The following is a 60,948-nucleotide window of genomic DNA, read 5'->3' on the forward strand; positions in this document are numbered from 1 at the left end:
TTCGGACATTTAAATGACGCGTGTCATAACTCCTTGTGACACGTTAAAAATCGTGAGACAATGAGTCAAACGAACAATAACACAAGTGAGTTAGATCATTACATATATACTTAAAAAATTATATAATTTTTTTTTCAAATTTATTGGATATTTTAACGACTTATTTTATCTAAAATATTTTGAGAATTTAATTTGAAAAACAAAGTGTAAGTACTTATAAATATGATAGATATGAATTAATTGTGGCGATGAAAATAAAAACCAGCAGACCAGCAGCACTCTTTAAGAAAAAAGTAGACAAAAAGAAAATCAGAAGCTACTGGTCTAGTAAAACAAAAGCAGTAGAAAGGATAGAAAAACAGAATCAGTAGAAGATGTTACCTAACGTGACTACTTTAAATGTTACCGTTAAAGTTATCAAGTACTAGTATTAACTGCAACATTAAATACTATACGGAGTCATTTAATTCACTTTACCGAGTTTAGTATAAAACAGGACTGATTGTTTTATAGCTTTTCTGCAGGAACCTTTTTTTGGTAATAAAGCTGACTCTATCAGAAATCTGAAGACATCTTCTGATCATAAACGTTGAACTCAGTCGCTTATATATACATGGAACAAATCCTTACAGAAAGAGAACTCTACGCATAATATCTTTTCAAGGATCAACGCTATTTCACTCAACGAGACAACCTCGAAATTCCTTGATAACTTTGAGTTCAACACAAAGAAAAGTAGCACACGCTTCATAGCAAATATCTGATCTTTTGAAGATCATCTTGTGCTACTGATTCTTACATTCTTCACAATCTTTTACAACACTTATACTTTATCAGGAAGAGCTTGTAATCTGAAAAGAGTCTTTTCAGAACCTTTTGTATCACGTTCTTTTTGAGTCGAGTAACTAAGAGTTTCAGTAGGCAAAGGTGTAAATCCTTATGAAGTGGGTGTGTACAAGAGTTGTACTGTAATATCCAAAGTCTTTTAGTTATACCTTCTGGAAACAGGAGAAGGGGAGACGTAGAAGATTTCATCTTCGAACTTCCATAAACAACTACTGCCTACTGTTATTATTGTCTTTCACTTACTTCATCAGAATGTTTCTGCACCTATAATTGTAATCTAGGTGAAGGTATACGCAACAAGATAAACTACTATCTCTAACATGATTTTAGTACCTCATCAAAAGAAAGAAAAAACGAGTAGAGTTTATTCACCCCCCCTCTAAACTCAACTTCGATCCTCAACAATTGGTATCAAAGCAGGTTATTCTTGTTCGTGAAAAACTACAACAGATGGCACACTTTAGCAAGATCCCTATGTTCTCTAAGGAAGATTTTGATGATTGGAAGATTGGAATGCAAGCTCATCTTGCAGCACAAGATGATGACATGTGGTATGTCATCAGAGATGGTCCATTGAAAATATTAAAGCCTAACACAGCTGTTGCTGTTACTGAGGGTGCACCGCAGATGGTTGAAAAATCAAGAAGTGAATGGACCAGCGAAGATAAGAAGAAGGCCAACCTTGATAATGTTGCAAAGGATATATTATATAAAACTCTCGACAAGAATACCTTTAGCAAGATTAAAATGTGTTCTACTGCAAAAGATATTTGGAAAAAGCTCATCCAGATATGTGAGGGAAATGAGCAAACGAAAGAAAACACACTGTCTATAGCAATGCAGAAGTTCGAAAATCTAAAATGAAAGCTGGTGAAACTCTAAATGAGTTCGATGAAAGATTCAGTAGCTTGGTAAATGAGCTAACAGCTCTGGGTAAAGAGCATAGCAACAGAGAAATAGCTCTCAAGGTGATGAGAGCCTTACCCAGAGAATGGGATGTAAAAACAATGGCTATGAGAGTGTCCAAAGATCTAAACAAGTTGGAACTGCACGACTTGTTTGCAGACCTGAAAGCATACGAGTTCGAACTGGAGGTAAGAAGTGGAGAAGAGCCCTCAAGTCTACCTACCAAGGCTCTTGCTGCTACTGCTACTGCTGCTGCTGCTGCAGCTGTACCTCAAGCATTACCTACTGTGATCATTGACAGTACATTGGAGAAGACTGCTGAACAAATCAGTAGTGATGCTATGTCCTTGTTTGTAAAGAAATTCTTCAGGTTCATGAAAAAGAACCATCGAACTTATCAGGGTCCCAATCGCAACTTCAAGAAAGATTCACCATCTGGTGATACGGGATGTTTTAACTGCGGAAAAATAGGTCACTTCATTGCTGATTGTCCTAAACCAAAGAAGGATGACCAGAAGAGAAATGATCACAAGAGGAATGACAAAAAGTCCAGAAGAGATCGAAAAGAAATGATTGCTGAGAAAGCAAATCCAAATGGGCGGACTCCAGTTCTGAGTCATCTGATTCAGAAAGTCATTCCAGTGACAGTGATGCAGAAGAAGTTAAATGTCTCATGGCAAACACTGATTCAACCTCGACATCTGGAGAGGAACAGCAGAAGAAAACAGAAATCAGTAACTCTACATGGTATCTGGACAGTGGATGTTCCAGACACATGACTGGATAGAAAAACCTACTCTCCGAGATAATGAGTTGCACTGGACCAAAGATAACTTTTGGAGACAACTCAAAAGGTAAAACCGTGGGTAAAGGTAAGATTATCCATGGTAACATAACCATTAATGATGTGTTATTAGTTGACAACCTTTGTTACAATCTAATTAGCATTAGTCAACTATGTGATAATGGTTATTCTGTAGCTTTTCAGAAGCACTCATGTGTAGTTAGAGATTCTGCTGAAACTACTGTATTAACTGGAAAGAGAGAAGGCAACACCTACAGAGTCTCTTGGAACTCAAATCATGTCAACACTCCTACATGCTTAGTTGCCTCGCTTAGTAATAAACACTGGTTATGGCACAAGAAATTGAATCATCTGAATTTCAAGTCAATCAATCATCTCAAAAAGCAGAATATAGTTGATGGCTTACCTGATATTAATTTTGTTAAAAATCATGTTTGTTCTGCTTGTCAGCTTGGGAAACAGATAAGATCTAGTTTCAAGAACAAAGATAGCAAGTCAACTTCAAGATGTCTGGAATTACTGCATATGGATCTATTTGGTCCAATCCCTATCATGAGCTTAGGGGGAATGAAATATACTCTTGTTGTTATTGATAATTTTTCTAGATTCACTTGGGTAATATTTCTCGCAGGAAAAGATCAAACAAGTAGCCTCCTGATCAAGCTTCTGAAATGGATTCAAAATGAAAAATCTTCTTCCATCATTAAAATCAGAAGTGATTGGGGTACTGAGTTCACTAACAAAAATCTTGAGTTATATTTGGATGAACAGGGGATTTATCATGAATATTCAGCTGCCAGAACACCTCACAAAACGGAGTAGCTGAGAGGAGAAATAGAACTCTAAAAGAAGTAGCTAGAACAATGCTAGCAGATGCAGACATCTCTCAGCGCTTCTGGGCTGAAGCAATTAACAATGCTTGTTACACGCAAAACAGAACTATGGTCAACAAAAGACACAATCAAACTCCGTATGAAATATGGAAAGGGAATAAACCCAACGTATCTTATTTTCATGTGTTTGGTTGCAAATGTTTTGTACTAAATAATGGCAAAAATCACTTAACTGCATTTGACTCAAAATCAGATGCTGGACTATTTCTTGGTTACTCTGCTGTAAGCAAAGCCTTTAGAATTTTCAACAATAGAACTCTTAATGTTGAAGAGTCGATTCATGTTGTCTTCGATGAAGACAGCAGTGCTCCTGAAATATCTAACACGTCAGATTTAAGTAACATGTTAGACAGGATCCACTTGGAACTGGACATTGAAGATGATGTAGAAGCAAACATCAAGGATCTTCAAAATCCAGAACCAGACATTCCGATAGTGGAACCAGAAGTACAGACATTAGATCTGCCAATACCAGCAGAAGACACTCAAGAACCTACTACTGGTTCCGTCGAGAACAATCTCAACATATCAAATCAGGAAGATATCCTTTTAAATCCTTTTATTTGGAGAAAATCTCATCCTCCATCATTGGTTATTGGTAATCCAGCAGCGCCTTTGAGAACCAGAAGGCAAATGATAAATGAATACATACATGCTGCGTTTATTTCTCAAGATGAACCAAAGAAGATTGAAGAAGCTCTTTTGGATCCCAGTTGGATAGAAGCTATGCAAGAAGAGCTGAGTCAATTTGACAGGAATAAAGTTTGGTTTCTAGTACATAGACCTTCTCACCAAGCTGTCATTGGAACTCGGTGGGTATTCAGAAACAAACTAAATGAGGAAGGAACAGTTGTAAGAAACAAAGCAAGACTGGTGGCACAAGGATTTAGACAAGAAGAAGGAATAGACTATGATGAAACCTTTGCACCAGTAGCTAGGCTCGAAGCTATCAGAATATTCTTAGCCTTTTCTGCTTTCAAAAACTTCAAAGTATATCAAATGGACGTAAAGAGTGCGTTTCTTAATGGTCAACTACAAGAGGAAGTCTATGTTGAACAGCCTCCAGGTTTTTCTAATCATTTGTTACCAAATCATGTTTTGAAATTATATAAAGCATTGTATGGTCTGAAACAAGCACCTAGGGCTTGGTACGATACACTTTCACAATTTCTCATTAATCATGGTTTCATCGTTGGTACTGTAGATAAAACCTTGTTTACCTTAGCCAAAAACAAACACATATTATTAGTTCAGATTTATGTTGATGATATCATATTTGGGTCAACTAACCCCAAATTATGTGCAAAGTTTGCTAAGTTAATGCAGGACCAGTTCGAGATGAGCATGATGGGAGAATTAACATTCTTCTTAGGATTACAGATTAAACAACTTGATACTGGAATTTTTATAAATCAAGCCAAGTACACCAAGGAGCTTCTGAAAAAGTTCGGTATGGAAGCATGCTCTGCTGCTTCTACTCCAATGAGCTCATCTATTAAACTTGATAAAGATGAAAGTGGAATTCCAGTAGAGGTAACTCAGTATCGCGGTCTTATTGGTTCATTGTTATATCTGACTGCCAGTAGACCAGATATCATGTTTGCTGTTTGCATTTGTGCTAGATTTCAATCAAACCCTAAACAATCACATTACATTGCTGGTAAAAGGATTTTAAAATATCTTAAGGGTACTCAAAATGTAGGCCTCTGGTATCCCAAGGATTCGTCGTTTAATCTTATTGGATACTCAGATGCTGATTATGCAGGATGTAAACTGGATAGGAAAAGCAAAAGTGGTTTTTGTCAATTTCTTGGTGACAGGCTGATATTCTGGTTTAGTAAAAAGCAGACCTCCGTAGCCACATCTACTGCAGAAGCAGAATATCTGGCTGCTGGAAGCTGCTGCTCTCAAATATTATGGATTCAGCAACAGTTAAAAGACTATGGAATTCAAGCCTCCGAATCACCTATTTTCTGTGACAATACCAGTGCCGTTGCAATCACACAAAATCCAGTACTTCATTCCAGAACGAAGCACATAGACATCAGACATCAGACATCATTTCATCAGAGATCATGTGCAGAAGAAGAACATTCGTCTGGAATACATTCCTACTGATCAGCAAGCAGCAGACATCTTTACAAAACCTCTCCCTGAAATTAAGTTTTCTTACTTTCGAAATACACTTGGATTGATAGATTTAACTTAATTATTTATCATTATCTGATATTTTGGCTTAACTTTTCCTCTGTGATTATTCAGCTTCTAATTTTGCAGAAGGTAAAAGTTGAACGATGGAGACAATCAGTAGACATAATATTTCATTTTAGATTATGAATGTTTAACTTCGTTTAAGTTGTGCAGGTATTTATAGTAATCTTTGGAAGACACAAAGACTTGCGACTGTTCATTTTCAACGGTTCAGATTGAAAGATTGCCAAAAGTCGTTTGGTGTTTAATATCCACTTATTAGTTGCATTTACCGAGGGGGAACAATATCTTAGTCAGACTAAGATTTTTATACATTTTTCAGAAAACAGATAGAGTATTTGTCTTTTCGATAAAACAACAAGTCTGCTGGTTTTGTCACAGTGCTCAAATATTTCAGCACTCTGAAACTTCCAGCAGACGTTATCATAAAACGACAAATCTTCTTCTGATTATTTTTAGTAACCGTCTGGACAGCCCGCCTATTTCAAATTTTTAAATCATTCGCGTCTCTGACAAACTTTGCAAGTCTTTTCAAACATTCAACCATAAACATACTGACACGTGTCCTTATGTTTACTTGACGGCTGTACATTCATTTTAAAATATCACCTTCTCATTTTTCACTTTTACCGTTTCAAAACTGTTGCTACTCAGCTACTGCTTTCTCTTAATCATCTTCTATCTACTGCAAATTTTATCTGATCCTTTCATCGTAGAGAAATGGCCGGAGCATACACTCTTAATGCATATCAAGCCTACTTTGCTTCAGTTCTCAATGTCAAAGATAAGAATCTTATTAAAATGTTTCAAGACCTTGAGAAATCAGGACTTCAAAATCTTGGAAGCACCAGCTGTGATATACAAAAATGCTCTTCTGGATTTCTACGCTAAGGCAACTGTGCATGAAGGAGAAGATCGTCCACTCTCAAGGAGATGCATCCATCTCCATTGATGCCGCACTATTGGGCGCAACTTTTCTCCTCCCACTTTCAGGTACTTCTGAACTATCTGATATTTCCAAGCTAGAAATGTCTATTGCTCTTAGCACTTTCTCAGCCACTGGAGAAGAATTGTCTCCTTCTTGCCACAAAAAGTTACTCAAAATGGAATATCAAATTCTGGCTGATATTGTGGCGAAGGCTATATTAGTCAAAGTTGGCACGTTCGACAAGTTAACAAAGGAGAAAGTTCAAGTTATGGCTGCCATCACTAAGGGAACTAAAGTGGATTGGAGTCATTTCATATTCAGAATCATGAAAGACATGGTCATCAAGAAAAGTTCTGGATTTGCTGTTCAGATCAGCACAATGCTCAAGGATGCTGGTTTCGCTTTTACAAGTGAACAGGATGTTGTTTCGGTAACAATGATTGATGCTGAGAATGTACTCGCTTTAAGGCCCAAGCCAACCGTGGCTGAATTTGTTGCCTTGAAAAAGGAGATTGGAGAGACTCTTTCTGAGACTCAGAAACCTCAACGAAAGATTAAAAGGAAAAGAGTGATCGTCTCTACTGATTCTGATAAAACAGTATCAGAAGAGTCTGCTGCTGATGTTCAACCATCCCTACCAACTCCAATAAAAAAGAAAGCACGGACTGTTCTTAAAATCAAGAAGACAGCAGCAATTTCTGAAATTGAGAAAGTGCCAATCAGACAGGTGTTTCCAGAAGTGGTTCCATCTGCACGATCTAATGCTCCTACTTCAGTGCAAGCTGCTGCATCTGTTCCAGCAACACCTACTGCTTCTACTTTCAGACCAATGTCTGGAATAGTGATTAGAGAACCAACAAGGGGGTCTTCTGCATTTCGACCCATTTTGCCTATTTCATCAACCGACAAAGGCAAAGGAAAGATGATTGAAGAACCACAACTTTTTGGACTCAGAACAACTGTGACCACAGGTGTTGATCTTCATTTGGCAGAAATAGAAAGCTCGGCCAATGATGACATGAATTTCTTTGACGAGTGGCACAAGGTCCGAATTTTTCATTCTTTTGCTTACTTCAAGAAGAAAGGATCATATGGGAAAATAATTAACGCTGAGAATAGGGTCTTTCAGCTTGCCAAAACAGAAAATGTAATCTAGGCCTTGCGTAGAAGAAGCTACATCCTCGAACAGCTGAAATGTCAGAAGTTGGAATCGGTTCTGAAAATTCTTAAATCAAATTTTGATCCTACAATTCATATTGCTGTTCAGGATCAAAACGTCATTCTGATTCTAACTGACAAATTGAAACAGATGAGTGAGCAACTTCTTGATCAAGAAAAGTGCTTTGGCGAGCCAATTGAATATCAAGTCGGCCTTGTTCCAGACTTTCCACAGATCCAGACAGTTGAGGAACGAACTACAGCTTCACCAAAAGCTTCTGTTCTCAGTACTCCTGCATCACCAACAAGGCCTCTTCAGTCATCATCTCTTTTGTCTATGCATGAACTGGCTTCCGTTGAAGAAGTCATTGAGTCAATTGTTCCCACGTCCCCTACTACTCAGGAAGCAGTTCCAGCTACTTCATTGCCACAATCACCCTCTCCAACCGCAGAACAACATATGGCAGAATCAGATGCTGTATCTCTTTTGCCAAATCTAGAGAAATTTTCTGCTGCTCATCAAGCTGAAATAAAAGTTCTTCTGATCCAGCAATCTGAACCCATAACTGCAGAACAATCAGCTTCACCTACTGTCGTTGCTCCAACAGAAGAGAACTTGGTCTCCAACTTGGTTGCTCCTGATGAAGAGATTGTTCCTACCATAATTGCTGCCGAACCAAATGTCTCTGCTATTCTAGATGAAACCTCTGCTGACCCTGGTCCTTCTACTGCTGTGATGGACACCACTGATTGTCACTGATCCTGTTCAAACTCTCACGAACACTCGCGCTGCTGAAATGAGGCAACGCATGCTTGCGCGAACCCCCTCACCTGAATCAGAATCATTCAATTTGGAGTTTCAGATTGACGTTCTTCAAAGGGAACTCAATAACCTGTCTGATTTAGTCAAGCGGTTGTCCTGTGAGAGCATATCAGAATTTGATGGTGCTCAGTCCTTCAGAGAACGAATGAGCAAACACATATATAACACGGCGGAAACCATGGAGAAAATGTATGCTGAAACCATTGTTTTCAGACAAGCTGTAACGAGAAATCATAGTCACATCGTGCTTGCTCAAACTGATATACTCAATCGACTCACCGAGCATGATGATCTCATTCGATCATTTTCCACCTCCTTGGAAGTAATGGATGCCAAGATTGATTCTCAAACTCAATCTCTCACTACTCTCAATGATCGTATCTCTACTCAAGCTCCGTATCTGGAGATGTTAACCAATGGCATTCAAAACTTGTCTGGAAGAGTGAATGATCTTATGGCCCATGTGATTGCCGCTGATGCCAAAAAGGGGGAAGAAAAACGAAGAGATCCATCTGAAGCAGAACTAAGGCAATCAGAAGCTGAACCTTCAGATAGAAGATTTTAGGATCCTCAAGATGAAGAAGTCATTTACAGGGATATTGGAACTGATTGATAATTTACTGTGTTAATTTCATTGATATTATTCTTTTGCTAACTGATTATCTGTTATTTAACGCTTTCCTACTGTTTAGGTTTTGGCATCACCACAAAGGGGGAAATTGATAGATATGAAATAATTGTGGCGATGAAAATAAAAACCAGCAGACCAGCAGCACTCTTTAAGAAAACAGTAGACAAAAAGAAAATCAGAAGCTACTGGTCTAGTAAAACAAAAGCAGTAGAAATGATAGAAAAACAGAATCAGTAGAAGATGTTGCCTAACGTGACTACTTTAAATGTTACCGTTAAAGTTACCAAGTACTAGTATTAATTGCAGCATTAAATACTAAACGGAGTCATTTAATTCACTTTACCGAGTGTAGTATAAAACAGGACTGATTGTTTTATAGCTTTTCTGCATGAACCTTTTTTTGGTAATAAAGCTGACTTTATCAGAAATCTGAAGACATCTTCTGATCATAAACGTTGAACTCAGTCGCTTATATATACATGGAACAAATCCTTACAGAAAGAGAACTCTACGCATAATATCTTTTCAAGGATCAACGCTATTTCACTCAACGAGACAACCTCGAAATTCCTTGATAACTTTGAGTTCAACACAAAGAAAAGTAGCACACGTTTCATAGCAAATATCTGATCTTTTGAAGATCATCTTGTGCTACTGATTCTTACACTCTTCACAATCTTTTACAACACTTATACTTTATCAGGAAGAGCTTGTAATCTGAAAAGAGTCTTTTCATAACCTTTTGTATCACGTTCTTTTTGAGTCGAGTAACTAAGAGTTTCAGTAGGCAAAGGTGTAAGTCTTTCTGAAGTGGGTGTGTACAAGAGTTGTACTGTAATATCCAAAGTCTTTTAATTATACCTTCTGGAAATAGGAGAAGGGGAGACGTAGAATATTTCATCTTCGAACTTCCATAAACAACTACTGCATACTGTTATTATTGTCTTTCACTTACTTCATCAGATTGTTTCCGCAGCTATAATTGTAATCTAGGTGAAGGTATACGCAACAAGATAAACTACTATCTCTAACAGGATTTTAGTACCTCACCAAAAGAAAGAAAAAACGAGTAGAGTTTATTCACCCCCCCTCTAAACTCAACTTCGATCCTCAACAAAATAAAATATTTTTAAAGCTCTGAAAAATATATAATTATATTTAAGATATACTTAGGGAAAACCAACCTTAAGTACAAAATAATTTATAAGTTGTGTTTTTTGATGATGATAGATCCTGCAAATCAAGACTCATAAATAAAAAAAAAAAAGCATTAATAGAAGAAATTAAATTCATAATAACTATTCAAGTGCTAGTCTATCTCCGATGATCTTTTTCCATTAATAAATTCTAAATTTCCTTCAAGTTGGGCCTGATTGTTATTATGGGATCATACCTCGACGATTTGTGGGTCTGGCCCATTTAGCTCTGGATTCCATAAAATCCACCTATGGTAACAATTTCAGGTAGTTTACTGCTTTCTCGTGCCATTATTAAAGGGTTAAATTGAAGTGTTCAGTATGTGATATTCAATCTGTTGGCCTGTAAAGTGGAGTTTGAGTTGCTATAAATTTTTAGTATTACTATAAATTAGATTGTTAGAACTTTTTGCGCTACATATGCTTGGTCCTACTACCCAATATTGAAGTCGAGAATATTCACTACAAGAAAAACGTAAAACGACAACGGATTAGTGACGGTTTATGATATAGTTTTCGTCGCTAATTAGTGACGGTTTTGTATACATCGTCGCTAAAATTAGAGACGGTTTTTGATTAAATCGTCGCTAATTAGCGACGGTTTTTGATTAAATTCGTCGCGATTTTTTTACGTAAAATTAAAAAAAAAACTACTTTTATAATTTAATAAATCTGCAAAAAAAAAAATTTCAATCTGACTAAACTAATAATAGTCATGATCTTAACTAACATTTGGAAATTTACCAAGATTTGAAGCGGGTCTAAGAGAGAAAAATTTATGATGTGAAGAAAATGGATCGAAGGTGCTGGTATTTATAGACAATTTGCAACGATTTTTTCCAAAAGTCGTCGCTAAAAGACAATGGTTTTTAGAAATCGTTGTCTTTTGCTTAAAAAAACGCTATACGACAACGATTTTCAATAAAATCGTTCTTAAAAAGTATACGACAACGTCTTCAGTGCGTAAGTGCGTTGTTGAACGGTTTTTTCTTGTAGTGATTGTATTATTTGGCTGCGCGGCAGCCATTTAAACACTAACATGATATAGATATTTGAGCTGCACTACACTATAAGATTTAAGATTCATATGACAAGTCCTCTGTCCTTTCCCAGGAGCTATCAAAAGCTTAATGATGCGTTAATTTTGTAACCGGAAGAACTTGTAATATGACATGTGGTCTATGTTTTGATTTGGGTCTCACATGAATATGTAGTGAGTTGTTTCATTCTCACGGGAGATTCCTGGATTATGTTGCTAGGAACTAGAGCTAAAGAAATAAGCCGACTTTGAAGCTAAAGCAAAAGAAATGGAGCTTAAGGCTGCCGAAGAAAAGGAGGCAGCAGCAGCAGCAGCAGCAGCAGCTGATCCAAGGCTCTTGGAGGTAAAAGAGAGACTAGCTAGGCTAGAAGAGAGAGTGAAGGAAATTGCAGCGGGATCAAAGAGACAATCCAGTGATCCAGTAAAAGAAGGCCAGGGAGACCTTAATGAGCAAACGCGAACTGTATAGATCAAACCAGACAACATCCAACATGGTTCGGAAGGCAAGATTTCGAAAGAAAGCGCAACACCCTCAAGTAAAAAGAAAACAAATGGGATCGCACCAGTTACTCTAAACCCCGGTTTCTGCAATCTTGTCTGCCCCATACATTACTTTTTCACACCATTTTGAATGGTACTTGCATTTCTAAAGAATTCGTTAGATCCAAACGGCACTGAGATTCAATATCCCTAGTTTTGCCTGCAATAATGGCTTTTACGGCTTTTAGAGTTCAGAGGAGCTCCGCATTTTAAACGGGCTCTACATTTTCAAATAGAGTTGAATGTGGGCTTTTTTCTTTAAATAATATAAAAAGAAAAAATATATATGAAAATATAGTAATTTGATGTCATTTACAAAGCTATAACAATCTGGTACAATCAGTATCATAAGAATCCATGTCAGATTCATCGGATTCAACAGTTTTTTAATTAAAATGTAAATATAATTTTTATTTTTAAAAATAAAAAAATCTTTTGAATCTAGTGTAATATGAATATGTGGCGGTCCATCTTGAATTCATCTTTTATGTGTGTTATAAATTGCGGAACTTAATTTGAAATAATTCACAATTTTGTATATTTAAATAATATAATTATTTTTAAATAATAATATTGAAAAAAAATTAAAAATCACAAACTTCTGTTTATTATCAGTTGTCTAATTATTATTACTATTATTGTTGTTATATCATGATTATTATTAAATATATAATATTTAACAGAATTATAATTATTAGTATAATGCAAGCCAAAAACATTATAATTATATTAATACATGAAACTATTATTTATATAACAATTACTATTATTATACCAATTACAAATAATAAAATTACGAAAAATTAATTACTGAAATTATCTTTTCAAAATTGATATGAAATTTGTGATAAAATAAATGAACAATATTAAAACCTAAAATAAATGAAAATTGTTATAAGAAATATTACAAAAACAAAATAATTTCAATTGGTTGTGTATTTATTGATTTTTTTATAAAAGTGATTAAATATTTTAATTTTTCATATGTATTAATTACGCTAATATTAATTCATCTGTCATATTAAATACAATTTTGTATATTTAAATAATATAATTATTTTTAAATAAAAATATTGAAAAAAAATTTAAAAATCACAAACTTTTGCTTATTATTAGTTGTCTAATTATTATTACTATTATTATTGTTATATCGTGATTATTATTAAATATATAATATTTAACAAAATTATAATTATTAGTATAATAGAAGCCAACAACATTATAATTATATTAACACATGCAACTATTATTTATATAACAATTACTATTGTTACATCGTAATTACAAATAATACAATTACTAAAAATTTATTACTGAAATTATCTTTTCAAAATTGGTATGAAATTTGTGATAAAATTAATGAACAATATTAAAACCTGAAATAAATGAAAATTGTTATAAGAAATAGTACAAAAACAAAATAATTTCAATATTAAAAAAATATAACAAATACCTTACACATATATTAAAAAAACAAACTAAGAAAGAAAAAAAATGTTGAAACCGTGAGAATTTAGAAGATGTTTGTTGTTTAAAGAAATGTTAAAACAATTTTCTCCGTATTTCTAGATTACATGTCAAAATATTAAAAAAAACAAAACAAAACAAATATTTTAAAATAAATTATTCTAATAATAAGAAAAATATATAATTGCTTGCATGCACATAAATTAGAGCAACAAAAAACCAACGATGCTTCCTCAATGTAACGAATTAAGCTCTCCAACACTGTTTCTTCAAAAGAGCAACATGAATTATTTCAAATTAAGTTCCGCAATTTACAACACACACAAAAAGTGAATTCGGCACTGATCATTACAGATTTATGTTGCACCAGATTCAAAAGATTCTTTTTATTTTTCAAAATAAAAATTATATTTAAATTTGAATTAAAAAATTGTTGAATCCGGTACAATATATATATATATATATATTTTTCTTTTTATATTATTTAAAGAAAAAAGCCGTGAGTTGTAGGGTGATTTAATATGCCATGACAAAATGTTAAGAAAATATATTTTGCGGAATGTGAAATGATTGTTATTTTGTAAAAATAATTCACCTTTTTTAAATAAACTTTTATTTTATAGAAATCTCAACGCTTATAATTGCTCGAGTTCTTTAAAAAAATTGCGTAAACTTGCAAGTGGAATCAAGTTATGAATGTGTAGTGTTTAGGTGTGGTACATCGTATCGTATCGAAAAATACATACAATATACTATAGCGAAAATTAAGGTATTAAAAATATTTATATCGATATCATATCACTGAAATATTATGGTATACCAATATTTTGATACGGTATCGATATATACCGAAAAAATATATTAGATTATTTAAAATTTGTAATTTTATTATTTAAAATTATTATATATTATTTCGGTAATTTTGTTTAATTTTCAAATTTTTGCACCAAAAATTTCTCAATCGATAACATATCGTACTAAAAATTTCGATATCGATATTTTTTAATATACTGAAAATTCGATATTTTTTTCCACTTCTATTTATGTCCCACATTATCTATCATATTATATTTTGACCAACCTGCGTGGGATCATAAAAACACACATTTGAACACATTTTCCAAGCCTCCCTATAATTAGTGTGGCTTGCTCCCATGATATCAACCCCACGTATCACCAATTCCCAACCATTTTTAGTCTCAAAAATGTAAAAGTTCCAAAAAATGCATACCATTACATACACGGAGGTACTCCCTAGTCTACACGTAAAACTATAAACACTTGATCTAATACATGGGAAATGTTCCATAAATTAAAACTAAGTCCTTTTGTTATCCTACATAGTTATATGTGTCAAGTTTTCCGCCTTCCGTTTCGTTGGTGTTTTCAGAGTTCGGGTTGATGATTGTTGAAAGTATGGCATGAGGAGGCAATATTTTGTTGAATTTTTTTAATGTCTTTTTCTACTTTAATTTTATCTATTCATAAATTATTTCATCCTAGTTTGACATAACATATAGATTTGTATAATATGTTATGTAATTAATTCATTAAAAGCAACATATATACACTTAAAATTTTAAAATAATACATTTGAATAAAATGAGTTTCCGACTCAATGTAATAGGCCACCGATTGATTCAGACCTCTCCGTAGATGGTCTATTTCTGGAAGTGCAAGTGGGGTCGTAAAATGAGTCATAATGGGCAATTTTCAAGAACATCTTATTACATTGTGTACATATGCATTGAATGATAAATTCTTTAATATTAAATCGGACGAATTGGTGGATGACTTTAAACTAAATCCAAAACATCATAAGATTCTAATATCTGTCTGAAAACAAATTTATCATAAAAAGTAAGTGGAGAGCTAGGGTCCATTTCATGTTTGGAATTGTTTTTGGACTTGACAGCTATTTAAAATTCACCAAGTGCCAAAATCATATACTATTCACCATGAAATCATCATATTAATTAAACATCACCATGATTTTATAATTTATAGAATTGATCATGTGAGATCTAGTCAAGTGTACATTCAATAAAATTATGTTGTTTAAGAATAAATTAATCATAAATTACAACAAGAAAAAGTTTATGTAAAAGAAGAGTAATTCTCTTGTGAGACCGTCTCACACACGAGTTTTTATCTGTGAGACGGATCAATTCTACCGATCTTAACAATAAAAAGTAATACTCTTAGCATAAAAAGTAATTTTTTTTCATGGATGACCAGAATAAGATATTTGTCTCATAAAATACGACCCGTGAGACCGTCTCACACAAATTTTTACCGTAAAAGAAATAATTGTCATCTTCTTATTGGGTTATTTTGACCTTATCTATGGGTAGTATGATTCCAAATGTTGATTCAATGGCTGCAAAGCACACTAGATTGATCTTTTTTCTATGTGATGTAATATATATGACTCTTTTATATATCATTAGATCAATCATTAGATTAAATTTCTCTTAAATTTCTCTATTTACTTTTTATTAAATGAAAAAATGTAAAATTTATGTAGAGTTTGTTTTACAATTTTATAAGTCATAGAAATCCATCGATTTTTCATTTTACAGAACTACATATAATTTTTTTGTTTATGATGTATGACAAATAGTGAATTACTCGTAAACTAAAATTGACGAAGCAAAGTTAATTCGGAGTTAATATGGAATTTGCTAATCTAGACAAAAATAATTTTCCTCAAATATAATGATCAAAATGAAAATTTCTGATGTAGTTGCACAAACTTTTCTAATTTTATTTTAAAAGAAATGAATATAAAATATTACTCGAAGAGAAATAAAAAATTGTACCGAGCAAATATGAAATTGGGTAGAAAAAAAAGACAAAAACTTGTGTGTGATGATCTCATGAGTCGTATTTTGTGAGACATATATCTTATTTAAGGTATCCATGAAAAATTATTATTTTTTATGCTAATAGTATTACTTTTATTATAAATATCGATAAGATTGACCTGTTTCACATATAAAGATTGTGAGATAGTCTCACAAAAATACCTATAAAAAAAAATAACTTCAGAGTTTAAGAGATAAGTCCAAAATTTTCATGTCTTCTTGATCACCACGACTTTTCAGCTGAGAATTACCATCGTCGCTTCTGAATCCTCCAGTTGCATCCACCGACACCGGATAAAATCTCCGATCACCGTCAAACATCGCCGCCCCACCCCCGGACGACTGCCTCATTTGATGATTCTCCCCCGCCAGCCGCCCTATCGACGGGTGCTGATCCAGCGGCTTCCTAAACCAGCCCTGGTTGAACGGGGACGAGGGTAAAGCACTCGGTTTATGTATCATCGAATGAGCCTGGATCCCAAGAGACCTGTTGAATGATCCATGCAGAGGGAGAGAAGCCAAGCTCGGGTACCGGAGCTCCGCCATGTCACGGTGGTGGAAGTATGCGCCGCCGCAGTAGCGCTGCTCCCTCTTCGCTATCGTTCTCTCGCGTTTGTGGGCGTTCTGGTGGCCCCCAAGAGCCTGCGAGCTGTAGAACTTCCTGCTGCAGTAGTTGCATGAGAACACTCTGGGCTCCGATTCATGCAACATCGAATCGTGAGGTTGAGTACTTGTTCGGAAAAGGGCGAGTTCTGGATTCGAAGTTTGATCCGAGGTGGAGATATTCAGATCAAATTCAAGATCAGGATTCTCGTTCTCTTTCTGTTCTTGAATTTGTTCCTCCATTTTTCTTGTTTCTTTTCAAGTTCCAATGGGGTGCGAGCTGAGTCGTAGTAGTGTATTTGGAGACTTGAATCTTGGTGCCTCCATTTTGTTTGAAGTTTGTCCTTTAGGTCTTCTGTTTTTTCGATTTGGAGGATGAGGAAATATTTTTTATTTTTGCTTCGAGTCATATTTTCCAAACGTGGATCCCGCTCTGATAGCTTCGAATAAATTAAATACGTATATTAAGATACGAAGCGTTGATTGAATATATTTCTCAAAATAACTTAATCTTTTTTTTATAAGAACCGCGTAAAAATATGTCACTCATCAAATTATTATATAATTGTTTTGAAAAAGTAAAAATTTATGGTAAAAAGTAAAAATCTCAAACTCTCAAAATTTACCAAACTACACACTTTATAATATTTTTCTCTCTACTCAATTGTGATTTTCTTCACAAATGAGAGATCTATTTATAGGAAATCTTTACAAATAATCCAAAAATAAAATACATCATTCCCTAAATCATCACACACTAATTTTCAATATTTACAACTCTTATTTTCAACATTCAAATATTCAACATTCAAATATTTAATACACACATTTTAAATATATTTTTCAACACTCCCCCTTGTGATGATGATCATGATACGATGATGTCTTCATTACGTGTTTTTATACTGCCTCGTTAAAAACCTTACTAGGAAAAACCCAGTGGGATAAAAACCATAGCAAGGGAAAAAGAATGCAGTCACGTAAACTCCCCCTCATGTTGACACGAACAATTCTTCACAAATTTCGTAGATTGCGCATCCCAATATTATATATATGTTTTTTGAATATTGACGTAGGAAGCGCCTTTGTGAAGAGATCTGATGAATTTTCACTTGATTGAATGTGACGAACATCAATACATTTATTCTTCTCAAGCTCCTTGGTGAATGCGAAGAACTTAGGAGGAATATGTTTAGTTCTGTCGCTTTTTATGTATCCTTCTTTCATTTGAGCAACACATGCAGCATTATCTTCATATAGTATCTCATTTTCTTTCGTTGCAGTGGTGCAATAGGCACATACACCATACATCCAAAAATTCTCAGATGAGAAATGTCTGGTTCTTTATCAAATGCAAGCTGCAATGGGGAGTATTTATGATATGCACTTGGTCTGATGCGAATTAATGAAGCAGCGTGTAAAATTGCATGTCCCCATATAGAAATAGAGAGCTTTGTTTTCATAATCATTGGTCTAGCAATCATTTGCAGACGTTTAATCAATGATTCAGCCAATTCATTCTGTGTATGTACATGAGCAACATGATGCTCAACAATGATTCCCATAGACATACAATAATAATTGAAAGTTTGGGAAGTAAATTCACCAGCATTATCAAGTCTAATTTTCTTGATTGTATAATCGGGAAATTGATTCCTCAATTTTATTATTTGAGCAAGTAATCTTGCAAATGCAACATTTCGAGTTGACAATAAACATACATGTGACCATCTGCTGGAGGCATCAATCAATACCATAAAGTATCTGAATGGTCCACATGGTAGATGGATTGGTGCACAAATATCACCCTGAATACGTTCAAGAAACATTGGTGATTCAGTTTGGATTTTGGCTGGTGATGGTCTTATAATAAGTTTTCCAAGAGAACATGCTTTACATTGAAACTTATTATTCTGAAAGATCTTCTGGTCTTTCAGCGGATGACCATGTGTATTTTCTATAATTCTTCGCATCATTGTTGAACCAGGATGTCCCAATCGATCATGTCAATTGGTTAATATTGAAGAATTATCAACTACCATGTTTGATTCAATCGGACTTATATGTGTATAATGCAATCCAGTAGGGAGCATTGATAGTTTTTCAATCACATATTTCTTTCCTGATTTATATGTGATAAGACACATATATTTCTTATTCCCTTCATTCATTGTTTGAGTATCATACCCATGGGAATATATATCATTAAAGCTCAACAAATTTCTTTTCAATTGTGGTGAATATAAAGCATCATTGATCAAAAATTTTGTACCATTAGATAACAAAAATTGTGTTTTACCACATCCTTTAATCAAGTCTACAGGACCTGATATTGTATTCACCGTTGTTTTTGTTGGTTTTAGTTCCAAGAAATATCTTTTATCTCGGAGGATAGTGTGTGTTGTACCACTATCGGGTATGCAAACTTCAACTTTGCTCATAGCATTTTCCATTTTTTGAACTTCAAAAAAATATGCAATGAAATAAAATTACTGGCAATATATATTTAAATATAACACATATCATAATTATACAATAAAACATTATATGGATACATGAAAAATAAATTATTGTACATTTATATTCTACCACTATATTGTTCATTTTCAGAGAAATCATTGAGAAAATCTGCAGCATCAATATCATTTCTATCCCACCAACATATTGATCATTTCCAGAGAAATCATTCATAAAATCACCAGCATCAAAATGAGTTGAATCACTCAAATGGTCACTGCGTTCAGTGAAGTTGGTCTCCTTTTCTTTCCCCTTTAATGATTCTTTATAAAGTTTACAAAGATGTTCAGGGGCTCGACAAATTTTGGACCAATGTCCTGGAGTACCACATCTGAAACAAGAACTTTCATATCTTTTTGAGTGATTCTCGTTAACACTTGTATTCTCATGATGCCTTTTCTGTGGATGGTTTGGGACGCTCTTTTGAGATGAATTATAAAAATAACTATCTCTATTGTTTTCAAAACCACAGCCTCGACCACGACCACGGCCAATTCCACGTCCACGTCCACGTCCACGTCCACGACCTCGACCTCGACCAATACCTTGTCTTTGAATTTGATTTTGGTTTCCAGGTTTAAATTCATTTTTACTTACAGCATTTACTTCTGGAAATGCTGTTGATCCAGTGGGTCGGGACTGATGATTTCTCATTAATAGCTCGTTGTTTTTTTCCGCCACAAGAAGACAGACGATGAGTTCAGAATATCTCGCAAATCCACGTACTCTATATTGTTGCTGTAGAGTAATATTTGATGCATGAAACGTGGAAAATGTTTTTTCAAGCATTTCCGATTCTGTGACCTCATGTCCACAAAATTTTAGCTGCGAGATTATTCGATACATCGCTGAATTATAATCGCTGACTTTCTTAAAATCTTGGAATCTTAACATATTCCATTCATCACGGGCGGTCGGAAATATAACTTCCCTTATATGTTCAAATCTTTCTTTCAATCCTTTCCACAAAGCCGTGAGATCTTTTTCAATTAAATATTCACATTTCAATCCCTCATCGAGATGTCGACGCAAAAATATAATGGCTTTTGCCTTTTCTTGTGATGTCGATATGCCATTTTCTTTTATTGTCTCACTTAGACCCAATGACTCAAGATGCATTTCTACATCGAGAGTCCATGGCATATAATTTTTTCCCGTGATGTCGAGCGCAACAAATTCGAGCTTTGTCAAATTTGACATGGTGATACTAAAAAAAATTACGATGCATTTTATTAGTTAATGAATATTGCAATACAAAGTAATGGATAAACAACAAGTACAAGCATTTGTAAAAATAAAGAAAACACACGAGGAGGATATTCTCCGATAAATAAAAGACTCGTGAGTATGATAACCAAAATAATTAAAAATAACCTTGAGAAAGCTATCTTCTTTTTTCTTCGAAAATTTAGTGAAGAATAATTTTTAGAGAAGAAGAGAAAGTTGGAGTGATTGAATGTGTTTATGAGATCATATTTATAGGGCAAAAACTAGCCGTTTTGTTACCGTTTATGACCGTTGGTGTATAAAAAAATAAAGGTATGTATTTGTATAATTTTATGGTAATAATATGGTGTATATAATATTAGACATATTTAAATAATTATGTATATCATATCATATTATTATAATGATGTGTCATAAGATATTTTATTTAAAAATCTTATAGGCTTTTATACTTGTCGTATCCCTTACCGGGAGTGTGGGATGTCGTCTTAACATCCTCCCAGGATTTATAACAAGTTTTTGAAAATTTTATTTTTATTATTAATAATAACATTATATTATATATTAAATATATACACAATAAATAAATAACAGTAAAATAAATATTATTACTTTTGTTACCTTTTTCTTCTGTTTGGAGCTTGGAAAAGGATGGAGGACTTTTAGAGTTTCGTGCTGATAACGTGTTGTGAAAAAGTAAAAATTTATGGTAAAAAGTAAAAATCTCAAACTCTCAAAATTTACCAAACTACACACTTTATAATATTTTTCTCTCTACTCAATTGTGATTTTCTTCACAAATGAGAGATCTATTTATAGGAAATCTTTACAAATAATCCAAAAATAAAATACATCATTACTTACATCATCACACACTAATTTTCAATATTTACAACTCTTATTTTCAACATTCAAATATTCAATATATTTTAAATATATTTTTCAACAATAATTAATTAAACCATGTTTTTTTTTTTTTTTGAAATTTTGATCCTAATTTGGCTGAAAAGCAACTACTCGCCAAATTTTGATTATTTGACGTCGTAACTTCTTATATGACATAAAATTGAGGATCTTTCAAATTGTGATTAAGAACGATTGCTTGAAGGATACCCAGGATACCCAATTTTTATGACATACATGCATGTACCAACGCCATAAATCGATCATCGAACTTCAACGAGCGGGGTTTTGCCAAAAATTAAGCATATATGACTAAAATTCAATTTGTCTATATAAGAGATTAAAATTGCAAGATGACAAATATAACGAACTAAAAAAAATAGTTTTTCAATAAAATATTTTTCCAATTATGAGCTAGATTAGTATTCAAATATTTTGTGAGACAGTCTCACGGATCCTTATTGATGAGACGCGTCGTCAATCATGCTCATATTATAGTAAAAAATATACAAAAAAATAATACTTTTTCATTGGTGACCCAAATAGAATATTCGTCTCACAAAATTGACCCGTGAGACCGTCTCACATAAGTTTTTGGATTCTTACAATAACTACTAGTATCTCTTAATTAGAACATAATCCATAGATCCATATAAACTTTTATTATTATTATTATTAAAATAAATTTATATCAACAAATTAGCTATTCAATGACTAATCAATACAAAAATAGTCCATGCATACTTTTATGCAGTACATGAATCATATTATAATTTGTTTTAAATAGCAAAAACATAACTTTACTTTATAAAACTACCTTAGGTCTAAAAATAAGTAAAATCACGTGAAATTATTGAGCCGGTGGTACTCCAAGGGAGAGAAATGCATATGTTACTCGGATATATATATATATATATATATATATATATATATATATATATTAGTTTTGATATGTTGATCTTCCATTGTTTTTATTGTGTGTTCACCAATGAGATGACACTCATGTATTCAATGTGATTAAGCACATCCAAATTATACGTCAAATAGATGAATGTCACTTCATTGGTGGACATCGTGGGTAGACAACTTATTAAAATTATATATTAGTTTTGATATGCAGCTCACCCTCTGTGCCCACCAATGATTTTATATATGTGTGTGTGTGTGGCGATGAACCCCATTTATTAAGCATGTTTTTCTCTAGTGCATGATTTTTTATTTTGTCACGCTTAATTTGATTAAAATTTCATAAAATATCAATTTGGCCCAAAATTTTTTTAAAAACATAAAATTGCCCCGAAGCCCGGGAAAAAAACCCCTTGGGCAGGGCTGATAGAGACCATCTCGGGTATCCTGCCTATGCCTCTTCAGCACTGCCCAAACAGTTCAGGCAGCACAATGCGAGCAAACCTGCTCACAACCCTGCCGCCACAATTTTTGGGGTAGCATTGCCCATAACTATTTCGGGCAGTGAAAATAAAATTTTTTTATACTTAAAAAAAATTTGGAGGCTTCAATTTTCTTGAATTTCAAATGCGCTTAGAAATAAATTGAAACGACCTCGACTTTTTTTTTTCATAGACTCAAAAATACTAATTTGAAATACTTAACATTTTCATAAATTATAATAATTTAACATTAAAATCTCGAGTACATAAAAATATCTCTAAATTATCAATTAACCAAAAATCATACGTCGATCTTTAAAAAGATCAACTAACATAAAATTAAAGCATAAAAATATCTCTAATAAATTCCTTAATATAAATCTTTCAAATCTTTTATCTATCAAGCTAGTGCGAAAATATAAAGGTCCCTCGGGATTGTACTGCTGCACTTCGATCCACTCAATCATCATAGCCTCCCATAAAATCATAAAATCTCGCATCATACAAACCTAGTGAGTCTAATGACTCAGCACATTCTAAATATGAGTAGCAAATAATACATATACAATCACATGCGTTAAAAATCATACTTTTATTTAAAATATCTTTTGAACAATAATAAACCATTTAAAATCATTAAAAATCATTTAAGCATCAATAAATTATTTAAATTTAAGCGTATATCATATATCGTAAATCATTTCAATCGTAAAGCTTTCAAACATTTAACATTTTGGATGAAGTTTGATCCTTGAAAGTGACTAGCTTTTATCCTTTGGTCGACTGCAGTCTTAGCTCCACTTGGTCCATGGGGGTGAACACTAGGCTCCACCATAGAAATACGATCGTCGTGATCCCTCTTGGGCCTTTTTCCATAGACGGGGTCCCTCTGGGGCCTTGGTCCGAATATGGGCTCCCTCTGGGGCCTTGACCCTCACGTCATCTCCACAAGATCATATATCATTTGTCACATTCAATTCACATCTCTCAAAATATTTTTCTTTTTCTATTTAAAATCATAAAATAACATAACTTCCAAAAATAACATTTTAAACAGTATATATTACACAGCTTTACCATAAATCATAAAATAACATATTATCATCAAAATCATAATTTTAAATCATAAAATATCATTTAACAAGCATTATGATCCTTCGGTACATTTCCAATCTTTTACGTATTTTCAAGTATAAAATTACATTTTTACCCCTAGACGAAAAAATTCTCGATTTTATCTTTTTATCACTTTTAATGACATGGAATTATCCCAAATAATTATTTAAGCTTTAATATAATTTTTCATAATTTTATTCGGCTTAATTCGAGGCTTTTCAATTAATTCTTTAATTAATCATTCGTGAGGCGATTAAATCCCGAACAAATTCAAAACTCATTATTTTCTTCCCAAATTTTAAACATAATATTTTAATTACCTATTCTACCCTTGTGAGCCATGAACCACACCCGTGGACCCATGGTTCTAATTTTATTCTTTTAAATCTCGTTTTTGACCCTTATATGACAACACCGAGCCATCTTCCAAAATAATCGAGCCATGGTAGAGCCACCTCAAGCCAAACCCGAGCCAACCCACCTAGGCACCCTCCCGACCAAGCCCAGCCCAAATAACCAGAACCTAGCTCGCTCAATCACTCCAGGATAGTGCTACAAAATTCTGTGCGCGACTCTTCCCTAACCCAAGACTCCTAGTTAACTTAGGACTCCTACAGCCCTCTAACCACTGATCACCCACGACCCTTACTGGCCCTAGACCATGCCCAAACCCAACCAAGCCCAGCCTAGACCCCTGGACCCATGCCCGAAGCGCTGCAAGCCTGCTGCAAGAAGATGCAACGTTGCGCGCGGTGCTTCCCTCACGCTTGCTCGAGCTAGCAGCGAACCCAGCCGCTCCAGCCCCTGCCCCAAACCTAGACCAACTTCCTTAGACTCTAAAGGACCCCACATGAGCCTCCCTTCCCTAGCTGCAAGCCCCCTTCACTGCTGCCAACCCCACAAGCTCGCGCGACACACACATGGGAAAAGTCCTACTTCGCGAGGACCCTTCACCAGTTGATGCCCATGACTCCTAGCCCACTAGGGCTCTACCAGGCCCACACCCATGACCGTCATCGAGCCTCAGCCAGCCCTGGCCGATCCCACATGCCCCATGCAAGGCAACCGCACCATTGGACCTACAACATGCACACAAACCCTCGTTCCTACTCCTTGATTGATCCCACGGTTCCATCTTGTTTTCTCTTCAATATTTATCATGTTTTTGTTCCTATTTCATTAATATTTTATCATGTATTGGCAGCGCACTCGTTGGGAATAATAACGATTTTCATATAAGCGTAAAAACATCGTGTTTTTGAAAATATACGATCTATAATAAAAAATAATATCACAATCATATTTTTCATGCATAAACAATTAAATCATATATATTATGATTTGTATGATGTTTAAAAAGGTTTAGAAAATGTTCCTCTACGTTTATAACGCTCGAATAGCCGACCGTTGGCTAGGGTGCCACGTTGGATGACAAAGAACACAAGCCTTTTCTTTCCTCCAAAATCTCGAAATTATGAAGTGTGTGTGTGGTGTATTTTGGCTGGTACAAGAATGAATTGTGGTGTTTTGAAAGCCTAGGTAACATATTTATGATTTAAACAACATGCTAATGGGCTTTGGTTTTGGGCTTGCAAGCTTAAGGGTAATTAGGCTACTTTAAATAATTAAATTGGGCTCAATAACACTTATTTAATTAAAAAAAACGTTTATAAATTAAATTTCTCAAAAATAATATTTTTGATCTTTTAAACTTCTTGTTTGCCCAAAACCGGTTTTCAGGAAAAAATCGAGTTCGACTCGTAAAATAATTCGAACTCCAACATTTTTAGGAAAATTAAATCATTTTTAATCATATTAGGAAGCCTTGCAATTATTTCATGAAAAATAAATATTTTTGTCTTGGTCGTCCCCTGTCTCCTTTCCCCTGCCTATTATTGAATATTCGGGTAAAATCTTTCAATTTCATATAATCATGTCATATTATCATTTAATCATGCAATCATACATTTAATCATATAATAAATATCATGTTAGCATTTAAAATCAATTAATTAAGACAATTAAGCAATTAAAATAATTTGCATGCATGTGGTTTACATAGGTTTTGTTTTTCGGACGTTATATAAATTACTCAACATAATTTAAACAACATATCATATGATAAAAGAATAAATTGACTCTCATACCATTGTTGGAAAACATTTTTCTCGCACTCAAGATGCAACAGAAGTTTATAATTTTTGTTTTGACATTCGAAACGTTCTTGGACATATTATTATTTAATTAAATATGTATAGGATTTTTAGTTTATTTACATTAGCATATATAGTGTTGGCTCTAACTATTCTTGGTTTGAAGCAGATATAAGCCTTCTTGTAAATTTGTTTGAACAAATATTATCCTTTCTTTAATCTTTTTTAAAGAATGGATTCCTCGTATAGATTTTACTAGAGATCTAAACAAAATTTGCGACGAAATTGGATTGTCGGAATTTTAAAAATCCAGTTGGCCGCGCGGATGAAAAGAATGGCAGAAAAATTTCTCCTCCAAAATAAGAGTGGCCCAAATTTTCTTAGTAAGGGAGAGAGATGATTTTGATTGACAAATTTTTTATGTAAAAGTTATGTTATTTCATGTAACCCTTAATGAAATTTTTATATGTTTTAATTGATTCATGATCAAATCAGGAATCCTTCTTGAATCAGGATACTGTAATTCAATTATTCAAAATCTCTGATATGCGTATTTTCTACTCTTGAAAATATCATGCATAATAAATTATTATCATCGTTTGATAATAGAATATAAATATCCATATATATTTATGCTTTAAATTAAATAACTTTTAATTGATTACTCTATTAATTAATTAATATATTCTATATTCTTCTCGGATGTTTCATGAAATTTTGTACAACAGTCACCAATACTATTATTATTTTTTAATTAGTAGATTCTAAATTTATTAAATAAATAATTCTTATAACCTGATCAACAATCAGTCAGCGCTGATGTCAAGGGTACAAATCTCATTCATATAATGAAAAATGAAAATTTCGAAATATAAAATTTTCCTTTGATCCATTTTTTGCAACAGTCAGTTTTGTGAACTCCTTCACTAAATAGACAGTTACATTCTCTTTACTTAATTTGCTATCAAGATAACATTCACATCTTTCATTACATAGAATCAACTTATAAACGCCTTTATAAGCATTCTATTTGATCTCCATCAAATTACAATCATAAATTCAATTCTTTGAATTTGATTATCTCAACAGGAACACAGAATCAAATATATGTGTGATATTTAATGGTTCAGGGATACAGCTAGTTGTGTGTTTACAACTTCATGTGATTCAGAACAATGTTTGTATCTACTTGGGCTTACTCTAATTAGTCTCATTCTTTTAGTTGTAGATGAAGACAAAATCTTTCAGTGGATTACAGCTGTGCATGAAGGTACAAAGCCATTTTTCAGTCAAAGGACAATAATAGACGTTGCATCAAAGCATTAAAGACAAAACGTTTCAGAAAGACAGTCGGAAAGTCGAGACACAAAGTCCAAGAAACGTATTCAAGATGCAACAGATACGATAAATGAGTCTCACTGTACGTTCAATTTTCCCGCCTATACAAACAGAAGATCAGTGAAGACTCAACAAGTTGAAGCAAGAAGAAAAAGAACGATATACCAGAAACAAAATCTTCAACGCAAACAAGAGAGAAAAGAAAGGGGACACACACATTGTACATCAGCTTTCAGAAGAAATCGGCCTAGAGAGACACTTTAACGTGTTATCTGCTTAGTTTAGAAGCTTGTTTCCCTCAGTGTGTGAGAACATCCTTGTTCAGTTCTCACACAAAAACACTCTCAACCACTCAAATACAGTCTTGCACAAAGACGTTAAACTTGTATATGTAGTCTTTGACACATAGCCGTTAAAGAAGTGTTGGCTGGAAGGTACTGCCTTCAGTCGTAGCTAGGAGTTCAGTTTAGGCAGTAGTGTAAGTCCTAGCTGAGTGTGTTTGTACAAAGTGTTGTATAAATCAAAGTCTTCTAGTGGATCCTACCCGAGGCGGTATAAGAGGTGACGTATGAGTAGTTGAAGTCTCCGAACATCCATAAACATATCTTGTGTATTTAACTGATTAACTGCTGTTTTCAAAACTGTTTGGATCAATTAGAGTATCCGTCAGTTCAGTTGTCACCATAACTGAACTGAGTAATGCAAAAACCAATCTACATTTTTTCAGTTATTCAATTTACATGAGTTAAAATGTTTTATAATATAACAGTCTTCTTCACGAAGAATTACTTCGAGTTTCTTCCGCTTGGTTTTAAACCAAACTCGATTTAATTCATCGGTGTTAACATTCTTAGAACACGAGCTATTGCAGCTCATTGGAGAATATAGTGTTTGAAATGCCTTGAGATCACCACATAAATTTTTTCCACGGACAACATAATATTTGCTTAAACTTCCTCATTACTAGAAAATGCAACTCCTTCCTTTACAACCTCTTCTTCGAACTTGTGTACAAGTTGTTCGACTGATCTTCCACCAACATCAATCTCTTCCCTTTGTAGACGATGGCCTTCCCCTGAGATTGAAGAACCCATTCATGCTTATCAGTACGCTTTAGAGGCATAAATCTCACTATGCATGCCAAAATCTGTTTGCACAGAAAATTGTGGGACGTGCCAAATACGTGATCTTGTCAAATATTAATTATCTGACTTATACTATCAAATATTGTGTGTCTCGATTTGATCGTTTGTTATAATTCTCCAGTATGAGTTCAAAGCTAAGAATTTGATTGAGGGATATGATGAAAATTACAGAAAAATCCATAAATAACATCAAATTTAATTATATTGTTATGAACTTGAGCAACATTTTTACATGAAAATTAGAGAAATAACATAAAAATGAAGAAATTAGTTTAATGGAAATTGAAATAAGCAAATGAATAAGTGATAATTTACATAGTTTTGATGTAGCTTTTTTGTGATGAGCTCGTGAGAGCCTCTTCTGTGCCATTCCTTCTGTTTTTTGTTCCATTCTTTCGAGCGATTTTAGCCATCTTCCATGTTTATCGATCATGGATCGTAGGTCAACTCCTTCGATCGTGCAAAACAACTGAATCCATATTGGACTTTGGCAACTGATGACCTTTTATATAATTTGGGTGCAACACATGGATATTTGTAGAATTCTAAAATTGGCTTCACCTCCATATCAAATATTCTCTCGATCTGATACATATTAATAGATAAGGAATCATAAAATTTTGCTACTAATCCAAAAAAAAAAAAAATCTATTTTTTAAACAAATTGAATAAACCTATTATTATTTTTTACTTTTAACAATAAAATAATCGAAGGATTAATACTATTTTCGTAAAAGAATGAAAGATTGGGCAAGGCCTGAACGTCATTGGTACGGTGCTGGGCTGGGAAAACTTTGGTTATATTTGGGCTGGGCTCCTTGTTTGAACACCCCATAGTATTTGGGCCGGATGATTGAAATACATCAGGGCTAGGGCTTCGATTATCTTCGTGTATATGTATATGTATATGCGGCAAAATATACCTGCTGAATTCATTTTACTTCACTTAACGCCGATTCTCTTGTTGGAGTTCTCTTACCCCCCTGTTGCACGTAAATGTTCTACAATATATCTCCTTTATGCTTATTTTGTTATGATTTGGTAACTTCAGTGAGCTTATTTGTTTGAAGATTTTATGTGGGTTGCCTTGAATTGTGCTCTGGACTTCCGATTTTTATTTCAATTGATTTTTGTGGAATGCAGTGCCCTTTGATTGAATGCATTTCGCTCGTGTTTGTGATTTGTTGGTAGAAAGTTGATTTTTTCTGCCATTATTGTTTTATTGCAGCTGTAGATCGAAGCACTCGATTATCAGGAAGATAGAATGTCTGGGTACGTGTTTAAGTCATTTAAATATGAAAATATCTTAATCATTTATCTTTGTGGGAATCAGTCCTCGGATTCATAATTGTCTGATCAGCATGACAAATTTTATGTTCGTAATTGTAAATGAATCCAAGAAATTTGTATTGTTTCATACTTACTATCTTAACTTTGTTGGTACTTATTCTAAGTTACCCCGAAGATTAGTGTTGATCCACCTTGACCCCCTAATACACGAAGCTCGATTAATTAGAATCTTGACCTTGGCTATACCACCACTCATTTATATAATTTTAAATGAAGTCAAAAGTGTTAATTAGTGGGATGATTGCATATATAATTGAATGCTTGGAGTATAGATAACCAGAATTGATGGTGTAAAACATTTTGTTTCGATTTGTTGTATGGAAGTAATCTCTGTTTTTTTAGGAAGGTCATGCATCTTTACTTGCAGTTCAATGACGGCATGAAATGCCTATCGCCTAAACTTTTTATTGATATTATTCTTTACTTTTCAGGGAAGAGGCTGCTGTTGTGGAGACACCTGCTCCAGTTCTTGGCGAGCCTATGGACATCATGACAGCGTTGCAACTTGTGATTAAAAAGTCATTAGCTCATGGTGGTCTAACTCGTGGCCTTCATGAAGGTGCAAAAGCAATTGAGAAGCATGCTGCCCAGCTTTGTGTATTGGCTGAAGACTGCAACCAACCAGACTACATCAAATTGGTGAAGGCATTGTGCGCTGACCATAATGTCAACCTGATAACGGTTCCAAGTGCTAAGTCACTTGGTGAATGGGCTGGTGTAAGTGTAATGTGGTTCGTTCGTAGTTTAGGTGTAACTAAACAATTTCTCTATGACAGTGGTGATGACAGATCATCTTGAGCCACTTATAGTTTGTTTCTCATGGACCACATGTGATAGTACTTGATTTCAGTGTTGATTGTCACTTTCACAGTTGTGCAAGATTGATTCAGAAGGAAAGGCGAGGAAAGCTGTTGGGGCCTCTTGTGTTATTGTGAAGGTAGTACATCCAAACCTTTGGTTTCATACTTCTTCAAAGGGGTTCTCCATACATTAGGTTCTGATTGTGATTTTTTCATTAGGATTTTGGTGAGGAAAGTGAAGGCCTCCACATTGTTCAGGAGTATGTCAAGTCTCACTGAATAATCACCAGTGAGGATAATTTCCCTAACATACTTTGGGGAGCTTGATATACAGAATCTCATGTATGTTTCAAATATCTTCCCTGGAAAAATTTTGATTGGCTGTTGATGAACCCACAAATTACAGATTTTTTTCCCAATGCTTTTAGTTTAACTTGGACAAGAATATTTGAGGTTATTCTGGTTTAATGTTATTTGAAATTCTCGTGTTAATTTCTCTATGGACATGATAAATTTGCCTTGATGAAGAAACCTCTAAAACTGCATAATGCATTGTATGGTCTCCGGGGAATATGGAAAAATTGTTTGTATGAAAAAAGAACCAAGCACCATCGATGAAGACTCGTCTCATTTCTTATTGTTGTCGTGTCCATCCAAGCACTAAGGCAGTAACTAATAGATGGCAATATGCCTTGGATATGTTTGATAAATAGAGCATCATTAATGTCCGGGCTTGCGATAAAATGCCGAGTCTTCACTGGGTGAAGATCACCCGGTGTGCCATAGGTGGCCGCCCTGGATAGCAATTTTGCCATCAGCTAGAAACTTGTGATAGCCATCGATCTTTACTGAGCGACTATCACCTACAAGGGAAGAATGAAATAATTGTCTGGTCAAGGGTCGCCTTGGTGAATCATGGACGCAAACTACAATCTGATATAAGGAAGAATAAAGGACACTAGTCAGGACATCTCCCAAAATCGCCGTTAATGAGATGAATGATTCATGTGGGTATTATTCTCAGGATCAATCCAATGACCTAAATTGTTTTGGCAATGTGATGATGTTCACATTATATCCCATCTTGCCATGATAACGAACCTAATTGTTTTGGCAATTGGCCACGTGATGCCCACATTATATCCCATCTTGCCATAATAATGTAGATCACTGGATCTACATTGAGGGTAGAATGGACTCAACCCAAGATCCCTGATAACTCGATAATGAATAGATTGAGGTTGGCTGATGACTGGGATTTATCCAAACCTTATCACTAGTCTATCACATAATATAGGTTGGCTGATGACTGGGATATATTTAAACCAGACCATATTAGTCTATCATCCTGTTTTGATCTTGAAGTGGTAAAAAAAACATGATGGGTTTTGGATTCATTTCTCTTTCCTCGGCCGATTCTCTCTGAATATAAACAGCATGTGTGGTTTGTTTTGTTTTGGATTTTATTTGGTGGGATAAACTCGTATTTTCATCTTCTACTTGTTGCTACTAGAATGTTTCGTTGTACGTAAATTGAAGTTTTCATATTGGCAAGAAAGTAGTATGCGTGGTAGGTAAGACTTTGAACCAGGAAATGCTACCCCAAGCATTTCCAGATTTTGTTAGATTTATTTACGGTTTTTTATGACCACACGGCAAATTTGATGTGCATGGGTTCCCATATTTCAAGTTATTGCAATGAGTTTTTCATTTAACATTTTTTATTAATGTTAATATAGTTTGGTACAACAAATGGATAGATGTCGTCTTTCGAGATAGCCCTCCCATTATTCTACGACAGAGTGGAAGTGATCGTGGATTCAACTTTCAAGTGGGAAATATGAATGGATCATCATTTTTTCCCATAATTTTCATTTATCGTTTAATTCAAGTTTTATAAATAATTAGAGTTATATATAATTATATTATTATGAATCGATTTATCGTTATTATATTATGTATTCTTCAATTTTTCATCTCACATGCCTACAATCGATGTTCAGACTGGGACCCACTTCAGTATTTCATCCCACATGCCTCCAATCAATGTTTTGGAACCGGCGCTTCATGTTTTAAATTTTGGTAAATATTTTTTTTTTATATTTATATACATCTTATACGAGTATGTTTAGATTTTAAACTTGGATAACTGTATCTTTTTTATTATTTATATATACATTTAAAATATATTATTTATGATATTATATTATTATTTTATATAATATAGCGATTTTCTGATCCGATGAACCGGTTGTACCGTTTTTCAAGCTAAATCGGTTCAATCATGGATCCAACTATGCAAACATTGTCTTCAACATCGTGGAGCGATTGAACCGTTTTAATCTAATTATAAAAACATTGTCAACATCACCGTTCTCTCAACTTAAATCTGTAGCCATCAATAAAGGGTTCCGAGTATATTAATATTTTTGCAAGATTGTCCGTCATGTCAATTGGAAACTTGCTTGAGCTTATTATGTATGAGTACCGAAGAAGACGAGTGTGCTTATGTAATAAATATATGAATTATATTATTGTTTGTGGTGAAAGAATTCATTTAAAACTCAATTATCCCTCAAATTATTTGTCCCTCAAAATTTATTATATACAAATGTAAATAAATTCAGACCATTAAAATTTGTGCATGTAACATAAAATGATAATAACCCCCCCACAAACATCAAACCACTCCACCAAATCCAAAAGTATATATCACGCACAAAAATCACTTAACAACCCCACTTTTAAGTCAAGTTGCCCCTTGAAAACAAAGGAAAGAAATTGAAATACGTCTATCCTTTATTGAAAATAGAATCTCATTTAATAAAACTCCAAAAAGTAAAAATATATATATATATATATAATTTATTTTCAATTTGAAACGGGGTTGGTGAAGTTGTTAAAAGTAATTTTCCCGTTTATAAATATAGATCATTTCCCTACACTTCCTCCAACTCCTACATCACTCACTTTCTTTTGCCAACCTTTTCCTCCTCCGCAATCACCAACTCCTGACAACGACACCATGCCGACGGTTCACGGCGAGGTTGTATGTGTTACCGGCGCTGGCGGCTTCATTGCTTCGTGGCTTGTCAAACTGCTTCTTGAAAAGGGATACACAGTTAGAGGCACTGTCAGGAATCCAGGTGAAAAATATACAACATTGAAATTCTTTTTTTCCCTATGATTTTGTCATATTATTTGACTTTTTTTTTTTATTATTTTGAGTTGTAGATGATCCGAAGAACTCACATTTGAGGGAGATGGAAGGCGCAGATGAGAGGCTGATTCTATGCAGGGCGAATCTTGATGAATATGAGAGCTTACGCGAAGCCATTAATGGTTGCAATGGTGTTTTTCACACTGCCTCACCCGTCACCGATGATCCAGTAAGCTCTTTCGTTTTTTTTATAACTATGAATATATATATATATATATTTTTTGTTGCACATATATTTTGAATTAATATTGTTATAAACTCTTTTTTCGAGTCGGAGATAGTTTGTTACGATCAAGTCTCAAATCTAAAATCTCGTGAACGTAGAATTTTGGTGTCAGATCAACTACAAATTAGTGATCGGAATATAGCTATAAGTTATGGGAACTTTGTTGGAGTAATCTTCACTCTTTTCACATAAATAAATAACATAAAAAGTGGGATAAAAGTTGGTAGTGGTGGTGGTGCTATTGGACTTATTGGTTGGACCACCAATTCTCAAAACATCAAACAACTTAATGTATTTTATAGAAATATAATTATTTTGATAAATATTTCAATTTATTTGAAGTAGAGTCCATGGGAAGCACGAAATATTTCTAATTAGCGTGTGACGCTCGTTTATGTAAAATGTTAGCAAAAGTTGTTTTCCAGACAACCACGTCTAATTTATTATTTTACATACATCTAATATGTGATCCACGTATTAATTGTGGTGATTAAGGAACAAATGGTGGAGCCCGCGGTGGTTGGGACCAAGAATGTGATCACAGCCGCGGCGGAGGCCAACGTCCGCCGCGTCGTGTTAACCTCGTCAATCGGTGCGGTGTACATGGACCCCAATAGACCCCTTGATCAAGTTGTGGATGAAACATGCTGGAGTGATCTGGGATTCTGTAAAAATACCAAGGTTTTGCATATGATATTTCGGTTTTTATTAGTTCTTGCCGTTTGTTGTTGTCTAGCTCGAATAGTCTGAAAAGTGGCTCTTAAACTATCGAACTAAATAAATTGAGTTTGAAAAAAGTTCGAACATGTTCGAGCTAAACTTGAATATTATGATATCGAAATGCACGAGTTAATAAACAACATTACATTTAAATAAGTCGTGATAATTTAAAAGGTAAATTTATAACGTGATATTTGTTATATAAATAATAATTTTTAGAAATTTACAATAGATTTAATATAATTTTTTATTGAACAAGCGGAGTATTTTTTTCATACATTAAGAAAACCAAATTTCTCTCCTTTTAATATAGTAGAAATTAACTAGATATTAAAATTTGTGACCAAATAAAGTTTAAATTCAAAATTATAAATAATAAAGAATATTAATTTTAAATAATTATATCACTCTAAAAATATTTCAATATATCGAAGCAATTTTTCTTTTGAGTCCAATATTATGATTTAATCTACTTGTTAATTTATTTATTTTACATGCCCTATTCAGAATTGGTATTGCTATGGAAAAGCTGTGGCTGAACAAGCAGCGTGGGATTCAGCTAAGGAGCTAGGTGTGGACCTCGTAGTGATCAACCCTGTATTGGTCCTCGGCCCCCTACTGCAGCCAGTCATTAATGCCAGTGTTCTTCACATTTTAAAGTATTTAACTGGCTCCGCAAAGACTTATGCTAACTCTACCCAAGCCTATGTCCATGTAAAGGATGTTGCATTGGCACACATACTCTTGTTTGAGTCGCCGGCGGCATCCGGCCGGCACCTTTGCGCAGAGAGCGTGCTCCATCGTGCCGAGGTGGTAGACATTCTCGCCAAGTTCTTTCCGGAGTATCCGATACCTACAAAGTGAGTCTAACTATCCATTTTTCTTAGATTTTTCATAAAATATTGTTGGTATCATAAGTTTTGATATGATAATTTTAGGCTTCGCCGACTACATAGAATGTTGGGTAGAATGTTGGGAAAGCATATCTAAACGAATGAGTGAACGGAGAGAGTCCTCACCAACTACCATGTGATTGTCAATCGAGCACTTAAGTCACCAATTGAACCCCACCATTTTCTTGATGACACTTTTTTTTTCTAAATCGTTATATTTTTATTTATGGTAAAAACTTATGTGAGACGGTCTCATGGGTCGTATTTTGTGAGACAGATCTCTTATTTGGGTCATCCATGAAAAAATATTAATTTTTATGCTAAGAGTATTACTTTTTATTGTGAATATCGGTATGGTTGACTCGTCTTACAGATAAAGATTCGTGAGACCGTCTCACAAGACACCTACTCTTTATTTATTTATTTTAACACATGGTTTTTGTTTTTTTTTTGTTTTTTGTTGGTGGTGATGGTGGTGGTGATGGTGATATGGATATCTTCGTGCCAATGCACAATCGAACCAGTTCACAAGCTTTTGGAGATAGCTCGAAAAATATTTGAATCGTATTCTAGTTTATCGAATTCGAACATGTTCGATCTTCTTTTTGAGCATAAATCGAACTCAAATTATTTTGTTTGATAGTTAGAGAATCGCTCACAAGCCCTAATATTTTATTAATATAATATAATTATATATTGAATAAACAAATTTCGAATTTTTCGAGTATTTATTTTCAAGCAATAATTCGAAGAGTACGCGAAAATGTTTGAATCTTTCGAACTTTAATTGAAACTTGCCATTTTATTTATACATGTCAAGTGTAGCAAGATTATAAGTCGCAATTCAAATTGGTGCTTGGGTTGAAATTGGTCGTGAATATTATTTCGTTTTCTTTTATAAATTTGGGTGCAGGTGTTCAGATGAAAAGAACCCAAGGAAGAAACCTTACAAATTCTCAAATCAAAAGCTAAAGGATTTGGGCTTGGAGTTCACACCAGTAAAGCAGAGCCTGTATGATACAGTCAAAAGCCTACAGGATAAAGGCCACCTTCCAATTCCAGCCCAAACTGATGAGCCCATTCTTCGTATTCAATCCTAGCCAGCCCTTACTGTTTATTGGGCCTCCTACTTTATTCTGTTGAAACGTTCGTTACCTAGATTTATGACAAGGTGGCTAAAACGTTATCGTGTGTTATATTCCTATGGTTATACTATGTGATTTGTTATTGTCTATTACATATGTATAATGGGAATTTCCGTGGCGTTTCGCCGATACGTACCATGGAAAAATATGATCTCGTCGTCATATCAGATCATTGTTATCTTAACAAATCCATTAGTTCCGACCTCTAATTCAAGGGTAAAACTTATGTTTCATTCACTGGTATTAAAATTTTTTGACGTTCAACACTTTTCAATCACCTGTTTTGTATAAATTCAAATCTACACCTTCGACGACGTCAGGAGAAGGGCTAAATTCGGTTGAAAAGTATCCACGTCCAGGAATATGATCACGCGATCAAATCAATTATTACAACGAGATTTTATCTACCGATGTTGGCAGAAAGATAAGTACGTCTCTTGTGATACGGTCTTACGAATCTTTATCTGTGAGACGGGTCAATCCTACCGACATTCACAATAAAAAGTAACACTCTTAACATAAAAAATAATAATTTTTCATAAATGACCTAAGTAAGATATCTTTCTCATATGATCCGTGAGACCGTCTCACACAAGTTTTCGCTAAGAAAGATATGCCATAATAAAAATAAAAAAATGTATCTTCTGTTGTGAAAAAGTAAAAATTTATGGAAAAGTAAAAATCTCAAACTCTCAAAATTTACCAAACTACCTCTCTACTCAATTGTGATTTTCTTCACAAATGAGAGATCTATTTATAGGAAATCTTTACAAATAATCCAAAAATAAAATACATCATTACCTACATCATCACACACTAATTTTCAATATTTACAACTCTTATTTTAAACATTCAAATATTCAACATTCAAATATTCAATACACACATTTTAAATATTATTTTCCAATACTCCCCCTTGTGATGATGATCATGATACGATGATGTCTTCATTACGTGTTTTTGTACTGCCTCGTTAAAAACCTTACTTGGAAAAATCCATTGGGATAAAAACCATAGTAAGGGAAAAAGAGTGCAGTCACGTAAACTCTCCCTGATGTTGACATGAACAATTCTTCACAAATTTCGTAGATTGCGCATCCCAATATTATATATGTGCTTTCTGAATATTGACGTAGGAAGTGCCTTTGTGAAGAGATCTGATGAGTTTTCACTTGATTGAATGTGACGAACATCAATACATCTATTCTTCTCAAGCTCCTTGGTGAATGCGAAGAACTTAGGAGGAATATGTTTAGTTCTGTCGCTTTTTATGTATCCTTCTTTCATTTGAGCAACACATGCAGCATTATCTTCATATAGTATCACAGGCTTCTCATCAGATGATAATCCGCATGAAATTTGGATATGTTGGGTCATTGATTTTAACCACACACATTCACGACTTGCTTCATGTAGTGCAATAATCTCGGCATGATTTGATGAAGTTGTTACGAGCGTTTGTTTCTGAGAACGCCAAGATATTGCAGTGCCTCCACGAGTAAATACATATCCAGTTTGGGAACGTGCCTTGTGTGGATCAGATAAGTATCCAACATCAGCATAACCAATTATACTTGGATTAGCATCTTTTGAATACAAAAGTCCCAAGTCTATCGTTCCTCGTAGATAACGGAATATATGTTTAATTCCGTTCCAGTGTCTCTTTATTGGATATGTGCTAAATCTTGCCAACAGATTCACGGCAAAAGATATATCGGGCCTTGTACAATTTGTAAGATACATAAGGGCACCGATGACACTTAGATATGGTACTTCTGGACCAAGAATATCTTCATCATCTTCACATGGACGGAATGGATCCTTTTCTATGTTTAATGATCTAACAACCATTGGAGTACTTAAAGGATTTGCTTTATCCATATTAAAACGTTTGAGGATCTTTCCTGTATAATTTGTCTGGTGAACAAACATTCCACATTCTTTTTGTTCAATTTGTAAACCTAGACAATACTTGGTTTTTCCAAGATCCTTCATTTCAAATTCTTCCTTCAAGTATGACACAACTTCTTGAATTTCTTTATTCGTTCCAATGATGTTTAAATCATCAACATATACAGCAATAATTACGCATCCGGATGTTGTTTTCTTAATGAAAACACAAGGGCATATTGAATTATTTACATATCCCTTTTTTATCAAGTGATCACTTAGTCGATTATACCACATTCGACTTGATTGCTTTAACCCATATAATGATCTTTGTAATTTCACATAATAACATTCCCTGGGTTTTGAACTTTGTGCTTCAGGCATCTTAAATCCTCCAGGGATTTTCATATATATATTACTATCAAGTGATCCATATAAGCAAGCTGTAACAACATCTATAAGACGCATTTCTAAATTTTCAGATACCGCCAAGCTAATCAAATACCGAAACGTAATTGCATCCATCACAGGAGAATACGTTTCTTCATAATCAATTCCAGACCTTTGAGAAAAACCTTGTGCAACAAGTCGAGCTTTATATCTTACTATTTCATTTTTCTCATTTCGCTTTCGAATAAAAACCCATTTGTATCCAACAGGTTTTACACCTTCAGGTGTAAGGACTATAGGTCCAAAAACATTATGTTTATTTAGCGAATTTAATTCAACCTGGATGGCATCTTTCCATTTTATCCAATCCTGCCGATTTTTACATTCACCAAAAGATTTTGGTTCATGATTTTCGTTATCATTTATGATGTCGATTGCCACATTATAAGAAAATATATCATCAATTTCATCTATATCTTTTCGGTTTCATATTTTTCCAGTATTAATATAATTGATAGAGATTTCATGATTCTCGTCAGTTTGTGGTTCTAACAGAACATTTTCATCATCATGTGTTTCTTCAGGAACATCATTCTCTATTTTGTGATCATCATGTGTTTCTTCAGAAACGTCATTCTTTATTTTGTGATCATCGTGTTTCTCTATGAATTTTCTTTTTCGAGGATTTTTATCCTTGGAACCGACTGGCCTTCCACGCTTCAGGCGTTTAATGACATCATGAGTATCTTCCATTTGTTTATTTGGAATTTCAATTCGAGCAGGGGCATTTGCAGCATGTATATATGATTTAGTTACCCCTTTTGTGTCTGCAAATGCATCTGGTATTTGATTTGCTATTCTTTGCAAGTGTACAATTTGTTGTACATCTTTTTCACAGTTGTTTTGTTCTTGGATCCAGATGTAACAATGATGATACATACCATGTAATTTCATTTTCGGTATGTTTCTGTTCTCCCCCTAACATTGAGAAGATTTCCTCATTAAAATGACAATCAGCAAAACGTGCTGTGAACACGTCACCTGTCTGAGGTTCAAGATATCGAATGATTGATGGACTATCATAACCGATATAAATTCCAACCTTTCTTTGAGGTCCCATTTTCTTTCGTTGCGGTGGTGCAATAGGCACATACACCATACATCCAAAAATTCTCAGATGAGAAATGTCTGGTTCTTTACCAAATGCAAGCTGCAATGGGGAGTATTTATGATATACACTTGGTCTTATGCGAATTAATGAAGCAGCGTGTAAAATTGCATGTCCCCATATAGAAATAGGGAGCTTTGTTTTCATAATCATTGGTCTAGCAATCATTTGCAGACGTTTAATCAATGATTCAGCCAATCCATTCTGTGTATGTACATGAGCAACAGGATGCTCAACAATGATTCCCATAGACATACAATAATCATTGAAAGTTTGGGAAGTAAATTCACCAGCATTATCAAGTCTAATTTTCTTGATTGTATAATCGGGAAATTGATTCCTCAATTTTATTATTTGAGCAAGTAATCTTGCAAATGCAACATTTCGAGTTGATAATAAACATACATGTGACCATCTGCTGGAGGCATCAATCAATACCATAAAGTATCTGAATGGTCCACATGGTGGATGGATTGGTCCACAAATATCACCATGAATACGTTCAAGAAACATTGGTGATTCAGTTTGGATTTTGACTGGTGATGGTCTTATAATAAGTTTTCCAAGAGAACATGCTTTACATTGAAACTTATTATTCTGAAAGATCTTCTGGTCTTTCAGTGGATGACCATGTGTATTTTCTATAATTCTTCGCATCATTGTTGAACCAGGATGTCCCAATCGATCATGCCAATTGGTTAATATCGAAGAATTATCAACTACCATGTTTGATTCAATGGGACTTATATGTGTATAATGCAATCCAGTAGGGAGCATTGGTAGTTTTTCAATCACATATTTCTTTCTTGATTTATATGTGATAAGACACATATATTTCTCATTCCCTTCATTCATTGTTTGAGTATCATACCCATGGGAATATATATCATTAAAACTCAACAAATTTCTTTTCGATTGTGGTGAATATAAAGCATCATTGATCAAAAATTTTGTACCATTAGGTAACAAAAATTGTACTTTACCACATCCTTTAATCAAGTCTACAGGACCTGATATTGTATTCACCGTTGTTTTTGTTGGTTTTAGTTCCAAGAAATATCTTTTATCTCGGAAGATAGTGTGCGTTGTACCACTATCGGGTATGCAAACTTCAGCTTTGCTCATAGCATTTTCCATATTTGAACTTCAAAAAAATATGCAATGAAATAAATTACTTGCAATATATATTTAAATATAACACAAATCATAATTATACAATAAAACATTATTCTATGAATACATGAAAAATAGATTACTGTACATTTATATTCTACCATTATATTGTTCATTTTCAGAGAAATCGTTGAGAAAATCTGCAGCATCAATATTGTTCATTTCTATCCCACCAACATATTGATCATTTCCACAGAAATCATTCATAAAATCATCCAGCATCAAAATGAGTTGAATCACTCAAACGGTCACTGCGTTCAGTGAAGTTTGTCTCCTTTTCTTTCCCCTTTAATGATTCTTTATAAAGTTTACAAAGGTGCTCAGGGGCTCGACAAACTTTGGACCAATGTCCTGAAGTACCACATATCTAACAAGAACTTTCATATCTTTTTGAATGCTTCTCATTAACACTTGTATTCTCATGATGCCTTTTCTGTGGATGGTTTGGGACGTTCTTTTGAGATGAGTTATAAAAATAACTATCTCGATTATTTTCAAAACCACGGCCTTGACCACGACCACGGCCAATTCCACGTCCACGTCCACGTCCACGACCTCGACCTCGACCAAAACCTTGTCTTTGAATTTGATTTTGGTTTCCATGTTTAAATTCATTTTTACTTACATCATTTACTTCTGGAAATGCTGTTGATCCAGTGGGTCGGGACTGATGATTTCTCATTAATAGCTCGTTGTTTTTTTCCGCCACAAGAAGACAGGCGATGAGTTCAGAATATCTCGCGAATCCACGTACTCTATATTGTTGCTGTAGAGTAATATTTGATGCATGAAACGTGGAAAATGTTTTTTCAAGCATCTCAGATTCTGTGACCTCATGTCCACAAAATTTTAATTGCGAGATTATTCTATACATCGCCGAATTGTAATCACTGACTTTTTTAAAGTCTTGGAATCTCAATGTATTCCATTCATCCCAGGCGGTCGGAAGTATAACTTCTCTTATATGTTCGAATCTTTCTTTTAATCCCTTCCACAAAGCCATGAGATTTTTTTCAGTCAGATATTCACATTTCAATCCATCGTCGAGATGTCGACGCAAAAATATCATGGCTCTTGCCTTTTCTTGTGACGTGCATATGCCATTTTCTTTAATGGTCTCGCTTAGACCCAATGACTCAAGATGCATTTCTACATCTAGAGTCCATGGCATATAATTCTTTCCCGTGATGTCGAGCGCAACAAATTCGAGCTTTGTTAAATTTGACATGGTGGTACTAAAAAAAATTACGATGCATTTTATTAGTTAATAATTATTGCAATACAAAGTAATGGATAAACAACAAGTACAAGTATTTGTAAAAATAAAGAAAACGCACGAGGAGGATATTCTCCGATAAATACAAGACTCGTGAGTATGACAACCAAAATAATTAAAAATATCCTTGAGAAAGCCATCTTCTTTTTTCTTCGAAAAATTTGATGATGAATAATTTTTAGAGAAGAAGAGAAAGTTGGAGTGATGGAATGTGTTTGTGAGATCATATTTATAGGGCAAAAACTAGCCGTTTTTTACCATTTATGACCGTTGGGGTACAAAAAAAATAAAGGTATGTATTTGTATAATTTTATGGTAATAATATGATATATATAATATTAGACATGTTTAAATAATTATGTATATCATATCATAATATTATAATGAGTGTCATAATTTATTTTGTTTAAAAACCTTATAGGCTTTTATACTTGTCGTATCCCTTACCGGGAGTGTGGGATGTCGTCTTAACATCCTCCCCGGATTTATAACAAGTTTATGAAAAATTTATTTTTATTATTTCTAATAATAACATTATATTGTATATTAAATAAATACACAATAAATAAATAACAGTAAAATAAATATAATTATTTTTGTTACCTTTTTCTTCTGTTTGGAGCTTGGAAAAGTATGTAGGACTTTTAGAGCTTCGTGCTGATAACGTGTTGTGAAAAAGTAAAAATTTATGGTAAAAAGTAAAAATCTCAAACTCTCAAAATTTACCAAACTACACACTTTATAATATTTTTCTCTCTACTCAATTGTTATTTTCTTCACAAATGAGAGATCTATTTATAGGAAATCTTTACAAATAATCCAAAAATAAAATACATCATTACCTACATCATCACACACTAATTTTCAATATTTACAACTCTTATTTTCAACATTCAAACATTCAATACACACATTTTAAATATTATTTTCCAATATCTTCCACTTTGTTTAGTTTTTCTCGATCTCCAGCTCATTTCTCCTCCTTTTGTCGACTTGGTATATTACCTTTTCAATACCACGTGAAGCCATACTTCTCACCAGATGTAACCGCAGCGGGCCACATTAGGCAAACATGCAAGCCAATTGGTCCCAACTTGGTGAGCAAAAAGTGTCATCCACCCACCTATTGGTCGAAATGGCATCAAACTATATAAAAGTAAAGAGAGGTGAATTCTTACCCATCTCATCCCTAATAAATGATATGTATACATATACATGTGTATATATAGGTGGTCACAATTACGTGAGCTGTTCGATCAAAACTCGACATATTCGAAATATTATCTTGAGTCGAGTTTGAGCTTGAAGGTCGACCTCGAAGTCTAGCACTTAAGTCGACCATATGATAAAAGGAGTTAATTTCACACCTCTCGTTCTCATGGTTACAAATTGGTTAAATCATATGAGAGAAATGCTTAACAATCAAAATGTAACGTTTAAAGATATTTGAGTTATATCATTAATATCAGCAACTGATTTTAATTAAACAACAGTAGTCGCTCGGTTGAGTAGGTCTCTTGTGAGACGGTCCTACGGATCTTTATCTGTGAGACGCGTCAATCCTACTGATATTCACAATAAAAAGTAATACTCTTAGCATAAAAAATAATATTTTTTCATGGATGACCCAAATAAGATATCTGTCTCACAAAATACGACCCGTGAGACCGTCTCACACAAGTTTTTGTCTGATCGGTTTTACATTTATCATGAATAAATTAATTTGTAAATAAATATTCATCCTCGTATATAAAAGTGATAAACTCTTGTCATTTTGACATGGTGTAATGCTAGAAAAAAATTTAAATCGCACTGTGACTATCAAGATATAAGTTTCGATATTCGACAAATCGTTCGATCCTATAATATATATAATTTTCGATAAATTGACAATCACGACTCTCCAAATTAACAAATTTCTATTATAAAATAATCTCACATGGTATGAATACGGGCTTGTTATTTTCCATGCGAAGCCAAATACTTGAACTATCAGCCAACCACGTATTGTATATAACGCCATAAAAAAAAAGAGAGAAAGACCAATGAATTGTAAAAATTATTAATTAAAGTTTAGTAGATGCTAGAAGTGTGGATAATTTATTTATTACTTTTTTATTTTATTATTATATTATTATTTTTTAAAAAAGAAAAAGAATTTAGTACGCGTGTTATGCTACAATATTATGGCAGCTGTACTATGAAATAAATTAATTTTGAGGGACCTCCTTATTTGATGGGCAAAACATTTATTTATTCCACAAGAAAATTATCGAAACCAACAAAAATATTCAGATTCTTTTTGGATAGGTGGCCGATATAAGTTTAGCTTCGAATTACTGAAATTTTATGGTCAAATATATTTAGATTTTAATTTATTATTTACCCGTTGCGTTGTCGCGTTGCATGTGTAACGAATATTTGTGAAGGAATTAATGGGTGTTTTTATTGAAAGAGAAGTGAAATAATGTGGAGTGAAATAACGTGGAGTTTGTTTTGGGAGTGAGATATTGAGTGTTTGTTTGAGAGAGAGTGAGCGTTTTCGAAAATTCAAAAATTTATATAAAAATCAAAATACGATAGGATTCGTCGATGACGATAATAATAGAGATGAGGATGGTGATGAAGATGACCATAACAATTACGTTGATGCAAAAACCTAGGCACCGTAAGTTTTTATTTTATTTTTTGTTGGTGATACTTATTGTACATTTTATTTTAAATATCAGTCGAATTTGATTTTTTTTTAAATATCGATCGGATACAGTTGTATATACGATGAAATGAATTGATTTAAGAAATAACATACAAACACGGTTACTATTGTGAGATGAGTTTATGATCATATTTAATTTATGAAAAAATATTAAAAAAATTACTTTAAAAATATTATATCTCATGATAAATATGAATTGGATTGATTTGTTTCACGAATATAGATTTATTAGATCGTTTCAACTCAATAAAGAATGAAAAAATAATCTCTCAAGTAATATATTATCATTATTATTAAAAATAGTGTAATTTGATATAGTGTAATTTTGAATTCAACGAGCAATCGATTCGAATCTTGAACAAATTCAAAACAAAAATCATCCATAGAACCAAGCGAAATTATAACAAAACAAATAGCTCGTGTCAAAAGTGTGTGTTTTTTTTTTAAAAAAAAAACAATTTACTAAATATTGTATAATATAATATTTATATATCCTAATATATGTTTTTTTACTGTTTTCCCACGTATCAAAAAATTATTATAACTTAGTATTAAATTCATATGAATACAAATAATAATAAATAAATTTATAATATGATAAAAACGAGGATCGGTTAAATAATATTTACCATTATTATTCAGTGACCATTACAACTATTATTTTTATTAATTTATATTGTTTAGGATGATTCTCATTTTTTTGATTTATCTGTGATTAATTATTCTTTTTATTATTATTATTTTTTCATATCTGAACAAAATAGAAGATATGCCTCACAAAATTGATTTGTTTGTGTTTTCGATGCCACGTCAGAATTTCAAAAAATTACTAAAAATCAAAACATGACATGAGTTGTATGATCAAAATTCAAATGTGAATATTTACCGCACACAATTAAAGTAAACTTAAAGGACTGTTCTGACTAAATTTCCAAAAGAACAAAAAGTTTATAAAAATAAAAAAAGATTAAAGTTTGATGGATTGGAATTGAAAAGCGACAAAAATCAACTAAATTTTCCGTACAAGGCCAAGTTAGTTAACTTGTTAGATTAACTTTCTTGATATCGACTAGCACATAAATAAATGCAGGCTGGTGGTGTTAGTCTATAGAGGGATATTGTTTAAAATAATTAGTCATTATTTTATATATTATTCGTGAATATTCTCTTTAGGTACTCACTTATTGAAAGACTCTCTGTCATATTAACGTATCTTTTATGAAACGATTTTACGGATCTTTGTCTGTAATATGAATCAATCATGATCATATTTTTTACATTAAAACAAAACTTTTGACATGAATGACCCACAAAATAAAAAATTTGTTTCACAAAACAACTGTCTTAAAAAAGTTTTTGTGTTATATTAATAATGTTTTCGAATTGAGGAGTGAAATCAAATAAAATGATATTGAAATATTTAAAGTTTTATACAAAAAAATCCAAAAAAAAAAAATAATAATAATAATCACGAGCTATAGTTTCACCTTATTTCACACAACACTTGCAGCTCTAAAGTGTAGAAAATTGAGTGTTGGAGGGCAAAATGGTCATTTCATATACTAGATTTCTTCCTTAGACAAGGTAAAACAATATTTACAGTAGGAATTAATATACCCCACACGATAATAAGTCGCAAACATGACAAAAAGCTACGCAAATTTTTTACAAAATTGGTTTTAGTTTATCACGGAAGGACTCTTTTAGCCTTGAACATGAAGCTAAGTTACATTTCAGTCCCCGAAACAGAATTCTCCCCTTGCCAACTCCAAACGATGTCTTTCAAGGCAGGCCTCACATCCTCCTCGCAGAACTTCCTATACTCGAGTGTGTCCCCGGCCTCCTTCGAGAACTCCACCACCGCCACCTCCGGCGCGACCTCGAACACCTCCGCCGTCACCGACAACTTACCTTTACGCCCCTCCGATGTGCCCTGCATCCTCACCTTGAAATCCTTGTTGAAAACCATCTTGAAGTTCGCTTTCCTGGCCAGTGACTCGAGCTTCGACATGATCGAGGAGGCCGAGCATTTGGACGTGAAGAGCGTACCGGACCTTGATCGGTTCTCGAAAAGGTTCGATAAGTCGAACCCGGATGACATTGATGATATGAATGCGAATGCATTGTAGAAAGGGGGGGAAGATTTTGATCTCTTTAGCTCTAATTCTTTCCTCTGTGCTTCATCTTCTTGATCCAAGGGAGTTTCATTCGCTGGTTCTTGGATCGAAAAGGCGATCGGCCTATTGAATCCCTTGCAAAACCAGGGATTTTTCATGATCCCTGGAATTGTGATCCTCTTCTGTGGATCAGCAACCAGGAGCCTGGATATTAGCCTCTTTGCGTCGTAGGAGAACCACGGGGGGAAATCGAATTCAGACTTGAAAACTTTGCTGTACATCTTCATCAGATTCTCGTCCTGGAATGGCAAAAATCCTGCTAAAAGAACATATAAAATCACCCCACACGACCAAATGTCCGATTTTGCACCATCATACCCTTTTTTCCTAAGCACTTCTGGAGCAACGTAAGCCGGCGTTCCACACTGCGTGTGCAGAAGCCCGTCGTTCCGATGGTGCTCCGGCAAAGCGGACAGCCCAAAGTCGGAGACTTTGAGGTTTTCGTTCTCATCAAGAAGCAGATTTTCGGGCTTCAAGTCCCTGTGCGAGACCCCGCGGCTGTGGCAGAAATCCACCGCACTTAACAGCTGCTGGAAATACTTCCTCGCCGCATCTTCTTTCAACCTCCCTTTGGCGATTTTCGCGAAAAGCTCGCCGCCCTTTATGTACTCCATGACGAAGTAGATTTTCTGCTTCGTGGCCATTACTTCTTTGATCTCTACCACATTCGGGTGCCGAACCATTCGCATGACGGAGATTTCGCGGGTGATCTGCTCCATTAACCCTTCTTTCTTGACCTGATCCTTGTTGATGACTTTGATGGCGACGCTTTCGGAGGTCCTGAGGTTTCTGCCATGGTAAACCTTGGCAAAGGTGCCTTGGCCTAGGAGCCGCCCCATCTCGTACTTGTCGAAAATGATATTCCTAGAGGATCCATTGCTGATTTGGTGGTTTTCTTCAGTATGTTTTGTGGGTTTTTCCTCCATTGGGAATACAAATCAAGAAAAATGGCAAAAGGTTGAGTTCGAGGGCTATTGGTCGATTATTTATAGCAATTAAACACACACACGGTGAATTTACTAATCAATTTACTTGGTTTGGTCCCGAAAGCAAAAGTTGTAATGGGACACTAAAGAAATAGACCAAGCAACGACAAAAATTGTGCCTTGGAAATCGAAAGAAACCGCAAAGGTTGCGGTTGCGGCGGGGCCGGAGGAGAAGGAGGAGAATCTTTTTTGCCTAGGAGCATGAAGTAGAAGAATTCGTCTAGCCCTTTGAGAGAACAATTGGTTGGTGGTGCAAAAAATATAGTGTGTGAGTTTGTGGTGGGCCCAACTGTTTCAAAAATTTATTTTAGGGTTAAATTACTAACAATTATTTTTTAAATATTTATTATGCCAATTACAATTGATTATGGCATCTTGTTTTTCATTTTAAGCATCCATAATTTATTTCTATAATATTATATAAATATTTGATGTTTACAAAGAATATTTAGATGGTGGGGTAAGGGGGTGTCAACTTGTGATTGGAGGACATAATTTTGCCTTTATGTGGAGTGTTCGGGAGCCCATAGAAAGAACGGAAAAATCTTGGATTAAAAGTATTATAATAATATATGTAATAATATTGACAGTGTCATAATGCAACTTGGCATTTTTTGTGGGAGCCAAATGACATAATCACAAATGCAATGTGCGGCTTTCATTTAACCAAATCCCCGTAACATGGCCCCTTCAAGATTTGCCTGACTAAGAAAGAAAATAGGAGGATTATCTATAAATAACTTCTTCCATTCACAATTAACTAAGTTAAATGTTATGCCAGGTAACATAAATTTTGGGTATGAATTATTAAGTTTGAAACTCGCATCTCTATGATCGGTAGAATAAACGAGTGAAAATCGTAATCCTACATGATCTGTTGAATGAAGTTTAAATACTTTTGTTATTGAAAAATGAACAAACAGATTCAAATATCGAACCGAGGTATTATATATTCAATCATCTGAATTTAATTCATTATTTTAAAAATTAAGGCATATGTCAAATCGAGGTGGTGTTGTTTCTTCGTCTCGGTGAAAGACATGAAATAAGAATAAGATCGATAGCCACCCAACCTTATGGAGCTTATTTTACTAGCTTTTGTTTTGGTCAAGAGAAGCGATATCCATCGAAAAGAAAGAAAGTATCACATCACTGAAGCTATTTCTTTAGCAGCAGAATGGAGAATCTTCCCACTTAGGGAAAATGGATGAAGTTTTAGCCTTTTGAATTCTGCGGGATGAATACTACGTAGTAAAGATAGAAAACCAGGTGGAATGAAATATGAATTATTAGTATTGAACTATGGGCACGATATTTTAATATTGAGTAGGTTTTTTGTGAGACGGTCTCACAAATTTTTATCAGTGAGACGGGTCAAATTTATCGATATTTACAATAAAAAATAATAATCTCAGGATAAAAGATAATATTTTCTCATATAGAGATTCGTCTCACAAAATACGACATGTAAAACTGTCTTACACAAGTTTTTGTCTTTGATATTTTACCCGTAGATTACTTAATTTTTATAATATGTAAAATTGCTATAGAAATTTTATATCAGATCAAGTACATGTCAGGCTTTCGAAAAGTTTCGTGAGAATAATTTTGTATTTCCAATAATATTATGATTTGTCCGAGGATTTGTATATTTGAAATTGAATCGTAAAAATATATTTAACTAATATAAGTGATTTTAAATCACTTGTTCTAATTGTGAACCAAATTATTATGACGGATTTGAGGTGTGAATTTGAAGTCAACTCCATTTAAATCTTTCTATCCAAACACAAACGGAATGATTTATAATCTACCTGCAAGCCACGGCACAAATACAAGGTCTAGTTATGGTTAAAGAAAATAAATATTTCATTAATAATGTATTTTGTCACTAAACTTTAGCTAATCTAGAGATTAATGTATCCATAGTCTCTCAAAATATCTTCATTTATTTTTTAGCACAACATTTGTCACATATGCGACGGTCAGTATAATAAATAAATGTTTGATTTGTTTAATAAAAAAAAATCTGATTGTTGTGCCTGTAGTCCAAAGAGATTATACCAAAAATAATCATAAATAAGAAGCAATTAAACTTAAGGTTTCAGAATGGAAAACAGTTCTTACTGTATCGAAACGAATCTTTTCAACGTATTTATGTTCTTATTCTCACGCATCTTAGAAAGATTCTCAGGGGTTCACTCATCCCAAAATTGCCTCAAGTTAAGCAAACTTAACTTTACACTTCTTATTTGATGAGCTCCCGAAAATAATATACACTTTCTCGATATGAATAGTACCTATCAAATATTTTAAGCACTTCTCAACTGCATAGTCTCATACATGAACAGTTTTGGAATCTCTCTCGTTCCGGTGTGATATCGGTTCATTCATGTCCCCTTCACCTAGCCTGTCAGGAGCTACACATTATCCATACAACATCATGGCACCGACAACCACTCCCCGCTCTCTTCGACATCGTGTGTCACATTAAATAAATAACTCTTAAAATCGCATGCGTACACTTCATTATCATGGATTAGTTAAAATACTTCAAATTTCTTCTTTCTCAAAATATACACTGGATATAAATACTATTGTGTCTTGTTAGTAAAAACTTTTAACCATTTAGTTAACGCTAAATTCTGGTAGTACTCTAAATGAAAATTAAGTTCTTTTATCGTAATATGGACACAGAGTAACATGGCAAGCACATACAACACACAAAAAACTCATTTGCACAATCGAGGATAATTAAGTTGATTGAATGTGCGAAGTTTAGAGTCAAAGTCCAATGTTCGATTCGATCCTCAGTTTGAGGTTGTCGGTTAACCTGGTATATGTAACGTGCAGGCTAATGCACATATCCGAAATTCATCGGATACATACTCGATTGAGTTAGTAGAAAAGAAAACCATTCATTTGCCATAAATGATATGCCTCCTGTCTGTGGAATTGTTTCTTTCATCGTAATAAATAAATTAATACATATTTCGATAATGATCAATTTTCAAATCGAAGTAAATTTTCCCCGTAAAACTGAAAATTGGCCTTCAGTCCTCAGCCGTCGATTTTTTTGTGTTCAGTCTCTGGGTACTTTTTTAGTACCACATTTTCACATGAAGTGTACCACATTTTGTATGACATAGTACCACAATTTTGTGGGCAGGGAGTGAACCCAAAGAAATGTTTTGATTGGGGATTTTTCACCAACTTCCCCTAAATAAAAATCTTGTTTGTCTAATTAAAAAATAATAATATATTATATAAAAAGGATATGCTCCTTATCTCGATCCCATGTTGGGTAATGCATGGTGACAACAAATTTTATTGTCCATAGCACGATGTTTGTTATCCACTTAGAGTGGATAATATTCAAAATAATCTCATATCTAACTTTATTATTCAAGATAATCTCATCTAAACTTTTGCTATTTCTTAATTCTTCGATGCATAATTTAAGCCAATTGCTATGTACGTGTACATATTTCGAACGTTGTTTATTTCAAATGATTGACAAGTTTTATGTGTAGTTTTATAGGTTGATTGTATTTGACTCTTATGAAAACTTAAAAAATGCACGATATCATTAAAATCATACGGTTTTTTAATCACGATCGCATTTGCCTGTTTTGTTGTAATTTTTAGGAGATTTGTTCATATGACTTAAACACATAGGGCTTTAAAAGATCGTCGATTTCACGTACACAAGAACTCATGTAAGACGGTCTCACGGATCAATTTTGTGATACAGATCTTTTATATGAGTTATCCATAAAAAAATATTATTTTTTGTGTAGGTCTCTTGTGAGACGGTCACACGAATCTTTATTCATGAGACGAGTCGACCATGTTTATATTTACAATAAAAATAATATTTTTCATGAATGACTTCAAATATAATATCTTTTTTACAAAATTCACCAATGATATCCTCTCGCATGAGTTTTTATGTTAAAGGTATTATTTTTTAATATAAATATGAACATATTTGACATGTCTCATAAATAAATATATGTGAGATTGTCTTACATGAGACCTACTCTTTCACGTACAGGGTTTGGTGTTCTTTGATTTTTTAAGGGAGTAGTAAATGTAATTTTACTTTAATCTCTTATAAGATTACCTTTCTACGGAACTTTTACATAATAATTGACGTTTATTATTTTTTAAATATATGTTGGTGTAATGGGCCAGGTTTAAAATGTGCAATTAAAAATTCATGGAGATGTTTTCATTGCTGGGCGGCTTGTATTGCTTCCAGCCTAATAATATGTCCAAGCTATATCGAGCCCGATCCTACTTACTGGGCCAATGGCAAGGCTGTTTAGGCCCAAAATATTTGGACCCAAAAATGGGCCCAATTTTAGAACGTAACAAGGACATACTCACGTACTGGCCCTATGTAAGATCAAGATTTTGAAATTCTGAGTTGGCCTGATCCTACTGTTTGGGCCATAGCCATTGCAGTTTAGGCCCAAACGTATTGGACAAAGGTTAATAGGTTGTTCCATTGTTTTATCGAGATCATAGATCTAAAAAAAATTAAAAATCTCAAGTTGTATTTTTTTTTTGAAAAATAAGAAAAAAAAAATGCAAAATTTAATTTTGGAAGAATAAATTATTTAAAACATCTTATCAGTAACCACTGTTAAAAACATGATATACAACTTACAATTTTATTTATTAAAATTTTTTTTTTCCATTTTTTGATACTATTCAAACTCATTCCGTTCTCTCAAATAAAATTCGACATGAAAAAAAATAATGAAACAATAACATATTTATTTTTGTTAGGCAAAAACTTGTGTGAGACGGTCTCACAGGTGATATTTTATGAGACAAATATCTTATTTGTGTCATCCATGAAAAATATTACTTTTTTATGCTAATTAGAGTATTATTTTTATTGTGAATATCAGTAGGGTTAACCCGTTTCACAGATAAAGATTCGTGAGATCGTCTCTCAAGAGACTTACTTTTTTTGTTGATGTACATCCATTTGCCGAAGTGTAAACTGGGTAAACCTCGTACTTAACACACTCGTATCTCTATTTAATTCAACTTCATCAACACTTTAATATTGGCATGATTCGTATCAAATATTCCGAAATCGAATACTTATTTTATTTTATTCATTTCAAGAAATTTTGTTTAAATTCAGTGTTTAACTTCGCTAATCCTTTTGATTTACTTTAATTTGTAATTCGGAGTAAAAAAATAAATAAAAATAGTATAGCTCAATCCAATTATTATATTTTTTCCTTAAAAATTCAGATAATTCATTTGAAATAAAATCATACTCTGACTTTGGAAAAAAAAAAGTTTAATGTAAACATGCAACACCGCCACGACCTTTAGGATGTTATGTGAAGTCAATTTAGAATTCATAAAATTAAATAAAGCAAACTCAATCTAATGATATTATTTGCAAGAAAACTTTTGCTAATTAAATTTTTTTGACTTAGGAATTATGATAATAAAGTCAACCCCTCAAGTTTTAATATAATTTTTTCCCTAGAATTTTAAGGATATATGTCGTTTTTAAAACATTAATTTATAGTTTACACCCTCAAAATTTTCAATGAATTTTCGGACAACATATAAAGTCGTCCGTGGTCATATAATTAGGTCTTGATCTATTCCAAAACTGCTAGATTTTTATATAATCTAATCTAATTTATTTGCACGTTCATTTTCACCAGAAATAATACTGTTCCAATTTCGGCTGCCATTTATCATATCTATTCTATTTTTTTAATATTAATATAATATAATAAAAACTAGAAAAATGTAACGTGGTTGACTGGTGGTTCAATTTCTACAGTGACATTTGTTTTGGTAATAATTCAATTAGGTGTAATGGTCAACATTTTTCACATTTGTATAGATAGGAAGTCTTGTGTGTACCACACTTTTGTTTCTGGCTTTGAATGTCAAACGTCAATCTAGGAGGCCAAATTCAATTTGAACTTGAAATGGTTCAAGTTTAAGTGCTACGATTCTTTAAAAAATTCAGGAATGAATTGCAAATATATGTATATTTTTTTAATACCAGTGGAATTTTTCTTGGTTTTTAATGGGGATGTTGTTAGAAAAATTGCTAAAAACAATAGCGCAGAAACCAACTTGTAGAGATAAAGCAATAACCGATACAAGCTTGCTGTTTACAGTATGACTAATGTATAAAACAAGCAAATCAGTATCGTGAAGAAAACAATAGTATAATGCTTAATTAAATCAAACCGATGCCTGTAGCTGGTACAGTTTTCTTAAAACATATTCGCCCTCTCCGGTATGTGCTTCGAGGTTTCAGCGGACGTTTGTTTCCCAAGATACAACGGAACAACCAGCAGTGACTTAGCACGAGACACTACTACGGCGAACTGAAAACGTACCTTTACTTTATCACCGAAATTTAAAGGAGGCCAAATGAAAAGCTAACAATATGAAATGCAAGAGAATACTTGAAAGAGAAAAGATTTTCATGTACTTGAAATGAGGAAATGAACCCACTATTTATAAGCCTCAAAATGCACACCAAGAGTCATAGAAGATTAACTCAATTAATCTTCCCATTAACTCAAGAATATGAAGAGTCAAAACTCTTCAATTAACTCAAGAATGTGGAGAGCCAAAAGACACTCTCACATTCATGAGACATAATTTTTTATTCAACCTTTAAATTTTTATTAAAATTTCCAACAATCCCCCACATGAATGAAAATTGATACAAAACTTGGTGACAAAGTTCTACAGTTGAATCCTGCATAGGATAGGTAGGTGTTACCCTTTGAACCTTCACTCATGAAATATATTTGCTTTACTAGCTGACCAGTAGACATGAAGCCCTTGAACTGTTCTGCCATTTATGTAAATTAAGATATACTTCACACAAAACTATCTCTGATACTATTCAGTTCTCATGATTGTGTTCCTTTTGGCCATAAGCATATGCCTGGTTCTGCAAGATGGTCTAGAATTGAGCCCTACAATTCCTTCGAAGCGGCCCCACTTCTCTCACACAGGTGATTCTATATTACTTCTTATTAGAATCATTAAAAGCTGTAATCTTATCCTCAACATTCACTGTTTCATAATAGGAATGGACTAAGGATAACCCCCACAGTGATATACCAAATCAGTGCGATTAGGTTGTCCCATTGAACCTAGTTCTTGGGATCTCCAGTCAGTGTAGGTTGGGTTTTCCTTCGCACCAATTTATTCTATAGGCTTGAGTCCCATTCCCCTGGACATTTTCGCAACTAACTCTCTGTTTAATCCCTTGGTTAGCGGATCTGCTATATTATCCTTTGACTTTACATAGTCAACAGAGATAACTCCAGTTGAGAGTAGTTGTCTAATGGTATTGTGTCTATGACATATATGCCTAGACTTACCATTATACATTTTATTTTGTGCCCTTCCAATCACATATTGGCTATCACAATGTATGCATATAGCCGGCAATGGTTTTTCCCATCCTGGAACATCTTCTAATAAGTAACGCAACCATTCAGCCTCTTCAGCACACTTGTCAAGAGCTATAAACTCATATTCCATTGTGGACCTGGCTATGGCAGTTTGTTTAGAAGATTTCCATGCAATTGCTGCACCTCCTAAAGTGAATACAAATCCACTTGTAGATTTTGAGTCTTTCATATCAGATATCCAATTTGCATCATTGTATCCTTCAATAACAGCAGGATATCTTGTATAGTGCAGCCCATGATCACGAGTGAACCTTAAGTATCTTAGCAATATGATAATTGCTTTCCAATGTTCAACTCCTGAATTACTCGTGAATATACTCAATTTGCTCATTGCATAAGCTATGTCTGGTCTTGTACAACTCATTAAGTACACCAGACTTCCAATTACTCGAGAATATTCTAATTGAGACATACTCTCACCTCGATTCTTTGATAGATGCTGACTGATATCTATCGGGGTTCTAGCCAATGCAGTGTCATCCTTATTGAATTTCTCAAGTATTTTGTCAACATAATGTGACTGACTTAGAACTAGCCCTTCTAATGTTCTATGAATTTTAATTCCAAGGATTACATCGACTAAGCCCAAATCTTTCATGTCAAATCTTGAGTTCAATAACTTCTTGGTGGATTTGATCATCTTATCATTACTACCAATGATAAGTATGTCATCTACGTAAAGACATAAAATGACATATCCATTTTCAGTGGATTTTATATATACACATTTGACACATTCACTGAATTTAAATCAACTTTCTATCATGGATTTATCAAATTTTTCGTGTCATTGCTTTGGTGCTTGTTTTAAGCCATACAGAGAATTCACCAGTTTACAAACCTTATTTTCTTGTCCAGTCGCAGAAAATCTCTCAGGTTGTTACATGTAAATTTCATCTTCTAAATCTCCAGTTAGAAAAGCTGTCTTTCCATCCATTTGGTGTACTTCAAGATTTCGCAAGGCGGCAATCGCAAGTATCACAAAAATAGAGGTTATTTTCGATACATGAGAATATGTGTCAAAGTAATCAAGCCCTTCACGTTGATGGTAACATTTAATTACCAATCTGGCTTTATACTTATCTATAATTCCATCTGATTTCATTTTCCTTTTGAAAACCCATTTACAGCCTAGTGGTTTGCTTCCCGGAGGAAGATTTACTAATTCCCACGTATGGTTTTGTAAAATGGATTCCATTTCGGAATTGATAGCTTCTTTCCATAGAGGTCCCTCAGATGAACTGATTGCTTCCTTGAAGTTTTGAGGTTCCCTTTCCATCATGAAAGTGATGAAATCCGGACCAAAGGATTTCTCAATCCTAGCTCTCTTGCTACATCTAGGTTCAATATCTTGATCAAGCTCTTGTTCCTTTTCAATTGTCTCATATAATCTTTTGGATAAACTTGGTTCTTCCTTAGATTTGCATGGAAACATGTGTTCAAAGAACGAAACATTTCTTGATTCCATTATCGTATTCTTGTGAATATCATGTATTTGAAATTCATGTACAAGAAAACGATATGCACTATTGTTTTGAGCATATCCAATGAAAATGCAATCAACAGTTTTTGGTCCTATCTTTACTTTCTTTGAAGTGGGTGCTGCAACCTTGGCAAGACACCCCCACAATCGCAAGTATTGGTAGGAAGGACTTCTACCTTTCCATAACCCGTATGGACTTTTATCTTGCTTCTTTTGGGTCACCTTATTTAAAAGGTAATTTGCTGTTATAACAGCTTCCCCCCACATGTTCTGAGGTAAAAAAGAACTTAATAACAACGCATTTATCATTTCTTTTAATGTGCGATTCTTTCTCTCTGCAATGCCATTTTGCTGAGAAGAATAAGGTGCAGTTCTTTCATGTTTGATACAGTGTTGATCACAAAACTCAGCAAATGGTGATTCATATTCACCTCCACAATCACTTCTTAGCACCTTAATTTTCTTGCTAAGTTGATTTTCAACTTCACTCTTATATTGGACAAATTTATCAATAGCTTCATCCTTACTTTTAAGGAGATACACATAACAAAATTTTGTGCTATCGTCAACAAAAGTGATGAAGTATTTATTTCCTACTACGAGTTTGCATACTTTTTAGATCACATATATCACTGTGAATTAGATCAAGTGGTTCAGTATTTCTTTCAATAGTTCGAAAAGATGATCTTGTTAGTTTTGCCTCAACACAAGTTTCACATTTATGTTGTTTATCAATTTGAAATGCAAGAATGCTTTTCATGTTAATTAGTCTACGAATTATATCGTAATTAACGTGTCCAAGTCTACCATGCCATAAACAAGAAAACTCAAGCAAATAAGCAAAATATTAACTTTATTCATCACAGACTTAATAACCATTACATTGAGTTTGAATAAACCATTACAAACATACCCTTTGCCAACAAACATTCCACTTTTCAACAAAATCACCTTATCTGACTCGAAGACAATGCGGAAACCATGCTTGTTAAGAAGCGACCCGGACAGCAAGTTCTTACGGATGTTCGATACATACAGCACATTGTTCAGAGTCAGTTCTTTTCCAGATGTCATCTTTAGGACAACTTTTCCTTGACCTTTGATATCAGAAGTGGCGGAATTTCCCATGAATAGCTTTTCCCCATTCATAGATTCCTCAAGAGTAGCAAACATCTCCTTGTCGGAGCAAACATGGCGAGTGGCACCAGTGTCGATCCACCACTCCCTTGGGTTTGAACCCACCAGATTAATTTCAGAGATTACAGCACATAGATTCATGTTTGAAACCTCTTAGAGATATGTTCTCCATCATATTCACCTCTCGGTTTTTCTTTGGCTTCTTACATTCAGATGCCTTGTGACCCATGCCATCACAGTTATAACATTTTCAGAGAACTTTTTCTTCGAAATGCCTCCCTTGGGCCCCATGTTCAACCTTTTGATGGAGGAGAAGAAATTTTTCTTTTTCGAGCTTTGACCATGCTCGACTACATTTGACTTAGCGGCAACATGAGAAAACAATCGTCTTTCCGAAACTCTTGTTGTCTTCCTCGATGCGAATCCGAACAATGAGCTCTGCAACATTCATCTCCTTGTGCTTGTGCTTCAAATAATTTTTGAAATACTTCCAAGCTGGTGGTAGATTTTCAACAATAGCAGCTGTGGGGACCCGGACGCTAATTTATTCCTTAATCGTCTTTAGGAATAATTCAAACAATTATAATAAACATGGTCTAATTTTTTTTTTTTAAATACAAAGCGGAAACGTAATGTAATTCAATTCAGATTACATACTAAACATAAACATATGAATCTTGTATTATCTACAAGAATTCAACTAGTTTCAACTATATATCAGTGCTGAATCCTAAGTTGCTTCGAAGCCCGGATCTCCACGCTATCTAGTCCAGCCTCGTTCTCTTCTTGACCCTGATCCTATCCCACCTGTTGCCATGCACACATACAAACAAGACAACAGCCGGATAACTCCGATGAGAATTACATTCTCAGTATAAATCATGTATACATGCAGTTATAAAACAATATAAAAGCATATAACAGATATGTCTAACATGTACTCAAATCAGAATATAAATCCATATCAAGAATAAATCATATTCTAAACATGTACCATCATCAGGAACATAATTCATCGTGTACCATATTCAGGAACAAAATCAACGTAACTCAATATAAACTGTCAATTAGACTCATGACTCCACATTTAAGACTAGACTCAATCCTAGTCTAGGGATCCCGGTTTCCAGATGTGGTATTACTATATCGACCAACAGTAATAGAAAAGACTCTAGTTCTATCCACATCGATATAACCATAACACCAAGATATAAAGATGTCGGTATTCCTATATCGACCAACAGTAATAGAAAAGACTCCAGTTCTATCCAAGTCGATATAGCCAAACATCTAGTGTTCTGACCTAACCGTCATGGACTGTGGTCCTATCGCCAATTCACTATCTTGTGCCATCGTGCAATGTGTCCGTGGCGATCCCACCACTATCAGGCACTTCTGTCACAAGATAGTGAATTGGCGATAGGACTGCCATCGTGCAATGTGCCCGTGGCGATCCCACCACTATCAGGCACTTCTGTCACAAGATTACTCGTCTAATACCTGCTGTCTATAAATCAAGAGAACAAGTACATCAATCAAATCAATACAATAAGGTAAAGTATGTGATTTAGGGAAACTCGAGTCAAACCTCACTCGAGTTGTGCAATCCCAACTCAACATTAGTTTATACCTTTATCTTCTCGGTCCGACGAAGACGAAGTATCGAAGTCAACTCTGTCCATACCCAATCTGATAATAACAACCGAATAGATACAATATCAGTATATAACTTAGTTCAAAACCCGTTCTGATTAATACTCAAATCAAAACATAATCTGATCAATGCTAATCGACATATGATACCACAATACCATCTCAACCAATACCGAGTCTGATCAATATCAATTTACGGATGTTTCGACGGCATAACAATACAGTCTCGATAACCCCGTCAATTCCAACACCACAGATATAATACCAGAACTCATAATCAATATCGGTGCAACTCATAATTTCAATAACAATACAAATATGATATCGAATCTCAATTAATCAATTCCAAAAA

At 33.9% G+C, this 60,948-nt stretch overlaps 5 protein-coding genes across 5 annotated transcripts; 2 read left to right on the forward strand and 3 right to left on the reverse strand.

Moving 5' to 3' along the window:
• Positions 1-16,135: 16,135 nt before the first annotated feature.
• On the reverse strand, positions 16,136-17,327 carry LOC142529176 (zinc finger protein 1-like). The gene is made up of 2 exons (XM_075634636.1): positions 16,490-17,327; positions 16,136-16,304 (listed from the first exon to the last, which is right to left on the reverse strand). The coding sequence occupies exon 1, from the start codon at positions 17,154-17,156 to the stop codon at positions 16,491-16,493; it is 666 nt and encodes a 221-aa protein (XP_075490751.1). The 5' UTR covers positions 17,157-17,327; the 3' UTR covers positions 16,136-16,304; position 16,490.
• Positions 17,328-29,579: 12,252 nt separating this feature from the next.
• On the forward strand, positions 29,580-31,342 carry LOC142530113 (small ribosomal subunit protein eS12-like). Its single transcript, XM_075635894.1, has 5 exons — positions 29,580-29,692; positions 29,929-29,972; positions 30,482-30,767; positions 30,922-30,987; positions 31,070-31,342. Exons 2-5 carry the CDS (start codon positions 29,965-29,967, stop codon positions 31,127-31,129), a joined length of 420 nt encoding a protein of 139 aa, XP_075492009.1. The 5' UTR covers positions 29,580-29,692; positions 29,929-29,964; the 3' UTR covers positions 31,130-31,342.
• Positions 31,343-33,759: 2,417 nt separating this feature from the next.
• LOC142529698 (cinnamoyl-CoA reductase 1-like) lies at positions 33,760-37,143 on the forward strand. The gene is made up of 5 exons (XM_075635308.1): positions 33,760-33,996; positions 34,085-34,239; positions 34,792-34,977; positions 35,524-35,876; positions 36,823-37,143. The coding sequence occupies exons 1-5, from the start codon at positions 33,876-33,878 to the stop codon at positions 37,007-37,009; spliced, it is 1,002 nt and encodes a 333-aa protein (XP_075491423.1). The 5' UTR covers positions 33,760-33,875; the 3' UTR covers positions 37,010-37,143.
• A 10,058-nt stretch (positions 37,144-47,201) lies between these two features.
• Positions 47,202-49,069, reverse strand: LOC142529192 (CBL-interacting serine/threonine-protein kinase 5-like). Its single transcript, XM_075634650.1, has one exon. It carries the CDS (start codon positions 48,768-48,770, stop codon positions 47,394-47,396), a length of 1,377 nt encoding a protein of 458 aa, XP_075490765.1. The 5' UTR covers positions 48,771-49,069; the 3' UTR covers positions 47,202-47,393.
• A 6,982-nt stretch (positions 49,070-56,051) lies between these two features.
• On the reverse strand, positions 56,052-59,084 carry LOC142529455 (uncharacterized). Its single transcript, XM_075634990.1, has 4 exons — positions 58,720-59,084; positions 58,029-58,272; positions 57,496-57,737; positions 56,052-56,871 (listed from the first exon to the last, which is right to left on the reverse strand). Exons 1-4 carry the CDS (start codon positions 59,082-59,084, stop codon positions 56,052-56,054), a joined length of 1,671 nt encoding a protein of 556 aa, XP_075491105.1.
• Between the last annotated feature and the right edge of the window lie 1,864 nt (positions 59,085-60,948).

The sequence above is a fragment of the Primulina tabacum genome, chromosome 16 (genome assembly GCF_025594145.1).
Source record: "Primulina tabacum isolate GXHZ01 chromosome 16, ASM2559414v2, whole genome shotgun sequence".
In the NCBI taxonomy this organism is placed as follows: Eukaryota; Viridiplantae; Streptophyta; class Magnoliopsida; order Lamiales; family Gesneriaceae; genus Primulina; species Primulina tabacum.

Bases quoted from the DNA above. Each gene is read 5' to 3' on its own strand.
- LOC142529176 (XM_075634636.1), bottom strand. From the start codon at position 17,156: ATGGAGGAACAAATTCAAGAACAGAAAGAGAACGAGAATCCTGATCTT.
- LOC142530113 (XM_075635894.1), top strand. The intron at 30,768-30,921 runs GTAAGTGTAATG...TCACTTTCACAG, and splicing joins CACTTGGTGAATGGGCTGGT to TTGTGCAAGATTGATTCAGA. The intron at 30,988-31,069 runs GTAGTACATCCA...TTTTTTCATTAG, and splicing joins CCTCTTGTGTTATTGTGAAG to GATTTTGGTGAGGAAAGTGA.
- LOC142529698 (XM_075635308.1), top strand. From the start codon at position 33,876: ATGCCGACGGTTCACGGCGAGGTTGTATGTGTTACCGGCGCTGGCGGC. The intron at 34,240-34,791 runs GTAAGCTCTTTC...GTGGTGATTAAG, and splicing joins CACCCGTCACCGATGATCCA to GAACAAATGGTGGAGCCCGC. The intron at 35,877-36,822 runs GTGAGTCTAACT...ATTTGGGTGCAG, and splicing joins GAGTATCCGATACCTACAAA to GTGTTCAGATGAAAAGAACC.
- LOC142529192 (XM_075634650.1), bottom strand. From the start codon at position 48,770: ATGGAGGAAAAACCCACAAAACATACTGAAGAAAACCACCAAATCAGC.
- LOC142529455 (XM_075634990.1), bottom strand. From the start codon at position 59,084: ATGAATCTATGTGCTGTAATCTCTGAAATTAATCTGGTGGGTTCAAAC. The intron at 58,273-58,719 runs GTATGTTTGTAA...AAATCAACTTAG, and splicing joins GGAATGTTTGTTGGCAAAGG to CAAGAAAATTAAGGTGCTAA. The intron at 57,738-58,028 runs GTGACCCAAAAG...TGCAAATCTAAG, and splicing joins CAAATTACCTTTTAAATAAG to GAAGAACCAAGTTTATCCAA.